Genomic DNA, 72089 nt, shown 5'->3' on the forward strand with positions numbered 1-72089 from the left:
GTCATCTTCCGTCACCCCCATACCATTACCACCCTCCCAGTTGCTCCCCATCGAGTTGCCCATGCCCGTTCACCCAGAAGGGTGGGCGTCTCCTTCGCCCCAGGTACCTCCTCCCCTGCCCCAGTCAGCCCTGCTGCCCTCACGGAGGAGGCTATTGACCTCCTGAGAACCATCTCTGTAGGGCAGACAACCATCGTCATGCTAGCATCAGAGGTGCAGCAGACCAGTGCCTATCTGGATGGCATTCACAGTGCTGTGTCTGGCCTACAGGGATCTTTTCAGGCTCTGGCCTCCTTTTTGACGGCAGCCAGTGTCCCTGGTCATTCCGTCCCCCCTCCAACCACCTCTATCCCTTCCAGCACCCTACTCCCTTCACCAGTCCAAAGCACACATTCTGACACACAGGCCCACACCTCAACACACAAGAAGGCCACTTAAAAACACAAGCACCACACCTCCCATTACAAGCATACACACAGCCAACATACACATGCACACACGCCAACATACACATGCACACACACCAACATCCACTTCCCCCAGTGTGTCCACCTCTTTCGCCTCCCTGTCTGTCCCCTGTACATGCACACCCACCGGCACTGCACCCTCATTCAATGTTGCTGACCCTATTCCTGCAGTCACCACAATAGCACACATCCATTCATGCACCCCAGACACCACACCTGCACTCACCACAACGACTTTAGTTGACACATACAGCACACTCACTAGACTTGCAGGCACCCAGACAACATCCATTTACACTGGCAGCCTGTCTTGTCCCACTGTGTCCACCTACCTCCTCCCAAGACACTCAAACACACCAAAACACCCACCCATCACACATCCACAACTGCTCAGCATACTGTCCAGTCACCTGCACCCACTCGTCACGCACATCTACACCTGTCACGACCACTCCCTCTACCTCCACTCCCACGCATTCCTCCAGGTCCACTACAATTGCACCTAAGAAACGTTTCCTATCCCGTGTTGACCTATTTGAACTCCCTGGCCCACCCCGTCTCCTCCCTAAACGTGCTCACCTCCTTGCCCTGTTCACTCCTCCCACGTCACAGCTCGCCCCTGTCCGCCCTTCCCATTCCATTGTTACATCCCCTGTGAGGAAGCGATCCCGTGCTGGCCCAGGAACATCTGCTGCACCCCAGGCCAAGTCAGCTCCACCAGCTGCTATGACAAAACCTAAGCCCCCTCCACCTTCCAAACGGAAATCTAAGCCCCTTCCTCCCAGTCGTAAATCCCCACCCACCACCCCCTGCCCCTGTTCCCTGAGGTGCCTGGATGCCCCATTGTTGCCCGTTTGAGGTGGAGTACCGTTGCACTTGTGGGAGTCAAGTTGGGGCCATTGTGGCCCATCAGACTTCTTTGGCTATGGACTGGCCATTGGCCTTCTATGAACTTCTGTTGCTCAGTGAGCAGAATAAAGGTTAATGTGTGGCCTGTGTTGTTTGGGGCACACTCTGGATCCGTGGTCTCTTGTTTCATTGTTGGGCACAGGTATGTACTTTGGGCAGTTTGGATTTGCCTTGTGTCGGGTAAGTACCTCTTGCTGTGAAGTGTATGGCTTGTGCTGCTGTGAAGGGTTGTGGGAGAGTTGCAGGGTGGGTAGAGTGGGTGGGTATGTAACTGTGCCCTTTTTTTCCCTTGTTTAGTAGGTTGCGGTACTCACCGTCGGCGGCAGCGGTCTTGGTCGTGGAGGTATATGGCAAGGAGCAGGGCTGGCATGATCTACAACTCTCTCTCCATGTCTGCTTCGGCATGTTGTGTGAGCCTACGGTTAGTGTTTCCTTATTTGTAGTTCGTTTCCGCCTGGCTTTGAGTGGCGGTGGTTCCCACCCTGAAACTGACGGCGGTCTGGTGCTTCATTATTTGATGGGCGGGTAGGGCCTTTCCGTCGGCCTGTGGACGGGCTCTGCCGTCGTTGTCCGCACTCCTCTGCTGGCGGTGAGTGGTTTTCAGGATGCCTGTGTTTCAGTTGGTTCATTATTTGGCGTTTCAGACCGCACGTCTGTTGCCCGTTGTTACCGCACCTGGCGGTGCGATGTTTACCGTCGTGTTCATAATGAGGGCCTTAATTGTCAACATAGGCAAATGACAGTCTTCCATATTGTGGTGCTGTTTGTGTAGTTTGGAGATGAGAACAACAATTGTTTATTAGTCCAATGTAATTAAAGTGACTAATATCTGCCACTAAAGCCAGTCTTATAGCCTTGGGTGTCCCGGAAGAGGCTGAATTGTAATGGTACGTTGATGTGTAGGTATTGTCATTGAGAGTGCTGTCAGGGGCTACGGGTGGTGTAAACTGCATTGATTCCTTAACAAGGGCCCTGGCACTTATTTCTTTTACAATTTAAGCACCACCTGTAGACTTATACATGTAGTGTAAAAGGAGGAACTGCAAAATCCATTACCTTAAGACCTTTTGCTTAAAAATTACTGAAGGTGACCATTGTAATATAAGCAACTACATAATGTTTCAGCCATATTGGGCCTGATCACTGTAGTAAAACTGGGGTCCCTATAGGCTGGTAACCCACAAGACCCCTGAGTGGGCATATCCATCCTACTGAGAATGATTCTGTTAGACCTGTCAGCCTTAGGGAAGTATTCCCCCAATCGTTTTGCCTTCCTCCTCCATTGTTTGCTGATTTTGTTTTTGCTGGCCTTAGGACTGTGCATAGGACTGTGCACACTTTACCACTACCAACCAGTGCTAAAGTGAATGTGCTCCCTCTTTAAAACATGGTAATAGTGGCTCATCCCCAGTTGGCAGATTTAATTTACTTATAAGTCCCTAATAAAATGGTACTACATGTACCCAGAGCCTGTAATATAAATGTTATTAGTGGGCCTCTAGCACTGATTGTGACACCCACTCAAGTAGCCCTTTAAGCATGCCTCATGGCTGCCATTGCAGATTGCATGTGCAGTTTAAACTGCCATCTCAACCTCGCAAAATACCCCTTCTGCTAGGCCCAAAACGTCCTTTTTAATACATATAAGTCACCCATAGGGTAGTCCCTAAAAAGCCTAGAGGGCAGGATGTAATGTACTTAAAAAGCAGGACATGCACATTTGAGTTTTATGTGTCCTTGTAGTGAAAATGTTTTCAATTTGTTTCCATTACTGCACAGACCATCTTTTCCGAAGATTAACATTGAGATTACCTTATTAAATTTAGTAAACTGTAATTCCCACACGAGAATAGGTGACAAGACCTTGTCCACTCACCTAAATTCCAGGTTCCGTGGGAGCGAAGAGAATAAAACTCTTACCCCTAAACACTATTCTCTTGTGTCTGAAATGAACTGGGAATAGCCTCTGGGGGAAAGGGATAGGGAACAGGGATTTGGGAAGGGAAGAAAAACAAAACACTGGTTCACGAAGGAGCATCACTGTTGTTCTAAGAAAGTAGCCTCAGGGCTTGGTGCAGGAGTTCTAAGACCAAAAACAAATCAAAAACAAAAGAAATACAAATATCACAGAGTCTTTCAGCAAAATAACAATAACTATTATCATTTGATTGGGCAATCACCGAGTCTTTCAGCAAAGTCACAATAATTATTAGAGCTCGATTGCTCAACTATTAAGCACGCTTTTGTAAAGCAACAAAATCATTATAAAAATCAAACTTATTAATTTGTCTTTTGTTATTAGTTTTCACACAATAGACTCGCTCCAAAACAATCAGAATAAACATTTAAGTTTGCATACATATCGGGCGATGCTTTCAGGAGTTCACAACACTTAACTTCAATGCTGCTTTTAAAAATACTTCTCAAGCTGTCTTCGGAAAATATTCTTGTATCATAGATTCCTCAGCATCGACTAATGTCTTTCATAATAAACCAAAAGTTCACTAACCTCAAGAAGGCTGAAAACAGGGAGACGAGAGAGGAATTACTCACGAACCGACTTCTCCTGGAACGTTTTGATTATTTGAGGAAGATGGAATACTGCTCGTAAATTTTCCAGCCGCTGCAAAAGTAATCCGCTACAGAGAGCGAAGCTCCAATGAAGCCTTACATTGAAAAGACGACTCCTGAAAGAATCACGTAACTCCAGCTGAACCGGGAACACCTGTAAGCGAAGGAAGACTCAAAGCCGAGCATAGGAAACACCTTGGCCATTCCATTTATAGACTGGTGTGCTGGTGAAGAGTCATCAAACACATGCTGGTGATGAGTCATCAATCATGAGGAGTGTGGATGCTGTGCTGGTGATGAGTCATCAGACACAAGCTGGTGATAAGTCATCAAACACTTCTGATGATTCATATAAAGTAATTCGATGTCTCCATAAACCGCTTGGCACACAGTTCACAAATGAGACAACACTTGCTTTTATCAATTTAAACAAACATGCAACATAATTCAGACGGTAGATCATTTTCCTCACAAGTTACCGGGAAGTGCTGTGCTGTAAACACATTCATTACATATTTCATCTTTTTTCATACGTGCTGATTTATTTTGTAAGGGAGCAGCAAGAAGCATGCGTGTGTGAATGCGAGTCCTAACAGTACCTCCCCCCAAAGGCCTTTTCACTGGCCGTGGTTTGGAGGGGTATTGTGCATAAAAGGAACGTACCAACTGTGGGGCATGGACATGGGCGACCCGTTCCCATGACTGCTCTTCAGGTGGGTAGCATTTCCAGTCTATTAGATAAAAGAGACAGCCTTGTCGTCTACAAGAATCAACAATGCGATAGACTTAAAATTCTTCATGATTATCCCTAAGTATGGAAGGTGAGGAGGGAATAGGTTGAATGGTGAGGAGAAATGGTTTGAGCAATGAGACATGAAATACTGGTTGCATTTTATGTTCACTGGGAAGGTTCAGTTTCATAGCTGCAGAGTTGTTAACTTTAGCGAGGGTGAAGGGACCTATGAACCGAGGCTGTAGTTTACAAACCTCTGGTATGGATAAATAACGGGTGCTTAGCCATACTTGATCACCTTCTGCATATGTTGGTGCAGATGTACGGTGTTTGTCTGCTTGTTCTTTCATACTTCCTTTGTGTCAACTAGGGTTTTTTGGGTCGTGTTCCAGATGTTTTGTAATTCAGATAAATATGCATGTACAGCAGGTACCTTTTGGGATGGTAGGAATGGTATGCACTTGGGAAGACAGCCTAGATTACAATAAAAAGGTGGCATGTTATGAGCCAAATGAAGGCTGTTGTTCTATGCAAATTCGGCTAAGGGAAGTGCTTGCAACCAACTGCTAGTTAAGGTGGTGATTAAACAACATAGTAACTGTTCCATGGTTTGGTTAGTTCTCTGTGTTTGACCATCAGTTTGTGGATGATGTGCAGAGGATATCTGATGGTCAAAACGAAGAGAAGAACATAGTTCCTGCCAAAATTCAGACACAAATTGTGTTTCTCAATCAGAGATAATTACAGTTGGCAGGCCATGAAGCCAGGCAATATGTAATGTAAAAGGTTCAACTAGTTCTTTAGCAGTAGGGATTTGAGTGAGAGGAATGAAATTGTACATTTTTGGGAACAAATCCACTACCTCTAGAATACATGTATTCCCCTTATCTTTCGGTAGATCGATTACAAAATACAATCTAATAGTATACCATGGAGCTGGTGGTACTGGTAGAGGACTGAGTTTTCCTATGGCGGTGGTGTGTGAAGGTTTGTTACAAGCACATACGGGACATGTTCGTATAAACTCCTTTACGTCTCCATCTAGGGAGTCCCACCAGAACCATGGTGTGCACAAGTCCTTAGTCTTATGCTCTCCCAGATGCCCACTCAAGTAGGACAAATGACACCATTGAATAACCAGCTCTCTCAGAATCTTTGCAATAAATAAAGCCTGATCTTGATAAAAATAGATTGACAGAAATTTATTGGATTGGATGTGCTAACCATTGTTCCATATTTTCCTTCTGCAATTCTTGTTTTAATGTGTCCAGGAATGAGAGCTCATCCGAACAACTATTTGTAATGTTTTCTGGGGGACGCATTGGAATCAGTGTTACCTGTCTTGAATCTGATTGTGTTGTGGTGTTTTGGAGGCGTGAAAGGTTGTCAACCTTAAATTGTTGTGTACCGGGTCTATAAGTAATTATGAAATCAAATTCATTAAAGAAAGAAACCCATCTCATTTGTCGTGGGGTAAGTGCTTTTGCAGATGTAGAAAATTGTAAGTTCTTATGATCTGAATAAATAGTGATGGGAAAACGTGCTCCCCACAAATGATGTCTCCATTCTTGAAAGGTTAATTTTATGGCTATAAGTTCTCTTTCGGCTACTGTATAGTTTTGTTCTGGCGGTAAAAGGTTTTTAGAGAAGAAGGCTACTGAATGCATATTCCCAGTTTCAGAATCTCTCTGAGAAGGGATTCCACCTACTGCCACTTGTGAAGCATCTGCTTCTACATAGTAAGGTAGAGAGGGGTCAGGATGCCTTAATATGGGTGTAGTGGTAAAACTCCCTTTCAATGAGTCAAACGCTGGTTGTGCTTCAGGAGTCCACTTAAAAGGTACTCCTTTTCATAACAATCGAGTAAGTGGGGCTACAGTGTCAGAAAAGTGGGAGATAAACCTTTGATAGAAGTTAGCAAAGCCAAATATAATCTGGATTTCGTTTACATTTGTGGGTTGTGGACATTGTAAAATAGCATCAATCTTTTTGAAATCCATTTGGACCCCTTGTTTTGAGAAAACAATCCCTAGAAATTCCACTTGAGGAACATGAAATTGACATTTTTCTAACTTGGCATACAAATTATTTTCACGTAATTTGCGTACCACAGCGGAAACATGATTCTCATGTTCTTTTTCATTGTGTGAGTAGATTAAAATATCGTCTATATAGACTATGAGAAAGCAATCCAAGAATTCATTAAGAACGTCATTTATAAAGAATTGAAATGGTGCGGGGGTGTTACACAAACCAAACAGCATCACACAATATTCAAAAAGACCATATTTTGTGTGAAAAGCCGTTTTCCAATCATCGCCCTTGCGGATTCTGATGAGGTGATAAGCTCTGCAAAGGTCAAGTTTGGTAAAGATTGTGTCTTTGTGAAGTTGGTTAAGAAGGATCGGAACCAAAGGGAGTGGGTACTTGTTTTTTATGGTCACCTTATTAAGGGCTCTATAGTCAATCCAGACCCTAAGATCCCTGTTAATCTTCGGGACTAAAAACAAAGGAGACGAAACTGGGGAAGTAGAATGGCGAATGGAGCCAATTGCCAAGAGCTCGTCTAGAAAGTCTTTTAAAAAACTTTATTTCTGGCTCCGATAAAGCATATATCCCACTACAAGGTAGTGTGGCACCTGGAACCAAATCAATTCTACAATTGAAACTATGATGAGGTGGTAAACTGGTTGCTTGAACCTTATCGAACACATCTACAAACTCCTGATGTTGTTTCAGAAGCAAACTGTCACTGGTGGATGATGAGACCATACATAACAAGGGAGAGTCCTAGCTTGTTGCCTCTTGGTAACAATTCTGAAGACAAAATGGAAAATTTAGTTTCACAGTCCTGATATCCAATCTATCCTTGGGTTGTGATGTTGAAGCCAGAGTACTCCTACCATAACTCCAAAAGTAGGAGTGTCAATTAAATCAAAGCTAATAGATTCAGAGTGACCATTGTCACAGACTATTGTAATAGGTTTGGAATGATAAGTTATTAATCTTGAGGATAATTCAGAACCATCGACAGCCCAAACGGCCTCAAGTTCTTGTTTGGGGAGAAAAAGTGATCCCTACCTGTTGCCCCCAAATCAAGAAGAATAGATTGGACTTTTCTTAAATGGGTTTGGAAAATCATGGTCACTGTTATTATGAAATGACGTGGAGGTCTAAGAAGAGTATATATGGAACACTTTGAGGTCTTTTGTCTTTTTGCCTAAAGGATAGACCTCACTTTTCCTTGGGCTATCTAGTTTTTCACAAATTTTCACTGGAAAGGTTTACTGAAGCTACTGTCTTTTTGGGTATTGGTGCCTTGATCTTGGGTCTTATGGGACATTCTCGGGCAAAGTGACTTCCTTTGCCACAAAAGAGACATCATTTCAAAGAACGTCTTCTATCTTTTTCATCTATGGATAACGGAGGATTGATATCTCCTATATGCATTGGTTCACTATGTTCCTGATTCTTAGTCTCTTCTTTTTTCTCAGCACTTACAACAATAAGACGTGTATTATCTCCTCTACCTTTTTTTGCCTTTTCTTTCATTTAATCGATGATCAAGTTTAACAACTAAATCGATAAATTTGCCACAGTCTTCGGGCTGTTCTACTATCTGAGACAAAACGTCTTTCAACTCATCTCCGAGTTCCCAATAAATTAATGAGGTTCTTTTACTCTCTGGCCAGTGGGTTTCTGATACTAATCTATTGAAAGTGGTTATGTATGTTAAGAGGTCTTTATTTCCTTGTTTTAAATTCAATAACTCAGTATCACTGGATTGCATGAAGGTTTGTCACGAAATATTTTACTTTATTTGGGCTTGAAACTCTTGGGAAATTATGCAAAACAGGGTCATCGTTTGGACTAAGGGGATAGACCAATTAGCAGCATTCCCTGCAAGGTACAAAAGGACAAAAGCTACTTTTAAGGCATCATCCGGAAAAGCCCTGGGTAGGTGGGGGTCCCAGGGGCTATGGGGGAGCCAATTGGGCCTCCCCACTTTAAAATAGCATTTTGCCCTGAGGAGGTACCTCTAGGGTGTGGGGGCCAAACACCCCCCCTGCACATTTAAAAAAATTGCCTTGGGAAGGTGGTGGTCCCTGGGGCTTATTAAATCCCAAAGGGAGGGACCTGTGTGCCCCCCTCATTTATTAAGCCCCAAATGCTCTCGGGCCTGGCACAGCCATGTTCCAAAAGAAAGTGCAGGAGACAGCGTTTATAAAAAAAAACTCTTGGAAAAATGTACGGATCCATCCATGGATTTTTCTGATTTAAAAAAAAATACTTTTTTGCCCTAGTGGTGTTCCTTAGGGACCCTGGCACCAGGGCTAAGGGGTCAGGGTGATTCTACCTTGACCACTTTTCTTTCTTTTTGTCTGTTTTTTCTGGGACTCGGCTGAAGCCAATTTCCAAGATGGCTACCAACACTTCCTTTTTGAAGTGTTGGCATCCAATCAGATGTCAGCAAGGAGACAGTTGGATACACGTAGGATCTACGTCCATATACATCTATATTTTTAGGCCTTACATTTCTCAAAAACTACTGAACAGATTTGCACCAAAGCCACAGAAAGTGTGATCTGTGGAACAGGATCTGCCTTCCTGCCAAATTTGGTGTAATTCCGTTTAGTGGTTCGGGGTGTAGGCGTGTCTAAAGGCACTATGGAAAATTAATGGGGAAAATGTGTTATGGGGCGCCCCCTTTTTGTTGCCCCCACTTGAAATATCACCCCAAAACTTTCAAGACAGCAGTTGAACTAACCTAAGTATAAGTTTTGAAAATTCGGTGAAGATTCATCAAGCGGCTCCAAAGTTATTGGCAAAACAAAAAATGCTTCATCTATGGAAACTAGGTCCTAAATACCATTACCTAGTGATGACAGCAAAATCAACATTCCAGGCTACAGTTCTGCACCACAATTTGAGTGTTGGTATATATAAATATATATCTATATATATATATAAATATATATCTATATATATCTATATATATATATATATATATAGATATATATAGATATATATTTATATATATATATATATATATATTTGTGTGTGTATGTGTGTGCATATATATATATATATATATATATATATATATATAAATGTATATATACAAAGCAACAAGCGCTCGAAGTAAACTCATGTGGCCCGAGAGGGGTGGTGCAAATAACCGGCACGAGCAAGCCAGTAATTATAATTTCACCAAAATAAAAATAAAAATAGCACGCTCAGGATTCAGGAACAGTGAAAGCCATATTTAATCGAAGAACAACGCGTTTCGGCTGACACTGCAGCCTTGGTCACGTGAACTTATAAATGTATATATATATATATATATATATATATATATATATATATATATATATATATATATATATATATATATATGTATATATATATATATATATTTTTTTTTTCTCACAAAATGACATAAAGTCAAAATGCGGAACTCATGTGAAATAAGACTGGGTGATGGATGTTTGTGGCTCTGTGAGTTATTAAAAGAAGAATACTAACTTCTTGGACTGCCACATTTTGACTTTGTCATTCGGTGAAAAGATATTACAGGGAATTTGGTCCATCCCATAAGCAGGCACCAGCTGTTGAGCGCGCTGTGAGGGGGCCAATTTGTTTGCAGATATATATATATATATACATATATATATATATATATATATATATATATATATGTATATATATATATATATATATATATAATGCAAACGCATATATATAAAATGCAAATCACCAGGGCCTTGCCACCCCTCGAGTCCTCCTGGTAGTGGTGCGTCCAAGGGCAAGGCTAACCGCATACTCCCACAGACTTACTGGAAATACCAACTTTTCCAAAAGGCAGAGGAGGCATTGCGGAAGGAGTCACAAAACCAGATGAGGGGGTACCAACAACAAAAAGAGTCAATTTGCCCCATGTGAAGGATACTCAGAAAAAACAAAAGGAACAAGTGATGGGTGAGAACAGTTTAACAGTTATTCATTTATCCACCCATGAGCTAACTATTGATGAACATCCTCTCATTTTGTCCTACTGCTGACTATGATTACTCTAGAACCCGAATAGACATTTTTTTGTTTGTCAGAAGATTGAAATTTGAAGGTGCACACTCAGCAGCAGGTGAAGTGTGAATCTTTGCCTAATAGGGAGATTGCTACCGAGGCTCTGAATGGTACTACTGCTGAAAATTTTGTATTGGGGACATTGAAGACCTAGCTGCTCTTATAGAATTGGAATGTGGGGGCAGGAAATAGAATACAGAGAGGGATTCGTTATTTGATTTAGGCCTAGAAATTGATAAATCTACAAGAATGATTTTGGGCCGAGGTCGAAATGCAAGCCAGTTACCCCTCCGAACTTATGAAACATTGGCAAAACTGTTGCAAGGGTTTTGGCAAAAATCTCATGGCAGGGCAACATTTAGATTTTGGTAATTTGACTAACGCTACCTTCTTTGTCATAAAACCTGCAGATAAGGGTGGTAATGTTGTCCTTTGGGACGTGAATAAATATTTACAGGAGGCAGAAAGACAGCTTGTCTGGTCAATCAGTTATGAAAATTTCTCACTAGGAGCATACAAACAAACTATTACACAATACCACATTATGCTAACTGATTAGCATGAGCGGGCCTCCATTCAAAAGAGGAATTTCAGTTCTTGTTAACTAGGAAACAACTGTACCGTGCTTTTACATGCTGCTTAAGATACACAAAAATGGCATGACCATCCAGGAAGACCTATCATATCAGGCATTAATAGTCTTTTGGAGAACACGTCTATTTACCTGGATCATTTCCTCTGTCCCTATGATCTGAGCTTACCATCATATTGAAGAGACAGTACAAATTTTATTTCCAAATTCCAGGGTATTCTTTGAAGATCTAGCTATATCATGGTTACAATTGATGTTGTGTCCTTGTATACATGCATTGATCATAATTTGGTTATACAGACATGTAGACATTTCTTCCACGACAAATCCTTAGCCCTATACGAACACTCTATAATGCTTCTCGAGATGTTAAGATTCTGTTTCAAACATAATTATTTTCTATTTGAGGATCACTGATACTGGTAAAATACTGAGACAGTGATGGGAAGTTGCTTTGCTCCCAGGAATGCTGGTATTTTAATGGGGTGGTGGGAGTCACAGGTCGTCTGGATAGACAGAAATGAGAGGTGGATACACCACTTGATTTCATGGACAAGGTACATTGACGATCTTTTCATAATATGGGATGGTCCGCAGTCCACCTTGGATACATTCTTGGCCTGGGAAAATGATAATGATTTGAATTTAAGGCTCACAGATAAGACACATAAAATGATGATGGAATTCTTGGATGTTCTTGTCACAGTGAAGGGGGTATGATGTACACTAGCCTCCACAGAAAGAGTACAGCTGGGAACAGTATTCTACATGCCGGGAACCACCATCCGCCAAATCTAAAGAGGAGTATTTCATATGGGGAATTACTCAGGGCAAAAAGGAACAGTAGCACACAACAAGAAATAATGAATAAGAGATTTTTGTCCAGAGTATATCCTTGGAAGGTAATCAAGGCAGCTTGTGAGAAGGCCTCAAAGGTCAGCAGGGATAGTCTCCTTACACCCAAAGTGAAAGCTAGAGAGGGAAAAAAAGTGAAGTTTATTACCACTTATAGCAGCGAATCAGTTGCAGACAATAGAGTAATGAAGAAGTATTGGCACTTAGTCACATCTGATAGAATGATAGGCAAACTGGTCAGTCCATATTCCTCCATCATATACTGAAGGTGTAGATCTTTGAGGGACATGTTGGTACAAAGTTGCTCTATGAAACAAACAGGCTCCTGGCTTAAGGAACCACAGGGGTTTTTCACATGGAAGAAACATAAGGCATGTGGCCATAGTAAAAACAGAAAGACATACACACTACCCACGGGTCGAGAAGTTAGGATTAGGGGTTCATCAATTGCAAAACACTGACTTTGTGATATATGTCTTGGTTTGTCTGGCGGCGTTAAGTATGTGGGAAGTGCTCTGTTTCCTGTCAAGAAAAGGATTCTTGAACATATTTGTGCAGTCAGGAATAATGATTTGAAATACTCACTGGAAAGACATTGTGAACAAGTACATAAAGTGGATCCTGATGAGTTATCTTTATTTGGGATTGACAGGCTGAGGCCAAATGTGAGAGGAGGAGACAAGGAGTATATCTTGAGATGTTTGGAATCAGAATATGTTATAAAACTTAACAGTAAATTCCCTGGTGGATTAAATCAATATGAGGAACTAGATGTACACATAGGTTGAACCACATGGACCCTCGGCCTTTTTGAGCATCATGGGACAATCATGTTAAGGATTTAAACTCTCACAGATCCCAAGGAATATGTTTCTCTCATTGACCTTTTTCTCTCACTGCTCTTTTCATTGTGATGATGTATAAGACTTGAACATCTCACTGCTGCTGTTTTTGCGATGATGTTTAAGATTTGGAATACCTCACTGTTTTTAATTTCTAATCTGATGATTACAAACTGTCTAGCAGAACTAGATTTGGAGAAGACATATTTAGGGATGTTTGTGTTTTCCTTCTCTTCCCCCTTTATCCCTTCTTCTTCCCTCTATATTTTTGTGTAACATGTGCTTTATGACATACTTTGGTGCCTTCTTTCTACAGTTGCTAAGAATTTAAGATGAGGTGCTATTTGAGATCAGTATGGAGCCACTTGGCTTTTTGCATAGGTTATGGTCTATTTATGATTGAACAATTCTGAAAAGGAGATAAGTCATGGGGATCAATTATACCACTGGGTATTCAGATTTATGTGAGTAAGAATTTTCACTCGGTTTGTATGATGATTTCTTACTGTTTTGCAATTATGATTTAATGAGTATTATGCATAGGCCCCCGGGTGCACTAACATGTGATATTCCCACAGCAGTTATGAGAAAGATGTTTTTTGAAGGGAATATGCATGTTTGATGTATTCTTTTGTGAATGGCTATACTATGCATACTTTGTGATTTTCAAAAAATCAATAAGTTTAGTGGTTGTACATTTTGTACAAGCATGATAGTCTGTTTACTATTTCTATGCATGCATTGGGTTACTTTCAAAAGGAAGTAGAGCACTATGTTTTTGTTATAATTTCTTTAACAGCACCCCAGCCACTTTGAATAAAAAAATTAATGGACGAGAAACATGGAGTGTGAGTTTCTCCTTGCTTGTGTACGGCGCTTGGTCACAGTGTATGTTAAGCGGGTCCTGCTGCCTGGCACCAAACCCAATAGGCGGAAGTGGTCAGATGAACGGCAGGATCACGTTAAGATATACAATGGGAGCAAAAGGCCTGCTGCTTGTGAATGTGACAGTGAAAAATTGAGAAATGGGAAAATTAAAATGAAGAGTTAATCATTAAGGTAGCTTTTCACTTTCATTTTCTGCTATTTTAAATCATTCAGATGCATCATTGTGTTCTCACACTCCAGTATTGAGCCAAAAAGGACTTTTATTTAAGATTGAAATACTTCACTGCTTCAGTTCTTCACTTCTGTGCCCCAGCCTGGCCCATAAATCTATCTGAGCACTGCTTATTGTCAGGCTCTGTTATCTTCAGCCTGATGATAATATTGTAAGGCAAAGACAGCTTTACCTTAACTTTAAAAGAAAAATGTGACTCTGTGCTTTGCTTATTTAAAAAATGAACTCAAGACAAGCTACTCTGAAGGTGTCTGGGAGCCAATCGTAGCTCGTGAGCCACCGGCTGGAGATACCTGAGTTAGATGAAAATAGTTCAAAAATCATATTTTAAACAAAAAAAAAAAACACTGGTCATATTTATCTTAAGTAAATGTAACCTGGGCCTAAAGTAATGATTACTAATACGTACTGCTAATGACCAGACATATTGCATCCATCATGACATGTTCTATGACATTATTGATAACATGACTGTAGCATGTAAATTTACATCATTGATGACAAGACTGCATGGCTGGGGCGCGAGTTACAGTTACTTTAGAGCTCGAGTTACACTTACTTGAGATAACATAACTGGTGAGTTTCAGTGGTTTTGTTAATTTAAGATGATATATTTTAACTGATATTTCACCTATCTATAATGTCCCTTTACCTTTTGTTTTTGTCATTGAATACATATATTCTTAGAAATTCTAAAGTGATAGTTATAACTTAAATTTATGATTTATGCACACCTTCAAATTACTTCAAATTACTATAAATGATAGTTATTACATTTATAGTTTAGGCACCTCCTTCATATTACTATAAATTGTGCACCTCCGTACACAGTCTTGTCACCTCAACTCACCACACTACATTAATTTTAACTTGCCACTCTACTATGCACTTTGTTCTCATGGGGCAAACTCACTGTCAAACTGAACAAATTAGGGTATTCCACCTCCCTTTCCTAAGGCCATATCATCACTATACTCAGCCGCACGGGTAAAAGTAAAGTGAACGCCGGCTAGGCTACATCCACAAAGGTTGAAACCAACAAGGGCCTAAAACAGCTATGCACATTAGCACCCCTATTATTCATCCTTTATCTGGCTGACCTAAAATATTACTTGGAAGAAATAAGAGCACATTTCCTGAGGATAGCAGGCCACAAAAGACAGCTGTTTCACTGCAATGATGACACTGTGCTAATAAGTCAGACACAAATTTGGCTCCAGAGACTGTTTGATACCCTGGACAAGTATTGTGTAGAAAATGAAATGTGGATTACCACTGCAAAAAACAAAGTGATGATCGCTAGCCACAAGATAATACAGAGTAGAGCATGGTTCTGCTGAAACAACAGATTAAAGAACACCCCTTGCTACAATCACCTAGGAGTATGGAACAGCCAGAGGCACCATACAGCACGCACTTGCCGAGCAAGCAGCAGCAAATTCTTTAACCTTGGTTTTCTGCAGGCTAAAAATATCAAATCAGAGCTTATTTCTTCCAACACTTTTAAAGGTAGTGGCCAGCAAACTGCTGCCTACTACTGCTCTTTCTTTCAGAAACAAAATGGCCAACTGGCTAGACAGAGCTCAATTTAACAATTATAGAATAATTTTCGTTAAACCAAATTGTATTACTCAAGCCCAAGTACGTTTAGAATTCAATCTAAACTCTCAACAACTGATACTAAATGTAAGATTTCTGGACTACTGTTGAATGTAATGCAGGCACCTCCCCGCACTTTGGACACATTTTATGACCAGTGATAATTGGGGTGGAATCAAACTGGCACCAGTACGTGAATAGCTCTCAGATAAATTTAGACGCACGAGAGAAATGGGCTGGTGACCTTTCTGCAAAATATATAGCAAAATTGCTTCTAAAGCAACCAAAGCTAATATGCCTAGGTCGAGAATTGAAAGCCGTGAAAGGAAATGCCCATGCCAGCTGGTCAATCAATCTGTACAATCCAAGTTCACTCCATACCATGGGCCAAGGATATGAAAATAAACTTAATGAAATAAAGATCTGGCATGATCCCCTCAAAGCGCACTGGCACAGAAGAATGGAAACAATAGACTATGCAGACTGTGAGCTCTGGGAGCAGGATGATTAACTCGTGTAATCTGCATCTGAAAGCTGCTCCTCTCATACAGAAGAATCTGACTGCGCCTCTTATTGCGAGTGCTAAATATTCGATCATGTAATGAAGCCATGCTCTGCTGCTTGAAAGGGGAATCAACCCCGCTGTCAGCACGCTTAGTGAAATTCTTTAAGACAATGACTCGAATGCTGGGGCACATCTCCAAGGCACCCAAGGTGCCCATTAAGGCCTTTGGGGATTGCAGCACACTCGCAGGGCTCCCCGTCGTCAAATAGCCAACAGAAAAACAACTTAACAAAATGCACTTTTTAGCCTCACTGTGCTTTGAGAATCGACTGATCAATGACCAAATCATGTGGCCTAGCACCGCAAAGCACTTTTAATCAATAAGAGGACAGCTGAACTTTTTAGGACCTTATGAGGAGCACCTCATGGTATTCGTACTGGGCTAGTCCCTGTTCACCTCCTTAGTAGACTTCAAAGAAATCAAAGGCACCAAGAGAGTACATTGAAGGTATCACAACAAACAACAAACTGCTTCTATCGTCTCAGACGAATACAGTGACTGGCTCCCAGGAAGCAATGAACTCAGCGCTTACCAGCTATATTAATTTAACAGCTATATTGATTTTAACATCATTTTAATGATTTTAAATAATTGTACAATAAACGTCTTCAGATGTTTAGTGTTCTGACAAGTCTGGTCATTTCAGAGTTGTTAGGAATGCTTTGATTACACATGTTATAAGTGTAATATGCAAGGATGTAACTAATGCATGGAAGAGGGCCGAATTCTGGTTAATGTAGTGTGGCGAGTGAACTGGCAAGACTGTGTACAGAGTTGTGTGACTTACAGTAATTTGAATGTGGTGCATAACGTATAAATGCAAATTATAACTCTCTAAGTCTAAGTAGGTTTGTATAGAAAGATCAGGGGGCAATAGTCCCCAATGTGCCCTTCCCCTCTAAGGGGCAGAAAGCCCACTAGGCACCAGGGATTATTTATCTACAATAGGGTAGGAATGAGGGCTGCCCAGAAAAATGGGGACATAGTCTTTCTGACCCACACTGGGGGAGGATGGAGGTAATTACCCCCGATGAGTCCCCCGGGGGGCAGCAGCCCACTAGATGGCAGGGGATTTTTTAAAAAACCTAGAGGGGTGGGGACTGCCCACCACCATGGGAATGGTTATGCCCCAACCCCATCTGAAGCAGCCAACAGTCCTTCAACTCTCCCTACAGACTAAATTATCTTGTTCCAATGGCAAGCAAGAGAACAATTGACTCTTTTGGGTGTTGATTTTACATATAGGGCAGGAGAGCTTTGCTAACTCCCAATATCATCCCACTTGCAATGGTGAACAGCTGCACCTTTGAGGCTTGGGTAGGCTGCCACATGGAAAAACCTACCAGACCCAGATACTTTTACTAGACATCTACAGGAGTCTAGGGCGGTGTGCTTCCCATTCACCTGGTGCCAGCAACAGGAATGGATCCAACCATGGTCATTAGGAGTCTCCATGCAAGGGCTCCCATTCTCCTTGGTTTTATCCTTTCCTGTTGCTGGACAAGGTTCAGCTACACAAGTGGGGCAGCGTTTTTATTGGCACAGGTGGGGGAATGCTGGGTGGTAGAAGTTTTGTGGATTCCTGGGATTTCTGGAAGTTTCCCTCACAGAAATGTAAGGTAAATGTTTTTTTAGCCAAGGTTTGAAGTTTGCAAGGGATTCTAGGTAAAAAACATATGGTGTGAGCCATATAAGTCAGCCTACCCTGGATTCCCCTAGGTATCTGTTTTTCACAATGTATATGTTGGATAGGTCTCCCTAAGTGGGGGCTGAGCTAGTGTCCAAATCTAGGGCTACTCACATTGAAAAAAGAGAGTCAGCTTTTGGTGGAAAGATGTGATGAGTCAATGTTGCATTTTGGATACTTTCCTATCACGGGCATGAGGTTTACCCACACAAGTGAGGTACCATTTTTATTGGGAGACTTGGGGGAATGCTGAGTAGAAGGAAGTTTTTGGCTCCCCACAGATTACAGACCTTTTCATCACACAAATTTGAGGAAAAAATATTTTTTTGTCAAAGTTTAATGTTTGCAAGGGATTCTGGGTGAACAACTTTGGTGAGATCCATGTACTTCAGCCCACCATGGATACCCTTAGGTATGTAGTTTTCAAAAATGGACCTGTTAGATCTGGGGTCTCTAGATGGCAGAGGTACACACCTTTGTCCAAACAGGAACCACAATCATAGTCAGGGTAAGTCACACACCATCCAAATTAGCCTGTGCCCACCCTCTGGTAGCTTGGCACTGAGCAGTCAGACTTAACTAAGAAGGCAATGTATAAAGTATTTGCAAAATAAATCATACAGTAAGACAGTGAAAACACCACAAAAATAGACCACACAGGTTTAGAAAAACATATGATATTTATCTGGTTAAATTAAGGTCAAAATGATAAAGATTCAATAAGCACAAGTAGAGCTATCGCTTTTGCAAGATTAAAAAGAGTCTTAAATCTTAGAAATCAACAATTGTCTCTTGCTCACAGAAAGTATCTGGTTTGCATAAAAAATAGCAAGCACAGGGACCTCAGAGGAGGAGATGCATGGAAATATAGAGTGTGCATCAGAATTTCCTGCATGGCACAGACAATGCGTTGTTTCTTCCCATGCTGCAAGGGGCTTTGCATCGATTTCCTGCGTTTAGTCTTGGTTTCTCACTGCAATGTAGGGATCATTTTGACACCCAGGGGTGATGCATGGAATTCCTGGGCGAGCGGCACAAAGTCACAGGCATTGCGTCTATCCGGTATGGCGATGCGTCGAATTTTCTGGCTCATGCCAGGCGCTACCTCAATTCTTCTCTTGGGAAGTTGGGCTGCATCATTCCGGTTCTGCTGTGCATCCATCCGGTAGGGCTGTGCATCCAATTTCTGTCCGCAAGGCAGGCGCAGCATAAAATCTTCACTCTGGAAGTTGGGCTGCGCCATTCCGGTTCCGCTGTGCAGTGATTTTCTTGTCACAAGGCAGGCTGTGCATCGTTTCTGGCAGGCTGTGCGTTGATTTTCGACGCACAAGGAGTTCCTTCAAGAGATGAAGTCTAATTGGCCCTGACATTTCCGAAAACAGGAGGCAAGCTCAATCCAAGCCCTTGGAGAGCACTTCTCAGCAAAGTCAGAGGGCAGCAAGACAGCAGGGCAACAGCAGTGCAGCAGTCCTTCTCAGCAAAGCAGTCGGGATGAGTCCTTTGGGCAGCCAGGCAGATCCGCTTGACAGGTTGCATGTTCAGGTCCATAAGTGTTTAGTTTGGTGGGGTCAGGGACCCAGTTTATATACCCAAAAGGCCTTTGAAGTGGGGGAGACTTCAAATAGTGGTTTTGAAGTGCACAAAGTCCCCTTGCAGTATAGGTCTGTCTGTCAGGGTCCCAGTAAGGTGTTTGGCAGTCCATTGTGTGAGGGAAGGCCACTAGTCTTTGAAATGTAAGTGTCAGGCCCTCCACCCTTCCAGCCCAGGAAGACCCATTCAGTATGCAGATGAATGCAGATGTGTCTCAGTGTCCTGTGTTTGTGGTTGTCTGGGTGGAATGCACAAGGCAGGTGTCAACCAACCCAGCCCAGATGTGGATTGGAAACAGGCTGAAAGGCACAGATGAATTTTGAGTGTACAGAAATGCTCACTTTCTAAAAGTGCCATTTCTAAAATAGTAATAGAAAATCCCACCTTACCAATAAACAGGATTTTTTATTACCATTCTGGCCATACTAAATATGACCAGGCTACCCCTTTCTGATCAGATTCTACTACTCAAACAGTATATGAGGGTAATCCTAATGCTGTCCTTATGAAAGGAGCAGGCCTCACAGTAGTGGAAAATGAATTTAGGGGTTTTCCACTACCAGGACATATAAAACACACATGTACATGTCCTGCCTTATAGCACCCGGCCCTATGGGTTACCTAGGGCCTACCTTAGGGATGACATATGTAGGGACCAGAAAGGGGGGGTTTAAGGCCTGGTAAGTACTTTTAAATGCCTAGTTGAAGTGACAGTGAAACTGCACGCACAGGCCTTGCAATGGCAGACCTGAGACATGGTTGCGGGGCAACGTATATGGGTGGCACCACCAGTGCTGCAGCCCACTAGTAGCATTCAGTTTACAGACCCTGGGCACATGTAGTGCACTTTACTAGGAACTTACAAGTACATTAAGTATGCCAATTGGGTATGAGTCAATGGTACCATGTTTTTAGGGAGAGAGCACATGCATGTTAGCGCTGGTTAGCAGTGGTAAAGATTCCAGTGTCCTAAAGCCAGTAAAAATGAGGTCAGAAAAAGTAGAGAAGGAAGGCAAACAGTTTGGGGGTGACCCTGCAGAGAGAGCATTTCCAACAGTACCAGTTAGCTAGGTTTCCCTAAGTAACACCAAGCTAGGGTCCAAAATCTTGAGCTACCCACTTTGGAAAAACAGGGTTCGTTTTTAGTGGAAAAATGTCATATTTCCATGCTGGGTTATGGGCTGTTTCCTGTTGCGGGCACTAACTCTTCCTACACAAGTGAGGTACCATTTTTATCAGAAGACTTGTATAGAATAGTAGAATATGTGTTATTACCAATTGGATTCCCCTGCATTTCTGCCTTTCAAATGTAAGCCAGTGCACAAGAAAGATGACATTTTGAAAAATAGCATTCAAATCATACACTAGTACAGCTACCCACAAATTCAGAGATGTGGAAATAACCACTGCTCCTAAACTCTATAACTTGTGCCCATTTCATAACTATATAAGTTTCCTTGATACCCCCTTTTAACTCTGCATCTTTCGCTCTAAGATTTGGTCTATACTCTGTACTCAATGAAAAACCATTGCATGGTGCAGGTCAGTAGTTTGCTCAGTGTACCTTGGGTTCTTGGAGAACCTATAAACCCTAAATTTCCCTGCAACCATAAGGGTCTAGCAGACGTAATGGTATATGGCATGTGTCAATCGGCCATTGTGACAAAGTGTTACAGATGAAAATGTTGTCACAAATCACAGTTTTTTCCTACTTATTTTCAATTTATTTCAACAGGTATTTTCCATGGGAAAACCTTGAAGAATCTACACAGATAACCCCTTGATGAATTTGGAATTTTGTCTATATTTCATAGATCTATAGCTTTTCTGGATCACCCATGAGCGTCACAATGGTTTCCACCACAAACTAGAAGTAGGTTGAGAGCACAAAAAACAGAGACAGGCTACCTCTTAGAAAAATACCAAAACTAGGGTACACAATTAGGTTTTTTGATTCAGCTCTGCAAGTGCCTAGAAGCTGGGAAGATGGTGACTTTAGTACAGCAAAACGTTTGTGGATGCCATTTTTAGGGGAAAAACATACACTTTTATCTCAAAAAACCTCACGTTTCCTTTATTTTGCCTATTTTCTCAGTCCCCTCTAGCGGATTACACAAACTCTGGGCACCTTTTGAATTCTCAGGTTGTTGGAAAAAAAAGGACACAAATTTGGTGTGGATAGCTTGTGTGAACAAAAAGTAATTGAGGCCTAAGTACGAACTACCACCAAATAACTAAGGTGAAAGGCCTAGCCAAGAAGGGGTTACTAACATTTCTTTTATATATTGTACAGTTTATTGTTGTCGTGTGAAGTGTCACTAAGCAAAGTGTTGTAAAGTAGAGCGGAGGAGAGTGTCATAAAGTGTACTGGTGTACAGTATAATGTTGTAGAGTGGCGTAAAAGAAAGTGGAGTAGAGTAGAATGTGTTACAGTACAGTGGCATACTTTGAATAGGGTACATTGGAGTAGTGTATAGTGAGGTGGTACAGGCTACAGTGCAGTACAGTGGAGTGGCATAAAGGGGAGTGCTGTAGAATGGAGTAACATAGAGTGGAGTGTTGTAGAGTGAAGTGGCATAGAGTGGAGTGGAGTGGCATACAGTACAATAACATACAGTGGAGTGGCAAAGAGTGGAGTGGCGAGAGTGTAGGGTGGTAGAGTGTGATAGCATGCAGTGGCATAGTGTACAGTGCAGTGATGTACAGTGGAGCTCTGTACAGTGGAGTGAGCTACAGTGTTGTGACATACAGTAAAATAGGGTACATTGGAGTGTTGTCACACAGAGTGCAGCAGTGTAGAGTGTAACAGCATATAGTGAAGTGGCATACAGTGGAGTGCCATAGAGTGGACTGGCATAGAATAGAATAGCATAGAGTGTAATAGAAAGGGTGGAGTTGCATGCAGTGGAAAAGCATATAGTGGAGTATCATAAGGGGACTAGCGTACAGTGCAGTGGCGTAAACTGGGGTGCCATAGAGAGGAGTGGCAAAGAGTGAAGTGGTGTGGAGTGGCGTAGAGTGGACTGTGGTAGACTAGAGTGGCATAGAGTGAAGTTGCCCACAGTGGGGCATACAGTGGAGTGGTGTATATTGGAATACTGTATGTTAGACTGGCATACAGTGGAGTGGCAGAGAGTTGAGTTACATAGACTGGAATACCATATAGTAGAGTGCTTTACAGTGGCTTTATGTACAGTGGAATAGTGTAGAGGGGATTCGCAAACAGTGTAGTTGTGTAAAGAGCAGAGGCATTCAGTATAGTATGTTAGAGTTAAATGACATACAGTGGAATGTAGAGTGGCATAGAGTGCTGTGTGCTGCAATGTAATAGTGTTGAGTGTATGAGCGTAGAGAGGATTGGTGTACAATGTAGTGTTCTACAGAGTAGTAGTGTTCACTGGATTGTAATAGAGTGGAGTGGTGTATGGTGTAGTGGCATACAGTGGAGTGGCATAGAGTGCAGTGTGTCCAGAGGAATAGCATAGAGTGCAATGGTGTACACTGAAGTGGCGTACAGTGGAGTGGCTTAGAGTAGAATAGCACAGAGTGTAGTGTCAGAGACCGTAGTGGTGTACAGTGCAATAGCATACAGTGGAGTGGTGTAGAGTAGAGTGTTACAGTGTGGAGTGGCATATGCTGTACTAGCATACAGTGGAGTGATGAAGACTGGAATAACATTGAGTTTAGTGGTGTACAGTCTAGTGACAGAGTGCAATTACACATATTGGAGTAGAATAGAGTGGAGCATTATATAGTGCAATGTTGTACAGTGGACTAGTGTAGGCTGTATTAGCGTAGAGTGTACTGACAAAATCGAGTAGTGTATAGTGATGTGTCATAGAATGTAGTATTGTACAATGTAATAGCATACACTGGATTGTTATAGAGTGGTGTCGTGTTTTGTGCAGTGTTGTACAGTGCAGTGGTGTAGAGTGGAGTGGTGTACATTGCAATAACATAGAGTACAGTGATGTACACTGAAGTGGCATACAGTGGAGTGGCATAGAGGTGAATAGCATAGAGTGTAGTGTCATAGAGTGGAGTTGCATACAGTGAAATAGTGTACAGTGGATTGGTGTACATAGGAGTAGCATAGACTGGAGTGTCATAGGATGGAGTGGCATACAGTATAATAATATACAGTAAGGTCTTGAAGAGTGGAGTGCTGTGGAGTGTAGTGTAGTAGAGTGTGGTGGTGGAACTCTCAAGACAGTACCACGGTAATGTGTACTTTTAAAAAACAAAAATATAAAACTTATAAATATTTTTCCTACCTATTTATCACTTTGTTAAGGTGGTAATAGGTAGGGATAAAATACCAAATCCATCTACTTACCTAGATCTGAAAGTATAACACTAAACACAGACAAACTGTACCTAAAAACAACATGGCTGCATTATTTAACTTTGGTAAAGGCAGTCAATAGCCAATCACCTAATGACTTGTCATCACTATATACTGTGGTGCTTTAGCGAAATACTCCATATTTTCATGAAAATACCATAACATAAAATCTCACTAATTTAAAATGCCTTATAACTTAAAACATACTCACCCTACATACCTGTACTACCCATTCTGCATACCATAACGTCCAACCCTGCCAAATATCATGGAAAGCCTTCAACTGTTTTGATGCTACATCCTATACATAAGTCTATGTAAAATGCATTGGGGTCAAAACCTGTTTTGGGACCACCTCTTTTTTCTGTGCCCTCCCTTCACCGATTACCGTGAAACTTTGCAGCATTTGTCAATGAAGAAGGAAGAATAGGTCTGCAAAGTTTCATGAAGGTACATCAAACAGGCACAAAATTCTGAGGAATTCGTATCTCGGGCAACCGTACCTATTATTACAGAGTGGCTGCAGCCGCTCTGTAATATATACTATACAGGTTGAAGTTAGGAACTGTAATAATAGTTTACAGATTTAAACTAACAAAACAACTGAAATTCCCCAGTTCCAGTTATCTATATAAGTGCACGTATTTGCATGTGTCATCAAGGGAAGTAGTTGTAGTTAGGAATGGTAAATTTATCTTTCGTTATATGTATTTACCTTCATGACATGTTGGTAGTTGATATCACATGATTCATACTAATCCAAATCGACATAAACATCACAATATTTTTACATTGACCCATACTTGTACATGCAAATGTGAATGTGCAGTTCAGTACAGGACTTAGGTCAAATGACTTCGACACTTGACTTTTATCCTTTCAAAACATAGATTTCATGGTACAGACTAGAAAATAATGCCTCTTACCTTACTCCTAGCTGTGAATGGATTTCTGAGCTATTCATGCTGGAAGAAGCTGAGTGAGGTGGGTGAAAGTTCATTGTCGCTTGCTGCATGTGTAGAAAAAATTCAACAGAAAAACACATATTGTGGTACACATGAAGAAATGTTTCATTAGCAAACGGTTATACTCACAGAAACTCTCTCAGTGTCTCATTGATAGAGGTCATATTTCAGAGTGCACCAGCAAAAGCACAGGCTGCTTCACAACTCAAATAAAAATGGAGTGGGCTACCAAAAAGAAGTCATTAAATGAATTCGTGCAGCTTCTCTAAATGGGCCTTAATCTCCGTCATGGACACGAGACACGCATTGTAAAGAACGTTCTCTTCCAGAGATTATGTGCATATTGGAGAATTTGGTAATAAAGTATACATACCCCTGTAAGTCAAAGACCTAATGACTCTGTCCCGATTTACAGTTTGGCAGACAGGGCGCTCGGTCGCAAATGTGACAGAGTATTCTGTCCACCAAATTCTAGTTGTGACTGCCTCATTTAGAGTAGGACAGCCCTTAAGTTTTCCCTCAATGAATCTCCATTGGAAATGAGATCAAGATGTGGACGGCAGAAATATCTTCGGGGCAGACACCACCTATAGTATATTAGTAATCTCAATAGCCCTGCAAGGTGCAAACACAATTGGGGAGCAGCAGCACCAATGACCTCCTAAACTAGGAAAACCCTAAGAATAATAGTCCGAGATCCTTGAATGTACAATAAGGAACACAAACTAAGGCCCATATTTATATTTTTTAGGGCCGCATTTGCGCTGCTTTTTGATGCAAAAACGGCGCAAACCCACAAAATACGATTGTATTTTGCAGGTTTGCGCTGGTTTTGCGTCAAAAAATGACTCAAATGAGGCGTTAAAAAAGTATAAACATGGGCCTAATTCTTTCCAGATTCCTCTTTTGTTATTGCATATGGTTCTTTTTCAAATACACCTAACCATCCCGTGTGTTCCCCGGCCTCTTCATCAGGACTTCATCGGGTATGGAAAGCACATAGAAAAAATCACCTTTTATTAATCACCAATTTATAAAGTATGTGAAAAAATAAAAAATAAAACATAATTCTCCTATTTGCAGGCTCACTTGCAGTTACTTACATTCTATGTTATACAATTTTGTGTAGAAACCAACATTTGCAGGCCCTGTGAGGCAAAACATGAGAAGTGAGTCACTTGAGTGAAGTAATGTTAAATATAATATTTGGATAACCCCACTTTTTTACATTATTATGAATCCTGGAATCGGGGCTGTGTCTTGGTTTAGACCTTTTTACATTTGTTGAACTCCACCCTTTCGTTTTGATATTTTGTTATGGCCTCTGTCCTGTAAGGAGCTGTAAAGGTAAATACATAAACGAGCCTGAATGGCACAATAACATACAGATAATTATTTGCTCCTGGAAGTAGTACACATGAATGGCTAAAGGCGTTTCCCATAGGGAGCAATAACTGTTAATACACCCTGGCAGAAAAGTGGTTTTAGACAGTAATGAGACTGAGTTGCTACAAGTAGTAATGAGCTTTAATTGCCCATCATTAGAAAGCAGATATAATGGTGCCATACAGTAATGCCACCTATGCACCCCTGTCTTTCCACCTGATCCATGAGAAGGAGGAATATTTGATGTACACTTGCCCCCATTCCATTGCTCAAAGGTGGAGGGTAGTATTGTCTTCATCACCCAGACATGTAACCCAAAATTACAGTGTGAGTAGTGGGTGTCCCATCTCCACCACATTGCCCAACTGCAGTGGGAAGTTCTTCCTCCCCTATCTCGGCTAAGAGCAAAGGAAATGGCAAATTGGACACATAACAGCAGCTCAGGTGTTTGTATTTACCAATCATGCGCAGGGCTGGATGGTTAGGGGTATATTTACTAATCTTTAAACAAAGCAGAGCAGCAAACAAAGTTGCTGCGCTGTGTGAAAGGTAGAGAGCAGAATTGCTCCAAATTTACAAAGATGCATTTTTGCTCTCTCTTTGTGCTGATGCACTGCATGCAACCTAGCACTGATGCAGACACCCTTGCACTAAGGGTGCCTGGGTTACAGGCAGGATTGTTTTTGTGGAGAAAGGAACACCTTCCCACACAAAAAACATCCATAGAGTCATTTTCCTCTTTCTATATGTGCTGCAGAATGCGGCATGCATGGAAAGAGGAAATAACGAGGAGAAATAAATTATATTTACCCTTGTTACACCTTACTAGGGGGAGTATAGCATTTTGACACCTCAAAAAGTTTACTAGCTAAAATAAATCTGGGAATGTGCCAAAATCCATTGGGAGATGAGTGGGAACACCCATGTTTCACCCATGGAATGCCTCGCAGCTTGAAGTGTAACATAATCCAGTGCAATCCACTGCACTGTATTACTTTTATTTAAGCCAAATAAATGCCAATATTTACAAAGCCATGCAAATAGCCCCTTGCGTAGCTTTGTAAATATTGCCAAAGCCTTTGAGTTGTTCTTCCATAGCTTTGGACATGCAAGGACAACGCAAAGGTTTTGTGTTTTGTAAAATTTTAAGTATCCACAAACATGAAGAGAAATTTGACAATTGTTATGAACTGTGATACTTATCTTTCCAAGTGCTCGCAACACTGAGAGAGATTAAAAACAGAATAATGACTCGAGCGGCAGCCTAATAATCTTTGATGCTGGCTGGTAATTGAAATGAACAACCCTTCAGATTGGTGGCTTTCAGTCTCCTCACATTCAATCCAAGATAACTAACTGCATATGGATTACACATACTCTGAATGTTGTGTAGTGAACTCTGAGACATGTTGTTTATGATGCAATAATATTATTGTACTTCTATAAGGCTGTTAACCCCTTCGGTGCATCGGATGTCCAGAAGCCATCCGACAACACTGTGGGCACATACATAAGACTGCTCCCAGTCGTCCTGGCACCCACTCGCTGGGGAAGGGCTGGCGCTTGCCCATAGGCCATCCTTCTACAACCCCCACCAGGGATGGTAGCGGAAGTGATTCCACTGCCACCCGTCATCCTCCCCTCAGTGATTGATGATATTGGCCCGCACAGCGTGCTGATATCTTAAAAATCTACTGGGACCACGCTGGAAGCAATTTGTTTCCAGCGTGGTCAGAGGAAATGTAGGTGTTATCCCTCTGGGGAGGGTTTGGGCCATCCAAAGAGACATCAGGGGAAAGGAAAGGGTTTTTCTTTTTCCTGATGTCTCTTTGGAATGCATTCCTGCTGCATGGGGTCGCTATCGTGCTGCAGGAATGCCCACTAGATACAAGGGATTTTCTTTGGCCATGTGTTTTATTGTTGTTTGGGGAGTGGCCCCTTGGACAAGGGTTGCTCCCCCTTTGGGGGATAATATTTTGGCTGTTTGGGCCGATCGGCCATATGATATGAGGCCCATCTGCCTCCAAAGGAGGTAGAAGATCCTAGACACCAGGGACTTTCATTGGGAATTTCGTTTGTTGTTTGGGGAGCTGCCCCTTGGGCAAGAGACACTCCCCTTTGGGGGATAATATTATTGAGGCTTCTGCTCCCCCTTGGGGGCAGATCGGTCACGTGATATTAGGCCCAACTGCTCCCAATGGGTGCAGAAGCCAATAGACACCAGGGATTTTCTTTGGGCATTTTTTTGTTTTTTGAGGAGCGGCCCCTTGGACAAGGGTCGCTCCCTTTTGGGGATTAATATTTTGTCCCTTTCTGTTCCCCTCTGGGGCAGATTAGCCATATAATATTAGGCTCATCTGCCCCCCAAAGGGGCCAGAAACCACAAAAAACAGGGATTTTCTTTAGGCATTTTTTGTTATTATTTGGGGCGCGGCCCCTTGGGCAAGAGTCATTCCCCCTTTGGGGGTAAACAGTTTGGCTGTTTCTGGCCCCCTTGGGGGCAGATCAGCCATTTGTTTTTAGGCTCATCTGCCTGAAGGGTGGCAGAAGCCACGGGATACCAGGGATTTTCTTTTGGCATGTTTTTGTTGTTTAAGGGAGGGGCCTATTGAGTTGGGGTCACTTCCCTATTGAGGGTGAATGTTTTGGCTGTTTTTACCCCCCCTTGCTGGCAGATTGGCTATATGTTTAGGCCCATCTGTTTCCCAGGGAAACGTTCTGCATGTGTGAACTGAAGTTTGGCTGATGGTCTGGGAGTACTGGTGTTTCTGTGGCTGTGTGTACTGGCATTTGGCTGGTGATGTATATGTACTGGCGCTTGGCTGGTAGTGTGTGTGAATTGGCCATTGGCCGGCCTTGTGTCTAGACTGGCATTCACCTGGCGGTGTGTGTGTGGACAGGCACATCATTTGCATTTGTGATTGTAATGTTTTATTTCTCCTTTTTATTCTAGTGCAAAGTTTTGATTTCCTTTGCTGTGACTCATGCTTGAGGTTTCGGCACTGGTAGATCTGCATTTTGCATGGCTGCATGTGTTTGTAAAGAAAAACCTTTTTCTATTGTTTACTCCAAATGAGTATCATTGGCATGCATGAATTTGTTTTTTGTAAATGGTGTAATAATGGCAGGATATTTAGCTTCTGTTTTATTGTGTATGCAATTCTCCTTGGACTTGTGCACGATGTGTATTGTGTTGTCTTCTGTGTAAATTTTATTTAGTTTTTCCCTTCTAGTGGGATATCATTGGTGCTTGCTGTGTCTGTGCAGAGTTAGTGGAGGTGATTCTGAGTCTAGCAGTCTCTGTCAAGACAGTGGTATTTCATTCAAGTATATATATTTGTATGTGATTTTTATTGATTGACTTTTCCTTCCAGGCTCCTATATGCCAGTAGTAGTAGGGGACGTGTATACCAGGGACTGGGGGAGCCTGAATTCCATTTCCAGGCAGCAGTGTGGCAGGAGGGCAGCAGCACTGCTAAACTCGTGCCCAGAGGAGCATAAGAGCAATCCAATCATCCGGCTGCATGGGACCCGCACACCAGGGACTGTGGAGCCTCAACTCCATTTCCCAGGCAGCAGCGCGGCAGGAGGGCAGCGGTAGTGCTAAACTTGCTCCCCAAGGTGCATAAGAACAATCCAATCATCCCTCTGTGCGGGACTGGGGGAGCCTGAACTCCGTTTCCTAGGCAGGAGTGTGGCAGAAGGACTGCAGTGGTGCGGAACTCGCGAATAAGTGCAATCCACTCATCTTGCTGCATGGGACGCGCTTGGGTGAGGACTGGGCCAAGAGTGGGCCCATCTGCATCTGTCAGCACCAGGAGGTGGCAGAGCAGGGCCACCCCCTTTTGGCTCTGATGTTTGAGACGTGGTCCCTGTGATCGTAAGATCCCATTTTTGTGACTTTTTATCGTGGCTCCCTCTTTCTTTTCTGTTAAGTCATGTGGTCTTCAAATATTAGTGTTCTTGCTGTGCAAATTGGCGTCTATGTTGACTGATATGTACAGTGAAGGCTGTGTTTTTTGTAGTACAATCATTTTGTTCTAGTTATTGGGTCTTTTTCTGATTTTAACGTATATATATTGGCTGTCCATATACTCTTTTGTGATAGTGAGACAATCTTAGTCTATTATGGGAAAGAGGAAAGAAGGAAATGCTGTTGCTGCTGCACTGCCTGTGTAAAGCATGTCTACTGACAGAATGCTACATGTGGCCCTTGGTGTTATTAGCACAGAAATAGAGTGAACCGAACACCAGTTGTCTCTACATGCAGGTGACGTGGTGGATCAAAATCGGGAATCGGTTATAGTAACTCCCAACAGTACAGCTAGAATCCCAGAGTTCCATGTTGGCAATAATGGTCTCCCTAGAAGTATGAATGGACCCAAGCAAAGGATTGATTCTAAGGGGAAAGCTAAAGCTATAGGGAGTATGACCACTCTCAGCTAGTTAGCCGATTCTGACAGCCTTGCTCCCAGTGCTCAATGTTCTGATACTGCGAATGCAGTACAGGGGCCACCTAATGTACCAAAAAATGTTGACACCACTGAAAGTCTTAATATTAAGCCTATTTGGGCCAACAAGATTTTGGGGACCTGGGTGCCAAAAATTTGTGCTTTTATCAGGGAAGAATTTTCCTCCCTCGGTGTGCGTTTAACAGCCATTGCGAGTGAGTTAATTTCTCTAGGGCACGTGAAAGTTACAGCTATGGCAACTGAACCTTCTGACTCAGTGTCTCAAAGTACTGGTGAGAATTTGATAAGGGGTGCACGTCCTAGTGGGAGTGGCTTGGGTCTGCCAGTTTGCTCACTGCAGCCACAGCCAAGACCAGAGGAAGGTAATGTCCACCAGGGGTGTGATTGGCAGACTCCTGTACAGACAGCATCAACCCCAGAATGGCAAGCAGGTAATTTGACAGGCTGTAACCTAGGCTCTAGAAGAAGTGGGGCATGTATTTTCACTCACCACAGAGACATGGATATTAATAGGAAATCTGAACTACCATTAATCAGTCTTCCACCTGCTTTCTTTCCCTATGTGGTAATCTTAATGAAAGGTTCCCCAAATGCACTCAGGACAGATAAAGAATCATGAGGAGTTATTTAACAGCACTCTGAATTGGCTCTTTCAGCATAGGGAATTTCCCCTGGCAGAGGTATATAATATTCTTTTTGTAAGAAGGATAGCTTGGATAGGTCTCGAGAGGGTGGTTCAGGATGGGGACTGTGTTATTGTAAATTTTAGATCCCCGGTATTGGTCCAAAAGATCTTATTTAGACCCTTGGCTAAAATTACAACAGCCAGGAGTTTAATTGAGCCTTTACCCTTTGGCTACTTTTGTATGCCAATCATTCGGGGGCATCAATCTTAACACAACAGTGGCACCAGAGTGGTTTGGCCCCAAGTTTTGCCCACTCCCAGGAAAGGATTTCTGGGGATAGCACTACAATTACAACTCACAATCATTTTGATGTGCTTGCTGAGGTAGATTGGCATGATAAGAGCATGGATATCTTAGCTGTTGGGTGCAGGGTTGAGACACCCGCATCTGGATTTTGTGATTTTAAGTTTTCACTGCCAGGGTGCATGTTGTCTCTACATTCTCTGTCGATGTGAGGAGTGTTGTAATGTACTGGGCACATGGCTGGTAGTGTGAATGGTCTTGTGTGTGGCACATATGAAAGGTGTTTGAACGGCCTTTAAAGCGGTTGGTGTCTTGTCGCGGCTTTACAGCTCATGAGCTGTGAGTCTTTGGTTCAGTTTTTTGACATTTTCATTATCATCAGTGCATTTCACTTTTGTGAAATCTCTTGTTAATACAATTTTATGTTCTGAACCTTCACACAGCCTTATGCCAAATCCAGTCAGTATGTGGAAAATATGGTTCTGAATATTATTTGTCTTTTCTGTCTTTCTCTGCCAAGGTGTACGTTGTCTCTAGGAAAAATCTAAAGTGTAACAATAAAGAGACTGAGAAGAGAGAGCTCGATCACCTTCCCAAATTACTATCAACAACCACAAGAAGTGAGCACGCTACCAAGTCTCAAACACTCAAATTATGAAAAGCACTGTTTTTAACCTTTCTTCAAAGTTACCACGATGAAAAACATTCATTTTGGTGGGTAACCACAAGACAATTTTATTGCACTTCTCCTCTCAGTTTGGATTTCAACTCATGAAAAAAAAAAACTGTTCCACTTTTATCGGGCATTGAAGCACCTCCCTGACATGCTTGGTGTCTCGATGGGACCCTAATGATGAAGCATACCACAAACTAGGCTGGTGCGTTAGGGGTCTTTTTAACAAAACCTAAGGGGATTTTTTTCATAATTTGAATGTTTGGGACATCAAGAGGCTTGGTAGAATGCCCACTTCTTGTCAAAACAAAATCTATCAAGTCTAGACATGTTCAAAAACCCTCCCAGGGGATTACAAGTTGGTGTGTGTCTTGTGGATCCCAACAAGTTTTTTTTACCCACAATGCCCTGAAAACCTCAAATTGTGACTAAAATCACTAATTTTCCTTGCATTTCTGTGCCAAATTCTTCCAGAAACAAAAATAAACCACAAATGTCCTACAACCCAGTGTTCCCCCCAGTCTCCTGATAAAAATGATACCTCACTTACGTGGGTGACCAAAGCAGAGTCAGCCTAAAAGCTTGTTAAAATAAATTACCATTTTTGACCCACTTTAGTTCCCCCTTAATCTCCACACATATTTGGCCCTTCACTGCCACAGGTACTTGGCCCACCCCCACAAGTGAGGTATCATTTTTTATCAAGAGAGTAAGGGGAATGCTAGGTGGTAGGTAATTTGTGCCAGCATGGTGATCCCACAGAGAAATGTGAGGAAAATGTGATTCTTTTAGCTAAACTTAGGTTTTAGAGAGTATTCAAGATAGAAAAAAGGGCAGGGATCCACACAAACCACACCTCCCTGGAGTCCCCTTGGGTGCCTAGTTTTCAGAAATGTTTGGATTTAGAAGGTTTCCCTAGATGACTGCCGAGCACTTCTTGGAAAAACAGGTTGTTTTCTGATAGATAATTTTGCTGATTCCACAATACATTTTGGGCCTTTCCCTGTCAATGGCACTAGGCCTCTTTACACAAGTGAGGTACCATTTTTATTGGAAGACTTGGGGGAAGGCTGAGTGTAAGGAAGTTTGTGGCTTACCTCAGACTTCAGGACCTTCCATCACAAAAAAGTGAAGAAAATTTGTTTTTTAGGCAGATGTTTAAGTTTGCAAGAAATTCTGGGTAACAGAACATGGTGAGAACCACACAAATCACCCCATCCTGGATTCTTGGGTATCTAGTTTTATAAAATGAACAGGTTTGTTAGGTTTCCTTAGGTGCCAGCTGAGCTAGGGCATAAAACCCACAGCTAGGCATTGCAAAAAAAGGGTCAGTTTGCAGTAGTAAGATGTGATGTGTCTACGTTGCATTTTGGGCCATTTCCTGTTACAGCCCCTACGCCTACACACACAAGTGAGGTACCATTTTTATCGGGAGACATGAAGAATTGCTGGAATCCCCTAGATATCCAGTTTTCAAAAATGTACAGATTTGCTAGATTTCCCTAGGCTGTGCTAGGGCCTAAAATCCACAGCTAGGCACATTGTCAAAAAAGGGGCAGTTCTCAGTGGAAAAATGTGATGTGTCCATGTTGCGTTTTGGGATGCTTCCGGTCTCGGGCACTGGGCCTACCCACACAAGTGAGGTGCCATTTTCATCAGGAGACTTAGGGAAACACAGCATAGTAGAACAAGTGTTAATACAATTGTCTTTCTCTGCATTTGTGCCTTCCAAATGTAAAACAGTGTGCAATGAGAAGTCATTTTGAGAAATGCCTTCTAATTCACATGCTAGTATGGGAACCCACAAATTCAGAGATGTGCAAATAACCACTGCTTCTAAACTCCATATCTTGTTCCCATTTCGGAAATATATAGGTTTGCTTGATACCTATTTTTCACTTTTTATATTTTCCAAAGTGATTTCCTGTACCAGGTACACAACATAAAAACATTGCAAGGTGCAACCCACTTATTGGCTATGGATACCTTAGGTTCTTGGTGAACCTACAAACCGCATACATCCCCGCAATCAAAAGGGTCCAACGGACGTAACAGTACGTTGATTTAAAAAATCTGCCATAGCTCGAAGTTACAAACGAAAACAAAGACACAAATGGCTTTTTTTTAGACTCCAATTCACAATATATTTTTTTTTCAACTGTTACTTTTTATGGGAAAATCTTGAAGGATCTACACTAATGACCCCTTGCTGAATTCCAAATTTTGTCTACTTCTCAGAAATGTACAGCCTTCTGCAATCCACCATTGGTTTCATGCACATTTCTACCACAAACTGGAAGGAGGTTGAAAGCACACTAAATAGGAAAAAATGGGCTATAACCCTGTAAAATCTCAAAACTGTGTTGATTTATTTATTTACTGATTCAAGTCTGCCTGTTCCTGAAAGGTCATAAGATGGTGATTTTAGCACAGTAAACCCTTCATTGATGCCATTTGCAGGGAAAGAAATCAGAAGCTTTCTTCTGCAGAACGTTTACCCCATTTTTCCAAAAAACGAAGGGGGTTATTACAACTTTGGAGGAGGTGTTAATCCGTCCCAAAAGTGACGGTAAAGTGACGGATATACCACCAGCCGTATTACGAGTCCATTATATCCTATGGAACTCGTAATACGGCTGGTGGTATATCCGTCACTTTACCGTCACTTTTGGGATGGATTAACACCTCCTCCAAAGTTGTAATAACCCCCTAAATTTTTAGCTGTATTTTGTCTAATTTCTTGATCCCCTCCGGGGCTATCCACAAACCGTGGGTACCTTTGGAATCCCCAGGATGTTGGGAAAAAAAGGATGCAAATTGGCCTGAATACCTCATGCAGACAAAAAGTTATAGAGTCCTAAGTGCAAACTACTCCAAAAAGGCCAAAAAAGGAATCAGCACTGGGAGGAAAAGGCATATCAGTGAAAGGAATAAATTCCAGATCAAGTGCTGGAAAGTCTTTTCACATTAACTGAACCTTGTGTGTACACTATTATTGAGTTGGAAGGCTGGATAAGATTGCAGTCTCATGGGTGCCACAGAATTTAGGTATGCAAATGAGTTAGCACTGACATTGACCTGGCGTGGAAATGATGCAATGGTTTCACATATCGCTCATTGAACAAAATTGATGCTCTTACACACACCAGTGGTCATGGTGGAAAAAGAGTCAGGCTGTGTTGTTTGATATATCTGCCCTTGCTTGTGTTCCCTTCTACAGGGAGTCTCACCTCCAGCTCAGATGAACTGTTCCTAAAAGGAGTGGGATCAGTACTAATTTGCATAAGGTGGGCCTCTGTGTAGCTTGGTACAGTATGCAAAATACGATGGTTTGGAATGCTATGCAGAGCGATTGCTAGTGGTTTAGACTATTTGCTAGAACTCCACCCATCACTTTTTGTGTATGTAGTCATATACAAAGTGCTCCTGACCTGCAAGTGTGCATTAAGGGGTTGGATGCATTGTCATAGCCTTCCTTTTCTAATGTCCCAGTCGCTACAATAGGATCATGGTAAACAGTGCATCATCTGTATCAGCATTCAAATCAGCAAGAAAGACAGTAGGCAGCAAGTAGCGTGCTACCTGGAGCAGTGGGCTTCCTTCCAGTGGAATTAAGATAATGGTGGGAGGATAGGAAGATGGAAGATTTTTCTCACAGAAACTACCCGACATTGAAACTCTGATATGAAATCTAGTTGCTATGCATTTTTAGCTTCAATATACTTATTTTAATGTTGGAAGCTTTAATGTGTACGCATTCCGTGCAAAGAGGGTAATGGCCCCGGCCCTTGAAAGAAGTCAACCAAGTTACCACCATGACTACTGTTCTCCAGCATCTGTATTGCTATGCTAGCGATTTTACGTTAAATCCACTCACTCTGACCATCACCATTAAACCATTAAAACGTGTCCCAGGGTTTGGTATATCCACTTGTAGTCTCAGAACGGTACCACAGAATTTGAGTGTATATGACTGAGCTTGCACTCACCCTGGTCATTTATTGTGTGGAAGTTTCTTCCTAAGAGTGTACCCGTGCTTATGTTTTTTATATATATATATATTGCCCAACAAAAAGCATAATCTTCAGAAAACAGAAAGTTGTGTTTCAAAAATAAACACCTCAAATATTAACATACTGAAGGGATAAAGAATATAAAGGTTCAGGCCAGGTTTAATTAAAAACAGTACAAATGATGATCCCAATTTGTGACACATTTTTCCACACATGTACATTTGACCTTTGCCTCGAAGTGTAGGTTCTAACTCTGCGTGCTATGCCTGAATACAAGTATAAGGGTATGAAAAGTGTGTGTATGTGTTTTTACAGGCTTGCACTGGGCGTCAGAAGTGCATCAACTGAAAACGGCAAATGTAATTAAAATGGAACTCTCAGAGCAAAGCTAGAATAAACCGCTAAGAATCCTCCTAAAGTCCAGTACCCCACTCATCAATATAGGTTATTGATGTCAATTTTATCTTGTGGGAAAAGTACAAGTATCAGAAACATTGCTAATTCAGCTACTGTAAATATCATCACGATCTAGGACTCTGTTTGGGCTGGCTGTGAGTGCTTGTGTTTTGGTAAAGTTGGGTAAAGGTGGAGGTTAGAGCAGGGACGCATTTAGGGCAGTGCTACTGGTGCAGCCGCACTGGGTGCTGACCTAGAAGGGTCCACTAACTTCGGGGGAAGAGGGGAGGGGACATTGTGTTTAGCAATAATTTAAAATTTAAAACCAACTGCTGCTGTGTTATCTCAACATTTTTATTGCTGCCTGAAAGCTGGATGTATTCAGCTTTCAGGCAGCATGATAACTCTTGTGATTAATGTTCCTGCTACACGGAGCCGTTGGAGTTTAGTCTAGTGGCAGTTCTGACTCGCCATAAAGTATGCGCAGAGGGTTAATATGCCTGCTGCAAAGAACAGATCTGTATTTTATGTGGATAGCTGAGTGAAATGTTTCTGAGAGAGTCTGGTGTGAAACATTTGAAGAGTTCTCTATACCATCCTCAAACAAATGGTTTAGTAGAGAGAATGAATAGGGTGGTTGTGGAGTGTATCAAGTGAGCTAAAGCGAGTAAGATGGATGTGGAAGAAGCAGGGAATTCTATGTTGTGGTTCTATCGTACCTCTCCACATTCAGTGACAAAAATCTCTCCTTTTGAACTGTTCAAGGGAAGACGTAGCACGTCAAGATTGTTTCCAGCGTGGTTAGCCAAGGTTGTGTCTGGTAAGTTTCCTGATTCTGTGAACAAGGACTGTGTGCTGGATGAAGTAAAAAAAAATCAAGATAAAGTAAAAGCTAGGTATGACCTGAAGAATTCTACAAAAGAACTCTTATATCAACCTGGAGATCTGGTGCGTGTCAAGTTACAGACATTTGTGAGGAAAGGGGAGGCATGCTATGGAAGTCCAGTGATGGTGAAGAAAGTGTGTGGTAATGCCATCATGGTTGAGGGTGGTCAATGGTGGAATATGGGTAAGGTTGTTAAGGTGAAGGATGTCAGTCACTGTGGAATAGAAAGAGGTAGTATCTCTGGGTCAGAGGGCATCGATCAAGAACGGAAGGTGTCAGACAACAATTTGTTAGAACTCCACACCTTGAGGATCGATCAAACTCAGGGAATATCATAGATTTTAGCAAGAATGTTCTAATTATTGTCAGCTCAAGGACACACTTATGTGGTTGTTAAATGTTATGTTATGTTTTTATGTAATTTTTCCTTCTTTATGAAAGTTGTTCTAATTATTTAAAAAAAAAAGGAGATAATATGTTGTGTGCAGGTTCGGCATGCGGTGTTGCGTGCCGAACCCGAACTGTCGCGTGGAGCCTGCGGTCGCGTCTTCGTGCCTTGGGCATTCTGCGATGGACGGTTGATGCGGGCAGAAGGAGGCCAGGAGACGCGACAACGGCAGCCTCTTCTAAACATTTGGACTTTATTTAATAAATACGATACATAGATTTTACTTTTGGGCTTCACATATCAGCCCAACAACACGAGGGTTGCAAGTCGTGTTTGCAGAGACTCCTACAATACAGGATATGTTGAACACAACAGCTTGGTTTGAGAGAGGGACCCTGAAAACTGTGCAGGAAAAGATACTTTTCAAGGGCCCTGGCAAGACTGTTAGAAATCCTGAGGTCAACCTTCAATTGTTTCACGTTGGACTGGTTTCCTGGCTTCAACCAGGTGCAGCTGCTGCTGTCCAGAGCTGTTTCGGACGTTGCCTACCACAAGCTCGGACAGCAGTCAGAGGAGCTCATGCTGAGTAGACTTTGCAGTATTGGAATTCCTTCAATTGGGGAAATGCATTCCTTCCATCAGGCAGGATTCATCCTTTGCAAATAACTGCTGTGGGATCCCTTGGTTGCTCGGATGGTATTTTGACAAAAGCTAAAGCTTTCTTCACTGGTACAAACATTGTACAGCATTATTTCAGTAATATTAGAAGTGCAACCCAAATGTTTTATGTGGCTTATAAGAACTGATGTATGTATTTATAAGGTATTTTCATAGAGCACTCCTAGTCAAAAGGCAGCAGACTGTCATACAAGATCAAAGACAAGCATTAGGTCAGCCAGTAAGTGGAAAGGAATCTTGATTGTGGATGAGTAATGTGTTGTGATGTACTGCTCTTTCAAGAGGTGAGTCTTCAACGCTTTCTTAAAATGGAGTAGCGTTGGGGCCTTCCTGATGGGTTCTGGAATGTTATTCCTGATCCTGAGTCTACTGAACTTTGCCTAAGTGGGAAACGTTTCTCAGAGTCACCACAGATTGGAAAAGTTTTAAAGTTCACCATTTACCTCCATAAAAGTCATGAATAGAGGAAGTTTTTTTTAAAAGGATAAAGACTCATCTATCTCCAAGACCATATCATTAACAGACAGACAATTCTAAGCTTGAGGTACATTGCTCCACAGGATGCTGCAGACAGTCTTCTCCAGCATGGACCGAAGAATAAATGAAGACAAATATCCTTATATTAATTAGAAGGGGAGGGTAATTGTTATTGTTTTCTTCTAAGCTATGTTAAAAAAAGGTATGGTTGCAAAATATTGTCAAAATATCATATCCTAAATATGTGTATAAAAGTCTCACCCTCATTGGTGTTAATGATAGGAGATTAACACCTAATCGAATTATATTTTTAGAAATTATGGTTAGGTCACAATGGGGGTCATTTTAACCCTGGCGGTCGGAGACCGCCAGGGCTAAAGTGGCGTCCGTACCGCCAACAGGCTGGCGGTATGGAGACCCATATTTTGACCGCGGCGGTAGCACCGCGGTCGCATCGCCGGGGCCGGCGGTTTCCCGACGTTTTAGCCCCGGCGGTGATAATCCGCCAGGGCAGCGCTGCAAGCAGCGCTGCCCTGGGGATTATGACTCCCCTACCGCCAGCCTGTTTCTGGCAGTTTGCACCGCCAGGAAGAGGCTGGCGGTAAGGGGAGTCCTGGGGCCCCTGGGGGCCCCGTGCAGCTTTTCACTGTCTGCATAGCAGACAGTGAAATGCACGACGGGTGCTACTGCACCCGTCGCACCGCCGCAACACCGCCGGCTACATTAGGAGCCGGCTCCTATGTTGCGGCCTCATCCCCGCTGGGCCGGAGGGCGTAAACTAGGTTTGCGCCCGCCGGCCCAGCGGGGATGTTGTTATGGGGACCGCTGGAGTGTGGCCGCATTGGCGGCCGCAAGGCCGCCCGCCAAGCTTTTAATGACCCCCAATATGTGTGTCAGAGCTAGTTTTCTGATATTCTGGCAAACAACTGTACAGAAAGGAGTTGATCCTGAAAGGCAAGATAAAAGGACTAGCTGTAGATTTACTATGGAAAATCCCTGAACAAGTACATAGCTGTGTCTCAAAGGTGACCACACCATTTTCTGTAGTGCGAGTCTCACTGGCTGCAACAACTTTCTTCCCAGATGGTAAAGTTAGTTTTTTTAGTGTACATTTACTGCCTGGGACCATCTCTATCTCCGGAACATCTTCATAGCCCCTTTCCTCATTTGTAGAAAACATAAGGCAGACACCGCTCATACTTTTCAGTTCTAATGAGTCCAGCGGGGTCCCAGCCACACAAAGGAAAGAGTAGTCATATGATTTCCCACTTATTCCATCACTTAACCAAGGGCTCATAGATCATAATAATACCCCTGATGTGCAAGATGCCAGACACATCACTCCGAACAACCATCTGCATTTTAAAGATGAACACCTATTAGACACTAGTTTGACTTTCACGGGTGCAAACATTGAGTGAATACTTTACAAAAACCTGTAACTATACTCCCAATTATGATAGTTTAATATACCTTTTTATATTCAGAAATTATAAATGAATGGGAATTTGTTTTAATTGAAATTTAATTGTCAACTTAATAGCCTGAACATACAAAAGCCACCTGAACTTGACTGGCTTTTTGGAAAAATGTTACACTGATTCCTCATGCCTCGATACATTGGTTCACTTACAATGGCTGCCGCCACAAATGTCAATTGGTAGGGTGAGGGGGACGATGAGGAAGGGGGTAAACAAAAAAAATGTATTTAAAAAAAATCCCATTTCGCCGTTTCGCTGACTCCTGCTGCCGCCTCATGCCGCCTCGCTCCTGTTCTGGTGTCCCATCATTCAGTGGGACACGAGCACAGGCTCCATAGCAGTCCTGGTGGTGCTTTCATGCAAAAGCTAGCATGAAAGAAGCATCAGGATTGGTCTGAGTGGCAGTGACTGCCGCTCAAACACAGGCCTGGGGTCTGTGCAGCTTCTCCAGCCCGGCTGGAGAAACCTAAGTGTGCATGTCTGCTAGGCCGGAGACAGCCGGCCAAACACACATGCGCATTTAGGCACACTCTCCCCTTCTCCCCCACTTCCACCTTCCATGGCCCAGCCCCGACCCTCCCTGTACTGCTGGCTAAGCCAACAGATGAAAAATAAAACAATAGTCTACTGTGTTATTTATTCTTTTTCCCTGCTCTTCGACGGGGGGGGGGGGGGGGGGGGAGGCGCTCCTCTGCCATTGAGGAACAGCCGCCTCTGTTAACTTATGACAACACAGAGGTAACATGGTAAATGGACTTTGCAATAGTTATGAATAATTCTCACCTCACTTTGATGTGAATTGTCAAGAGCAAGGTGGCAAGTCAGTGACAACAGAGGCTGCATAGTTGGTGAAGTGTAAGTCATGTTTGTTTTGAAGCCTGTTAAATAAGCCTGAACATTTTTTCCAGTATTATGAAATTAAAGATTTTTCCTAATAGGTTCATAATATTCCTCGGTAGTGCTGTAAAAACTGAGCCCAGTTGACAAACCTGATATAAAGAACTGAAAGCGAACGAGAGATTAAAGATGTTGCAACACTGTAGTAAATGAGATGCTCTCTTACCTTTTGCAAGTGGACGAGTGCCTAATTTTCGACTAGACATCTTGCAGTGCGCAACATGTTTTTTTGAGGCACTCACCCAGGAAATATTGTTAAATTGAGTGTGTTATTGAAATACATGGCTATTGTGAGCGGTGACAGGATCTGCAGCCGCGTCAGTGGAGGCTGATACCCTCTAGCGAAGGCACTGACCCAGGTAATTTGCCTTGAAAATACCTTCGTTGAAATTAATTGGACTTCTTCCCATTTATTATTGCTTCGAAAATATAATAGAGCTTAGCTGCCCTGCAAGTAGACAATTTTTATAATGCAAATAGTCCTCTGCTTTGGTAGTCTCCAAAGATGCACCAGAAGAACTTTATTTTCTTTAACGACGTGTCGCGTCTATAGTGAAATTCATTACGTATGGTACCAGCCTCAGAAACCTCTTAAGGCGATACAATGTATTTCACCTCTGCACTCTAATTGCTACTTCAAGGCCGTTCTGCAGGTTCAGGTAACAACTTTAAGTCGTGAAAGCAACTAAGTATGCGCATTTTAAACAAACAAAATGGGGAGAAAAAAGGCACTCTGTTTCAGTGTCAACCCCTGTTTCCTTTAAGCACACGGAGCAGCGCATACATTTTGGATTTTGGATTGTATCGTCTTAAGAGGTTTCTGAGGCTGGAAGCATGGGTAATGAATTGTGACATGGCTGAGAAGCCTTTCTCTGCGTGCACCTTGATTTAAACAGAGAGAACTGTTTTAGGTAGCAATTAGAATGATGAAATACATTGTATTGCCTTAAGGTTTTTTTTAGGCTGACTATATACTTAATGAAGTTCAGAACAAACGTAACGCGTTGGCGAAGCTTTTCTCTACATGCACGTTGACGCAGGGATAGTTTTATCTCAGCACAGATACTTCGTGCTCATTGATCCATGACGGTTGGAATTTGATTCGGTAACACTTTGATGCACAGAGGTAAGCACTTCAGCTTCCTGCCCTTTGGGTGAAATGAGTCCAGACAGAGGACTACCCATCTTGTGTGGGCAAATGGCTGCTTTATTTACTCTCTTTAAACTTCACTGACCTTCTGTAAAGGCCCTTCCAACCTTCTGGGCATGTGTCCTATCTGCACCTGTCACAAGTGACACCCAGTGCAAACCATTGCCCTATGCACTTGCTCCCACAACACAGTCTTACCGCCACTACACCTCAGCACATACTGTCCTCCTTGGAGTGGGTGGGAGAGGCTGAATTCCTCCCAGACTCCAAAGAGGGCTGCCACTGTGTGTGCTCACACAAAATGGTGGCTAGCCCTGTAAAATGTCTGCTATATATGCCTTGGGCTACATCCTTTAACGGGTGTAGTCCAAACAAAGCCCAGTCGTCTGGACTGTGCTTCCTCCCCCCAACACACCTGGGGGACAGATCACCAGCCAGCGGCTGTCCCCCAAAGCCCTATTTGTGTTGTTTCTTTCATAATATACTGCACGCTGTGGGTTCAGGAGTTAATAATGGTATTTTTTGCACTTTCCCCATTTTTAGAGTGTGAGAGGAATTAAAATAAATTGAAGGCCACCCTTTGTTCTTTAAATCTTACAACTACACCGCATTGTTTCGGGGAGTGCATTTTTCGTTTTCTAATTCAGCTGATATAGATGTGGGCAGTTAGTGCTTGCTTACAAGGATGATCCTCTCTTTTTCAGTAAGGACATTTAAAGAGTCACGCTTCACAGACAGATGAATGATTGCACAGCACACTCGAATGCTTTAAGGTGAGCAACGTTTACATTTTTACAACCCATACAGTGGGATTTTTTTATGTAGAACCACCGATTCATGGTTGTTTCTTTTTTACTCTATTTGCAGAATTTGATGCACTGACTTTTAGGAGCCATTGGGCCCTTGTTATTTTATTGATTAAATTAATAAGCCTGAAATTGGCAGACTTTTCCAGGTGAGAATTTTGTAATGTTAATGGAGTTCAGCACATTAGCATACACACATTATATTAATTGGTTTTAATTATTGGGACAAATGTCCTTTTCTTTAATAGGTTGCTTCCCATCTCAAAAGGGTATCCTTTCCTGAAGAAGATCCGCATTTGGGACTTTGAGTGCCCCCCCCCCCCCCTTTCCCGACAGCCTGTTGGGTTGAAATGTAGACATTCTGTTTAATCTGTAAATTGTTTTCATTAAGGGTTGATTATGAATGATACGTTTATGCCTGTTAAGATTAAACTATTTCTATATTGGTTAATAACTCCATACAACCAGGCTATTGTATAAATAAGATGGTATATGTTTTTTCTTCTTCAGTTTTTTCAGCTTAAAGGCTTCATGTGCAAGCACTTCTTTCCTGAGCACCCTTTTACTTACTTTTTGGGGGTAACCAGATGTGTATATAATGTATTTATTTGAAGTTTTTGGTCATACAGAAAAGTTTATACATTCAAATGTTTTTTCTGATTATGTGATGTGAGTGTCATAGGTATATTACTGACCCTCCCTTATGCACAGTAATAGCACCTATCCCCATCTTTGAGTTAGATGGCTGGGTAATGTGAAAAATCATTAGGATAGGTTTATTCATGAAACCATATCCGCTGAGTGGAATTCACTGAGAGGACCATTGCTGATACGTATCACTAATTACTCAGGTCCTTTGGACTATTTCGGGGTCACCCCATTGTTTTTTTAAAAGGGGGGGGGTAAGAAACAGGCAGAAATTAACACATTGTAACTTTCTGGTGCTAAATACAAAACTGGACCACAAAAATGTGTGTTGTGTTAAATTGCAGCTTACCCCTGTCAGCAAGGGTGTCATAATTGCAAGTGGGTCAGATGTTTCATGGATAAAGCTAGGCAGGTCACATTTTCATTACATGCCCAAAAGGATGGTTGGTGCATACATTCTAGAGCACATTTCAGAGGTTTATGAAATACAGAAAGGAGGAAATATCTGGAAATACTCATTGAATTATGCAAGTATAGATCCACTGCATGGCTGTACCTATTGACTGTTTCCCAAGATACAACTGAGCCTTTGATGTTGAGAGAGTGCATCCAATGTACCACAGGGGTGACTGGAAGGCATTTTTTTATGATTCACATGGGAGTGTGTAATACTTATTTCTATGTTTCAGCTTTTAAGTTGAGACAGCAAAGTGTCATTCAGTTGTCAACTATATTGAGGCATTTGTTAGAGTTGATTTCCTGATTCCTTGCAAACAACATGGACACCATGAAATTCCACAACACACTGACCATTCTCAGAGGGTGAGGGGTATGTACATTCTTTATTAATGGAACAAATCTCTATATACACACAATAGAAGAGGAGGTGAAAAGTATCTTGTAGTCATGCACAATTACATGCATGCCACATACATATTAAACAAACCAAATACATGTGTATTGATGACAGTCCCCAAAACTGGTTATAACTTAGACCTAAAATAGAGACAAACTGAAAGCAAATTTGGAGACAAACTGAAAGCAAATTAATCTAACCCTGACAAGGAGAAGATATGTATCACATGAAATAGGTAGGATTTTTTTGCCACCACAGACTATTAACCTATTATTGTGAGGTTAACATTGAGAATGTTAACATTAGAGGACTGCTTTCAGTAAACTCTCTTTTCATTTAGTGAGGCTTGTATTGCAAAATAAAAGGTATATTTTCACTTTACTATTTTCATATGTGACAATATCCTAAACTGGTTACAACTTTGACCTTAAATGGAGACAAACTAAAAGTAAACTAATCTAACCCTGACAAGGGAAATATATATATTTTATGAAATAGGTCCAATTTTCTGCTAGCACAAGCTAATAACCTACCCAAAGTTCGGGAATGTTAACATTGAGAAGGTTAACATCAGAGTACTTCTTTTAGTAAGCTGTCTTTTCATTTAGCGAGAATTGTATTACAAAATATAAGGTACATTTTCACTTTACTGTTTTCATATATGACATAAACATCGTCTGTTTTTGATTTTTTTAATGTGCTAGTGTGTCTGTGTGTCCCTGTGTGTGTATCTGTGTGTGCGACTTTGTTTATTTTGTACTTACGCATTTACATACTAGTTATCTTGAAAATCTAGTACATTAGTCTCATTAGTCTCAGGTCTGCCGATGAAGAGAGATGCTGAAAGGGTGCATCATATTAATCCCTTGCGTGCGTCGGACAGCCGTGAGCCATCTGACGTTATGGTGGGGATCGGAAGGACCCGGCTGTCTTAGCACCCACTGACTGGGAAAAGCACTGGCACTATTCCTATGGGCCACCACTCTATACCCCACCCCCTCCCCGGTGATCTGATGACATCAGTATGCACACCAGCGTCACCAGAGCAGGCCGGATGTGCTGGAAGCCATCTGCTCGCTCCCAGCGCTAATCGGAGAAGGAGGTGTGTTCCTCCTGGGAGGGGTGGGGGGGTTTCAAATAGGTACCGGTGGAAAAGGAAAGAGGTTTTCCTTTTTCCTGATGTCTCTTTGAAGTATATTACTGCTGCACGATCATGCATGGGGTCGTGATCGTGCAGGAGGAATACCCACTGGATGACAAGGGATTTTGGTGTGCATGGTTTGGTGCCTTAGGGGCAGATAGGCCTTTTTCGTTAGGCCCATCTGCCCCAAGGGGGACAGAAAACCACTAGGCCACCAGGGATTCAAATTTTAGCCATGTTGGGGAGTGACCCTTTGGACAAGCGTTGCTCCCTTTTTTGGGGAACAATTATTTTGGCCACTTCTGTCCCCCTTGGGGGTAGAGCAGCCATTTTTGTAGGCCCATCTGCCATTTTGCTGATGGTGTGTGTGGACTGAAGCTTGGCTGATGGTGTGCCTGGACTGAAACTTGGCTGATGGTGGGACTGGACTGAAGCTTGACTGGCAGTGCGTGTGGACTGGTGCTTGGCTGGCGGTGTGTGTGGACTTGCACTTGTCTGGCGGTGTATGTAGAGTGATGCTTGCCTGGCTGGGTGTTTGTGTTCTGGCACATCATTTACATTTGTGATCATAATGTGTTATTTCTTCTTTTTATTCTAGTGCAAAGCTTTTGATAGCTTTGCTGTGACTTCTGCTTGCAGCTGCAGTTTGCGTAGTTGTATGTGTTTGGTAAGAAAATATTTCTTGTACAGTTTTCTCCAAATGTCAACATCTGGGAAGTGCATGCTCTACGGGCGACTGGAATGCAAAAACCCAGCACTTATGAGATGACGTAATTCATGCATTATGTTGATATGCTGTTGTTTAACCTTTTGCATTGCAGAGTTTAATCCTGAAGACTTATATTCAAGGTGCTTGTAAATACTGTTCATTTGCAATGTATTTCTGCAGGCTTTCAGAGTGTGTCAGGGTGTGATCCCTTTCCAGGGCCTTCTAGAAACTTCCTCTGCAGCATGCCTGGCTGTGGTTTGTGGGCTGGGCCAAGACTCTATATAAGGGAGCCAGTCCAGCTCCACGTGCTCACTACTCAGAGGTCCCGGTGCAGAGCAGCAGCAACTTCCTGAGCTCCTGTTCCGGAGGCCTACTTTGGTCTTCCAGTCCTCGCCCTTTCACTTGGCTGGGTGATTCTTGATCAGGGCGGTAAGACGGAGGTCGTGCTGGGCCCCGGATCCTGTTCTCGAAGGATTTCGAGTTCTTGGGCCTAATTAGTATGATAAATCTATTTTGCTCTTGAGCGCATGAAAGTGCGCTTAATATTTAATGGCATTTACATGCTGACATTTGAATCGGCTAGACGCGCAATTCTTTCCTAGTGTACAAATCTAGATATTCATTGTGCGCAACCATTTTCTGACATTTACAAGGTTGCATTCGAATCGGCAAGACGCACGATTCTTTACTCGCGTACAAATCTATATATTCATTGTGCGCAACCATTTTATGGTATTTACAAGGTTGCATTCGAATCGGCAAGACGCGCGATTTGTTTCCTGTGCTTAATTCATGTTACTCATTGTGCGTGCTACCATTTCTTGGCATTCACATGGTGGCCTTCGAATCAGCAAGACGTGCGATTCATTTCTTGTGTCTAATTCATGATATTCATTGTGCGATACCATTTCATGGCATTCACATGGTGACCTTCGAATCGGAAAGACGCACGATTCATTTCTTGTGTCTAATTCAAGATATTCATTGTGCGTTACCATTTCATGGCATTCACATGGTTGTGTTCGAATCGGCAAGACGCGCAATTCATTTCCTGTGCTGAATTCATGATATTCAGTGTGCGCTACCATTTTACGGCATTCACATGGTGGCATTCGAATCGGCAAGACGTGCAATTCATTTCTTGTGCTTAATTCATGTTATTCATTGTGCGCAAATATTTCATGGCATTTACAAACTTTTGTGGAAATCCGCAATGTGCGTAATTTGTGTTCTTGCATTCTACGAATCTAAAGTGCTCGAATTCTGGATATTATATTCTATGTCCATGTAAGGTCTTTAATACAATTCCTATTGTTATCCAAGGAATGTTTGGATGGCCTTTATCCTGATGTAATGAGACCGTGTTTGTTCTGGGACATTGTTCTGGAAGGTTCTTGTATTCCTAGAGCAGTATGTTTTCAATTCATGAAAATTCCATATGAAACATTCTACTAACCATTTTTTATTCTTTTCCAGGTACCTAGATTTAGTGAGGCCTAATTAGAGTCTACTTCTAGACCATTCATGTTTCCTTAGTTTTAGGTATTATTTCATGTTCCAAGTATCACAGAATCTCTAGACTCAACAGAGTGTTATTTCATGTTTCAAGTATCACTGAACTCTAGACGTAACAGAGTGTTATTTCATGTTTCAAGTATCACTAAACTCTAGGCTCAACAGAGTGTTATTTCATTTTCCGAGTATCACTGAACTCTAGACTCAACAGAGTGTTATTTCATGTTTCCAGTATCACTGAACTCTAGACTCAACAGAGTGTTATTTCATGTTCTGAGTATCACTGAAGTCTAGACTCAACAGAGGGTTATTTCATGTTTCAAGTATCACTGACCTCTAGACTCAACAGTGTGTTATTTCATGTTCCGAGTATCACTGAACTCTAGGCTCAACAGAGTGTTATTTCATGTTCCCAGTGTCATAGAACTCTGGACTCAATAGAGTGTTATTTTATGTTCCAAGTATCATTGAACCCTAGATTCAACAGAGAGTTTTTATAAATCTAAATGTGGTTTTGAATCTGATGTTGTGTTGTATAATCTTTTGCTTCCCACATGTCTCCTTTCCATCTGTCCCTTTCCTAATCCCCTCTTCCCCTCTTGAACTCTCTCAGCCCCTGTGATTTATCTATCAGAGTCTTGGAGCTGTTCAGTGGTGGACGTGTTGGGAACGTGCGCAGACCCCGAGGATCTGGTGACTCTGACACCAAATGAGTGTAATTGCCATGCATGAATGAGTTTTTTGTAAATGATGTAATTATAGCAGCATATTTAACTTATGTTTTATTGTATGTGAAATTCACCTTGGATTTGTGCACATCGTTTATTGTGTTGCCCTATGTGTGATTTTATTTTGTTTCTCCTTTTTAGAGGGCTATTGTTGGTGCTTGATGTGTCTGAGCAGAGTAGGTGCTATTGAATCTAGCTGTTTCTGGCAAGTGAGTGGTATTGTTTTTGAGTATATAGGTTTTTGTGATAAAGCCCCACTTTGTTTATTACTTATTTTACACAGTGTTGGTTGTTGTTGACTTAGTTGTCAAGATACTTTTATTAGTAAGGGTTATGGCCAGTCACTGGACTTAGTCTACCAGTCCCTTTATGGCAACAGCCATATTTCTCACAGTCATGAATCATGATTGGTATTTGCTCCTGCTTTGAATGCTGTATTTTGTTGATAATGCTTCAGCGTTGCCACAATAGCACCCTGATTATGACCATTTTTTTCAGGTTTCAGCACGTCCTTGATCATTTTGTAGATCAATTATCAGAGATCGAAGTTCTAGGAAAAGAAATAGCTGTGGATAAGTCTTTGGTCTTGTTCAAGGGCAGTTTGTTTTTCTATGCAGTACATTCCTAGCAAGAGAGCATGTTATGGAATTAAGATGTATATTCTGTCTGAGAGTAGTACAGGGTATGTCTATAATTTCTGAATGTACATTGGTAGAGATTCCACTATTGACCCCCTGGTCATCAGTCCACTTTTGAAGTTATTGAGAAAATTGTGTGGGAACTTGGTAGAGGACGTTTTAACAAACGTCACCACTTATTTGTAGGTAACTTCTACACTTGTGTGCAATTTTCAGGGAATTGTTCAAAGTGGGCACTGTTGCTCGTGACACAGTCGTCTCTAACAGTAAACGTTATCCAAAGGAGCTTGTTTGTAAGAAAAAAACATTTGAAAGAGGACAGTGCAGTGCCTTGCGTAGCGCTGAACTGCTATCAGTGAAATTTGCAGACAGGAAGGATGACTACATGCTGACTACTGTCCATGATGAAAGTACTTCACCTGTGACTGTTTGGGGTCAGGTTGCTGAAGTGTTTTAAACCTGTGTGTATTTTAGACTACAATAAGCCCATGGGTGGTGTAGATAGAGTCGATCAGAGGTTGCTGTTTTTAAGGCATGCATTTGGTGTAAGAAGTGGGTTATCCATTTATTCCATTTAGCAACCTTTAATGCTTTTGTTGTGTTGAAGGATTGCTCTCCAGAGTCAAAGATGACGTGTTCAGTTTTGGAAGTCTGTAATCAGCAGTCTTGTTGAGGTAGAACAGGCTAGTGTTCTTGGAGTTGGAGTGGTGGAGGATATGGCTAGATAGAAAGATCACCACTTTGTTCCCACGGCCCCAAAAATTCCCTGTAAGATGTAGAGTCTGTATGTGTAGAAGCATGTGGAAGGAGAGTTGTATGCACTGCCCTAAGTGTCCTAAACAGGGGTGGCTCCTCCGTTAAGACGGAGGAGCATCACCACCCCTGCCAGCAGCAGAAGCTGCAAACCTTTCACGGCAAGGAGATAATAAACAGTGTTTATTATCCCTTTGTTGTGAAAGGGGTGGAGCCACGGGGGTGACGTGCACTCCCCCTCAGAGGGGATGTGTGTTTGGCTGGCCATCTCAGGCCTGCCAAACACACATGCGTGGTAGGCTCTCTCCAGCCCTGCAACACAGTTGCAGGGCTGGAGAGAGTCTTCACAGGCTCCCAGTCTGCTTGGGAGCATCCTGGCTGGGCACTCCCAACCAATCCTGTCACTGTTCTGAGTAGCGTCAGGATTGCCCGCAGTACAGGCTGGGAGCTTGTGCCTGCCTGTAGCCAGCAGAGGAGACAGAGGAGCTGAATGGCGCAGTGGCAAGAAGGTAAGTGATTTTTTCTTTTTTCTTTTTTTAAATTACTTTTTAGAACACCCCTCCACCCCACTCCACATGCCGCTACACTCCTTATGAGCGAAGTGAGCTGCTACTGGTCCTAAACATGGACTGTGTGCCCGCATGTTTTAGATTGTACCCTACGCAAACATTTTTTTGAGCAACCTTGAGCATAAAAGTGAACTGCCTGGTCTGTATCCTTTTATATTTTTTGTTAAGTTTCATGGCTGCCATTACTGAGATGTTTAGTTATAGCTGTTATGTTTGTAGTTTTGTATTTACATGCAATTGGTTTGTGTTCACTTTTTTGTTAAGAACAATGTGATGGCTATGTGTGCGTGGACTGGCGCTTGGCTGGCCATGTGTGTGGATTAGCACTTGGCTGGCTGTGTGCGTGCACTGGCGCTTGGCAGGCAGAGTGCATGGACTGGTGCTTGCATGGCGGTGTGCATTGACAGTTGCTTGGTTGATGAGCGTGGACAGGTGCTTGGTTGGTGGTATGCGAGAGCTGGCATTTGGCTGGTAGTATGTGTGAGAACTGGCATTTGGCTAGCGGTGTATAAGTCTTGACTTGCTGCTGGTCACTACACACACTGCTAGCTAAACACCAGTCGACACACTCTGACAGCCAGTGTGATTGCTGTGTCAAGCATGTGTGATTATGAAAGTGATGAGCCCATGAATGGTGCTGTCTGTTGATATGAGTGTTGTAATGTGCTGCGCTGTTGCTGGCAGTGTGAATGGTCTTGTCATGTTTGAAAGGCGTGTGAATGGACTGTAAAGTGATTGGTGCCTTGACACAGCTTTCCAGCTCATGAGCTGTGAGTCATTGGTTCAGTTTTTTAACCTTTCAAATATTAACAGTGTATTTCATTTTTGTGAAACCTCTTGTTAATAAGACTTTATATATTGAACCATCACTCAAACTCATGCCAAATCCAACCAGTACATGTGTGCACTTGATGAATTGGCGGTTGTGCAGTAATACTGTTTTTTTATATCTTTCTTTGCCAGGGTATAAATTGTCTCTAGATGTGAGGTTTGTAATGTGTTGGACCCACGGCTGGTGGAGTGAATGCTCTTGTGTGTGTCATGTATGAAAGGTGTGTAAATGGCATTTAAAGCGGTTGGTGTCTTGTCACTGCTTTATAGCTCATGAGCTGTGAGTTATTGGTTAAGTTTTTTGACCTATTGAATTTTAACAGTGCATTTCATTTTTGTGAAATCTCTTGTTAATAGAATGTTATAAATTGAACCATCACTCACCCATGTGCCAAATCCAACAAGTATGTGTGTGTACCAAAAAAGAGAGTGAAATTAACAGCTACAAGATGGGAGCACGATAGCAAGTCTCTTACTTCTGTGATGTCCCAAATGCTCAAGTTATGAAAATCTCAATTTGTAAGCTTTGTCCATGGTTACCACAATTAAAAACAAACTATATTTATGGATAACCACAAGACAATTATATTGAACTTCGCCTCTCAGTGGGGTGCTGTAATTAGGCATCAAAGCATACCCCTAACACACTAGGGGGGTGAATCTAAGCTTGGCGGGTGGCGGTAGCCGCCCGGCAAGCGGGAACCGCCAGAAGACCGTACCACGGTCAAAAGACCGCGGCGGTCATTCTGGGTTTTGCACTGGGCTAGCGGGCGACCGCCGAAAGTCCGCCCGCCAGCCCAGCGGGAAACACCCTTCCCACGAGGACGCCGGCTCAGAATGGAGCCGGCGGAGTGGGAAGGTGCGACCGGTGCAGTTGCACCCGTCGCAAATTTCAGTGTCTGCAAAGCAGACACTGAAATTCTTCGTGGGGCCCTCTTACGGGGGCCCCTGCAGTGCCCATGCCATTGGCATGGGCACTGCAGGGGCCCCCAGGGGCCCTGCGGCACCCCCTACCGCCATCCTGTTCCTGGCGGGAGACCCGCCAGGAACAGGATGGCGGTAGGGGGTGTCAGAATCCCCATGGCGGCGGAGCGCGCTCCGCCGCCATGGAGGATTCTCAAGGGCAGCGGGAAGTCGGCGGTACACCGCCGACTTTCCGTTTCTGCCCGCGGCTGAACCGCCGCGGTCAGAATGCCCAGCGGTGCACCGCCAGCCTGTTGGCGGTGCTACCGCCGACCTCCGCCATGGCAGTAATTACCGCCAGGGTCAGAATGACCCCCTAGGTGTCTTGGGTGGGACCCCAATGATGAAGCATTCCAACTAAGTTGGTGGGTGAGAGGTGTTTTTAACAAAACCTAAGGGCTTTGTTTTCACAATTTATGCATTTGGGATGTCACAGAAGTAAGAGAGTTGCTAGTGTACTCACTTATTGTCCAAGGAAAATCTACCAACTCCAGATATGTTTGAAAACTAGACACCCAGGAGAGTTCAGGGTGGTGTGCCTCTCATGGATCCCAACAACTTGACTTACCCACAATGGACTGCATACCTCAAAATGTGACTAAAATCACACACTTTCCTTGCTTTTCCATGCCATTTTCTTCCAGAAATGGAAATAAACCACATATTTCCTACCACTCAGAGTTCCCCTCAATCTTCCGATAAAAATGGTACCTCACATGTGTGAGAGATTTGTTGTATCCTTGCAAATGGTGCTTTCACTGCTGGATCCTAGAATTTTGGAATCCAGGAGGCTTGGGAAGTTGGCAGTTGCTGAGGAGCTGGGATGGGACAGGGGTCTTTGTATACTGCCTAGCAAACCTACTAATTTCTACAAGTGCAGTGTCCTGAATTCACAAAAGAGGCAATGAGGTTGGGATGAGAAAGGTCACAGCATGAGGACAAGTAATGTGAGCTAAGTACAATCCCTAGCCTAAAGCTCTTGAATCTGTGAGACTCTTCTATTGAGGTTTGTGACCTGCAAGAAGAGTAGATAATGACAAGGATAATCTTGGTTAAAACAGGTGAGTTTTGCCCAGTTTGTCTATCTGGCACAAGTTATGGGAATTAGGAGTAAACCAGCTGAATGTTTACCATTAGATTTAGCGTGTGCCAGTGCTAGGCACGAGTCAGGCTGTGCATGGGGTAACAGATCAAGCCTCGGAGAAGACCGAGTTTGTTTGAAGCGCATTTCAGCACTGGGTGTGAGTCAGGCTGCACACAGGGGCACAAATCAAGCCTCAGTGAAGAGCATGTTTGTTTTAGCACATGCTAGCCAACACGAGTTGGACAAGGTGCGGGCAGTGTGCTAATCTCAGTTCCGAGGAAACAAGGATGCACGCAAGCAATGATTGAAGGGAGTGCTGCTCTCTGCCTGCACAGTTCGCTGCTTTGTGAGCCTGTGTGCCGGGAACAACAATTTGCCGCTATCTACAGCCCCAGTGCACTCATTCAGATCAGCCACATCGGCAGTCAGCTTTGGAGGCATGTACCAAGCCTCATGAGGTCTGAGCAGTGGGAAGATGGAAGAAAGTACCTGCTGTGTTGGGCGGATTCCCCTGGAAAAATCACATGTGAGGAATTTGTGTCAGTGTGCTCCACCTCTTTGTTCTGAGAAGGTTATCAATTGGAGGAATAATCTGAAGCTGGGAGTAACTATTCTTCGATGTACTGTAAAATTTTGAGAAAGTGTGGAAAAAATAATTTGCATAATTGTGACAATCTCAGTTCTATATATTTCTGTAGGGGCTGAATATTCTGTTCTCCAGACGAACTGAAGAACTGTTACTTCGGCAGTAGCCTGCCAAGAGTAGCATGTTTACCGAGCCACTGAGGAATGTGTTGTAAATCCCATACTATCATAACCAGTGGGTGTGACACACATAAGATAATTGAATAAAGAGAAAACGGGTAAGCGTCCGTCATAATTTCCATGGCAAACTTCCATGTGGAGGACTTTGAGCTACCTGCTGTTAAATGCTGATGGCAAGTTGTAATGTAGATTATGCTGTGAACATACTATACTGAATGTTCATGTATGGTGTCACGTCATACTGTTCCAAGTTTGTGCAACGCTATGTTAAAAGTTAAAGCTTTATGCTAAAGTGTTACTGTTAATGTCAGTTGCTAGAATATTCCTGCTGTGAGAGTGGTCAGGAGAAAGTATTTTCCCTCTTATTTGCAAACGTATGTTGATAGTCATGACAACACAGTCTATATCCGCTCCTCCAGTCTTCTTACAAGATCCGGGGTTCCCATGTATGGGATGGGAGGACTGGAATTAAACTATTGAAACCGACTTGAAGGGCCATAGGGGGTTATGTGTTCATGGCTAAAAGAAAATTGGCCATTCTAAAATATGGGGGGCTTATTTACAAGACCCTGCGATGCAGGGTGGCGCATCAAGTGTCTTGCTGCGCCGCCAGGAAATGGCAGAAATGCACTGTTTCAACCAGATAGAGTGCATGTCCGTCCTCACCCCCTGTGCTAGCGCTAAAATTAGCTGCCTAGCACCAATACATACACTCTTGCACCATAGCTTATGTGCAGGAAGGGACACCTTCCTGCACATAAGCAATCATTTGTGGTATTTTGCTCTTTCTATGTGTGGTGCAGAATGCAGCACACATAGAAAAAGCAAAAATGAGGACAAATAAAAGTATTTCTCCTCGTTGCCCCACTTTCACGCCACCCCTGGTGTGGTATTAGTTTTTGGTGCTGCCTCTGATTTATGATTTCTCGTAAATCTGGGGCAGTGCCATAAGCAATGGGTGTTGCTTGGAAACACCTACAGCAACACCCATTGCTCGCTCCTCTGCCACAGAAAACTTCATTGGATGCCCATATTTACAAGGTGGCTTTAATCCATGCATAGCGCCTTAGCGTGGTCTTGTAAATGTGGAAATGGGTATGGCACCACTGGAGCATCGCTGAAAGTGATGCTCTGGTGGTACAAGGGGCTTGTAAATAAGCCCCATAGTTTGGGGCTGAAAGGAAGAAAGGTCCTCAAGACTCTGCCTAGATCTGTATTTGAAGGGAGAAATGCAGATGAAGGGATAGATGCAGAAGAAGATGAGCATGAATCTGCGATGTTAGTGCTAAAAGAGAATTATGGTAGGAAGATTAGCATTGTGGGTTTTTTTCTGTGCCCAGATGCATGGGGAAACCATAGAGTAGTATATGGCAGCCTTGAGATGGTTGCCCATTTCATTTAAATTAAGATATCTCCGGGATAAGATTGTAAGAGATCAAATGCCTAATAGGACAAACAGTCTAAAGATCCAAGAGAAGCTATTAGGATTGAAAACCCCATGTTGGATAAAACCATTAAAATAGCTGGGCATATGCAAAATACCTCTCGCTATATCAAGGAATTGGGTGGAGCAGCTGCTAGGGGAACTGGTGACCTGGAGAATGCTTATGTAGGGGTAACGAAGAAGGGAAGAAAACTCAAAATGTTGAGAAAAACTGTGTTTTATAGGTGTGGCGGTGAGCAACACACAACTAAGGTGATCATTTGCCCTGCTGCTGACAAGTGTTTCAAATGTAAAAATATGGGTCATTTCTCCAGAGTGAGCAAGATGGCGAAGTCCAGGATAGCGGTGAATTAGATTGAAGAAGACTATTTTTGCCAAACTTTGAAAAATCATAACTTAAAAAGTACTTACCCTAATTTGATGGTAGTGGTCTTACAAATGTTGTAAATATTTGAAGTACTTTGTAAATTGGTCTTGTTATTCTTTTGAGTGTGTCCACATTTACTGATATTGTGAGCACAACAAATGCTTAGCATTTCTCCTGGATTGGCCTGACTAATCAACCAAGCTACCATACAAATTAGGGCATTATGTGGTCTAGTTCTTACCTTTGTGAACCAAGGTGGGGTTGCTTGGAGGTGGCACAGTTTGCATCATTTTTGTACACTATAGAAAGACAGCCTCCTATTGGTATAAGCGAGGCTTGTTGGAGGAATCATGTTAAAGGTGTGATGTGGAACTATAGGACCACTCCACACTCTACCACAGGTGAGTCTCCATTTTGCCTTCTTAAAGGAAGAGTGCCCTGTGCTATGGAGGGGCCATCAATGAGTGTCAGGTCTAGGTATCCAGAGCTGGATGATGGAAAGTTGAATAAGAAGATGAAGTGTCAATCTCTATATGTTCAGAGACATGAAAGGAATGAGACGAAAGAAAAAATTGGAGGATAGTGTTTGAGAGGGTGTGTCTGGGTAACAGGACGTTGAAAGGATATGCCAAGTTGTCCAATCCAAGGAGAGTTGCCAACAGGGTGATGAAAGGTTATGCCAAGTTTTCCGAATCGAGGAGAGTTGTAGAGTTAAGAAATGAACCTGTTGAATGAGGGTAAGGCAAATACCTGTGAGGAGGAACATGACACCTATGTGTGGGTAAAGTCTTAAGATGTTTAAAGTTAATGTATGCACTTAAAGGATGCACCTGAATGCCTGCACTAGGTCTACCCACACAAGTGAGGTCCCTTTTCTTTCAAGAGACTAGAGGGAATGCTGGGTGTAAAGATTTTGGTGGCTCCCCTGGGATTCCATAACTATCCACCACAGAAATGTGAGGAAATGTGTTTTTAGATACATTGTGAGGTTTGCAAGGGTTTCTGAATGACAGAACCTGGAGAGAGCCACACAAGTCACCCTATCCTGGATTCCCCTAGGTGTCTAACTTTAAAAAATGTATAGGTGTGCTAGGTTACTCTAGGTGCCAAGTGAGCTAGTTCCAAAAATCCACAGCTAGGCACATTGCAAAAAAAGGGATTGTTTTCAGTGGAGCAATGTTATTTTTCCACATTGCATTTTGGGCCATTTCCTGTAGTGAGCATTAGGCCTACCCACAGAAGTAAGGTACCATTTTTATTGGAAGACTTGGGGAACACAGAATAGTTGAACAAGTGTTATTACCGATTGTCCTTTTCTGCATTTGTGCCTTCCACAAATGTATGAGTGTGTAGGAAAGAAGTCATTTTGTGAAATGCCCTCTAATTCACATGCTAGTATGGGTATCCACAAATTCAAAGATATGCAAATAACCACTGCCTATAAAATCCATATCTTGTGCCCATTTTGGAAATATGTAAGTTTCTTTGACAACTGTTTTTCACTCTTTATATTTTACCAAATGAATTGCTGTATACCCGGTACACATTGAAAAACCATTGCAAGGTGCAGCTCAGTTATTTGCTCTGAGTAGCTCACAATAAGATGTGTCCAGCGGACATAATGGTATACTGCTTTTGAAAATCTGCCATAGTTAGAAAAAGTAACAGATGAGAACATAGACACAAATGGTTGTTTTATTAACTCAGTGTCAATTTTATTTTATTTCAACTGTTACTTTCTATAGGAAAACCTTGAAAGATCTACACAAAGCATTCCTTGCTAAATTCAGAATGTTATCTACTTTTCAGAAATGTATAGCTTTCTAGGATCCAACATGGTTTCACATCAATTTCTATCACTAACTGGAAGGAGGAAAGCACAAAAAATAGGAAAAATTGGCTATGTCCATGTAAAATACCAAAACTGTATTAAAAATTTTGACTTTCTGATTCAAGTCTGCCTGTTCCTGAAAGCTGGGAAGATGGTGATTTTAGCACCATGAACCCTTTGTTGATGCCATTTGCAAGGAAAACACCAGGGCCCGTGGTTTTGCCGGCTTTTAGCATATGCTCAATTTATAACCCATAAGTAAATATATTGGAAATACAGCTGCGTAAAACAGCAGGCATTTCAGAACGACGCGGTACTCCAAAACTGATAGCATTACATAATATTTGCATACAATAAAAGTTCTTCTCAAGTGCAACAGGAAGGAGGAAAGCACAAAAAATAGGAAAAATTGGCTATGTCCATGTAAAATACCAAAACTGTATAAAAAATTTTGACTTTCTGATTCAAGTCTGCCTGTTCCTGAAAGCTGGGAAGATGGTGATTTTAGCACCATGAACCCTTTGTTGATGCCATTTGCAAGGAAAACACCAGGGCCCATAGTTTTACTTTTTTAGTGCCGCATTTGCGTAGTTTTTTGACTCAAAATCGGAGCAAACTTACAAAATACAATTGTATTTATTCTGCAGCACTTTTTCCCCATGTTTTCCCTAAAAACCCAAAATGTAGCTGCATCTTATCTCTTTTATCAGTCCACTCCAGGTGAATCCATAAACCCTGGGTACCTTTTAATTCCCAGGATGTTGGAAAGAAAGGACACAGATTTGGCATGGATAGCTTATGTGGACAAACAATTACGGGGGCCTAAGAGCGAACTACGCCAAATAGCCAAAAATAGGGTTACCACGGGGAGGAGGGGGCCTAGCAGTGAAGGGGTTAAGGAGAGTGCCGTTGACAAGTGAAGGTTAAAGAGTTTCTGTTTTCTCCTAGTAGTAGGGAATGTTAAGGAACTGCATGAAGAAACAAGGCGTTTGTATACAGCACAATATTTCCAGCTGTTTAAAGTACATACTGTGTTCTGGTGAAAACAAATCCATTGAAACAATGCGTGACTTTCAGTCTTTTGAGTAACCCCCTCAGCAAAGTTCGGCTGCAGAAATACACGCTGCATCACATGCTGCCTGTGGTATATGATGAATTGAGATTTTATATTGTATTTGTTTTCTAATTTTTTAGGTCATTGAGGTAGCTTGGCCTTGGGCTTTTCAGAACTCAAATAGAGTCTACAATGATTGTTTTCTACCAAAGATGGCTGTGATTTATAACACTGTGAGAAACTTGCACTTAATTTACCTAAAACGTGTTCAACAAAGTTAAGAATGTGTTGAGATACTGCAAGTACCTGTATATTTGTATTTCAAACTAATGCCTTCTAATGCTTTTCCAGTTTAGTTATTTATTCACACATGCCATAATGGTTGCTAATATAGAGCTTACACTGCCCTTAATATGCTTAAACAAGCATTGGCAAAGCCAATAAGTTTCACTTGTGCCTTTTTTTCCTATATAACTGCCTTATAAATACTAGAGAAATGTTATAAAAATGTTTGTTTTATTAAATTAAAAACAAACATAAATGTTTTATAAGATTTGAAAGTCAGTTCCATAGAAAAAAGGCAAAGGTGAAACGTATTGGCATGCATGTAAGAAGAAAGAAGATCGGAAAAGACAAAGCAAAACAAGACAAACATAGCAATAAACAACAGAAAGGGGAGCAGCCAACCTTTGCAAAGTACCTACCACTGCGCGGCAACAAGCGTCACTGCAGTTGTAGGCACTTTAAATCATTTAAGCTAGAACAGAAGCCTTTTCATTAAAATCTGCAGATTATGCAACAAATGATAGATATGTGGCAAATGCAGCCCATTGTTAACTGTACACTAGGAGCTTTACCCTAATATCCAGTCATTTCTTTGCCTGCCTGATACCGTTGACCCCCACCCCTCCCGCCCCACTGCAAGTAAGGGAAGATATGCCAATGGCTGACAGAGATCCGAGAAACTGTTGAGAAGTAAAGGTGAAAACTAACAAACATATATACAAACATGAAATAACGCATACAAAATAAAAGGCCTTCTAACAAGTCTGCGTGTTGGCGCAAAGCACTTAGTTTAAGTCATTTCACACGTGCCATCGACATCCCCAGGCAGGCAGCGGTTGCACGTGTCACACACGTCACGAAGCCGGAGTCCGAGTTTGAATTAATGCTGCTGCTGTGCTGCTGGGGCTGTGGTCATAGCGAGGACGCCAAGTTACCGCGTGGCAGCCAAGTGAAATCAAGACTGGGGACACAAAAGAATATGATCGGGACATACATACGTGACACTCTTGTTGGTGTAAAAGGTCATTTATTAGAACAGGATTTAACACAACAATACTTCAAAACATTAACTGTATATCTTTTAAAGCAAACTTTAACTTTTAGAACTCCCTCTCCTTCATTTTCTCCACAAATGTCTCCCTTCAATTTTCCTGCCGTATATGCTCCCCTATTCCGCCCATGCCTTCCTTGCCTGTAGCCTACCCCTCCCTGCTCGGATGCTTCACCTCCTTGTTTTCCCCCTGGAAGGGTGGACAAACCCGCACCTGGCTCTCCACCCTCCCCCATCTCCTGCTACCCAGGGAAACCCGTGAGGCGTTTCGCTGCCCCACCCCTTTCATTTTTGGGTACACAAGTTCGTACCCCATATGCTTTCCAGCATTAGTCTCAGTTCTGTGATATAGAACACGTTACCTATCTGTGACAGATGCACCCCGTCATCACGGAATAAAGCTTGCTCCTGCTCTTTTATGTCCCCGTGCCTTAAAACCTTGATCCCTTGAGCCCAACAAAACACTCTCATGGCTCTGTTCAATTTCTTTCTAGCCCGCTCAATCGCTCCATGGTTGATCGCCCCTCTCCATGCCCTTCTTGGCACAAATTCTGTCCAAACCAAACTTGTCCCGCATAGCTTCCGTTTCAGGAGCTCCAGATCCCTCTACATCAATTGTATCAGAGTGAGCCCCGATAGCTTCACTAAGTCATTCTCTCCCAAGTGAATCAATAAAAGATCTGGGCATCCCCAATGCGGCAAGTAACCCGTGATAAAAGGGAGCAGGCTCCCCCACCTCATACCACTCTTGCCCCACCAACGCACTTCATGGCTTCTGCTGGGCAGTCCCAACGATCTGCCGTAAATTTGCTTCTCCGCAAATTTCACCGCCCAATGGACGAACGAATGGCCGACCAACCACGTCGTCATCTTTTCCTTCTCTGGCCCGGCCACACAGCCTGCAAAGAAAAAACATTGTAACCTCTGCCTTAATAAACTCACTGCCACGCACCCCCCCGATTGTTCTGCCTTTATCAAGGCCTGACATAACGCTCACAGCATCTAGACTTCCATCTCCCTATGGATTTGATCTTAGCCCAATCCCAACCGATATGTGCTGCCTCCGTCGCTGAGCCAATTCTGAATGAGTGCGTTCCATAATCTCCTGCGCGCCGCTCTATCCTTATAAGAGTCATCCTCATCACTTGCAGCAACTGGTAACTAGTTAACTTTTTCCCCGACGCATGCATAAAAACCCCTGATTCGCCTGCTCCTGGCCACTTCGCCTTGAAACTGACCCATTCCTTTACCGGGCAAGCCTCTTCAACGCCCCCTTTCTCTAGCCATATCCATTTTCCCTTACCCAGCTGATCCGTTTTGGACCGTCTTAGCCATATTCCCAACCTTTCTTTGTGTACACACACCTCTTTTCTCCTTACTCCAACATCCTTACCCACTCCCAACAGCTCTGATACTCTGAACGCCCCAAAAAACATCCACAACATGCATAAACGAAATAAACCCACCTCATCTTGATCCCTACAACAACTTGGTAACACCTGTGTCATCTCAACTAACATTTCGAAAGTGATGGGCTCTCTTGCTGGTCTGTCCCCACTTGTTCTGACCCTGCTCCATCCTTTCAGCATTTTACCCAATAAATCACTATGTGCTGGATCATAACCGAAAAACAGTTTCCCGTAAAAAGACACTCCAGCCAGCTTTCCGCCAATTGTTGCCGGAGATAAACCCTCCCTGATCAGAAACAGCACGAAACGTCTGGTCCGTGCCTCCAATACCGACAAGCTTTGCTCCCAAAAATTGCCCCCAAACTGTTCAAAAGATTGAAACTCCAACCATGCCAGTCTGTAATTACGCCGCGTGGATACCGCTAATGACATCTCCACCAGCCCTGTGATCGTCATGCCCCCCAATCCCAGATGTCTGCCGGGACCACAGTCTTGTTCTGCTCTGCTCCTGGGGCCAATTTGCAGAAACGCTGCCACTGTGAACGAGATAGGGAGTCTGCAATCTCGTTGTAAATCCCTGGTATATGTGTAGCTTTAAATATGACATTCAAAGATAAGCATAGAAGCATAAACTGCCGCAACAAGCGCAAAACTCTGATGTCTTTAGCTCTCTGTCTATTCACCAACTCTACCACCGCCATGTTTTCTATTTGAAAAATCACTGTCCTGTTGGCTAATTCCTGTCCCCACACTGCTAGTGCCACTAAAAGGGGAAAAAACTCCAAGAACGCTATGCTTCTCCCTTGCTGTCTCCAGGATGTTGGCCAAGATTCCGCACACCACCTCCCATCCCAGTATAAACCAAACCCTGACGCTCCTGCCGCATCTGAGAAAATTTGTACTTGCCATATTGTGTCTGACTCTCCAAAAGACATCGGTACTCCGTTGAACTTTGTCAGAAAAATCTCACATATTCTAATGTCTTCTCGTAATGCCAATGACACTCGTATCTTGTGGTGCAGAAGTACGGCACCTGACATGGAAAGTCCTAAACGCCTGCAAAAAGTCCTTCCTACCCTAACTACCCTGCAAGCAAAATTGAGGTAACCTAAAAGCTTTTGAGCTGTTCGCAACTCCATCTTGCGCAGAGTGCGCACCATTGCTAAGAAATCCAGTATCTCCCTCACTTTCGCCGCTGGCAACCTGGCGACCAGCATCCTTGTGTCTAGTTCGATGCCTAAGAATGTTAGGATCCGCGCGGGGCCCTCTGTTTTTTCTGGGGCCAGAGGCACTCCCGCCTGCTGTGCAAGCTTCTGAAACGTGTCCAGTGCCCGCCCACAGACCCCCGTTGCCGCCGTTCCTACGAATAAAAAGTCATCCAAGTAATGTGTCACCCATCTATGCCCGCTTGTCTTCACAAAAACCCACTGCAAAAAGGTGCTGAATGACTCAAACAGGGCACATGATATCGAGCAACCCATGGGCAGAACTCTATCCACGTAGATGTTGCCATCTAACTGCATGCCCAAGAGGTCGAAATCTGCTGGATGGATAGGAAGCAATCTAAAAGCTGATTGAATATCACATTTCACCATTTCCGCCATCCTACCGCATCTTAAAACCAGCCTTATCGCATCATCTACTGACGCGTAAACTACTTTAGAGTCCTCTTGGGCAATAAAATCATTTACTGACGTCCCTTCCGGCCATGACAGGTGGTGAATCAAACGAAATTCTCCCTGCGCTTTCTTGGGCACTACTCCCAATGGTGATATCATTAGCGCATCACTTGGCCAATCGTAAAATGGGCCTGCTATTCTGCCTAAAGCTACCTCCTTTGCTATTTTATCGCGCACAATCTGCGGGTGCTCCTTGGCTGACCGCAAATTGTCAGCCCATCTCCGTTGTCGTGGGCCTTGGTAGCCTAATCTAAAACCTTCTCTAAAGCCCCATTCCAAAAGCCGTGCCTTATCCCTATCCGGGTATAAGCGCAACCATGGCCGCAGAAATTCCAGTTTAACTGGTGTAGGCCCCTTTTGGCGCAGGCGCGCCATGAGCCCCTCTCCCTCTAGAGGCCCTCCACTGTTCCGCTGGGCTGGATAATGAGAAACATTGTGTGACTGGATGACGGCCCCCGCACTTGGAGCAGTCATGCTTGAACCTACATTGCGCTCTGGAACAAAAACCTTTGTTAAAGTTCCAGCAAGCCCCCGCGTTTGCCCCCGCTGTTTTAGTTGCAGTGCCCGCCCCTCCACGGGCGGGGCGTGCTTGAAAGGGCCTGTAGGTCACCGGCAATCCGCTCGCCGTATGAGTGGACGCCGCTGTCTGTGCCGATGCCATCCATTGCATCCACAGTTCTGAGTCTACATCGCCCCATGGTTTTTCTGGGTTAACACTTACCCGGGCCCTGAATTCTTCATCGTAACTTAACCACGCGAAACCCCCAAAATGCATTTGAGCCTTTCTAATTATATCCATGTATTTAAAAAGGGCGATAGCCCTGTCTGGGTATTTTTCGCAGTATATGCTTGCGAATATCAAAAAGGCCGACGTCCAGTTATCCATTGTTATGGGTATCCGGGGCCTGCGTGCCAACTCCCATTCTTCCTCCTTAGACCCTTCCTTCGCCTGTATGTCTCTATGTAATAGTTTAAACACATCCACGTATTCGTGTTTCCATATCTTACTCTTTGTCTTCTCGGCCACATGTGAACCCAGCGGCATGGCCAAACCCATGTACGGCAGCCTTTTCTTGTGACTTCCCCCCTCCTTGTCTTCTACCACCTTGTCCCCTTTATCCTCCTTTCCTGCCGTTGCCGTATCTATCGAGGCGGTACCCTCCTTCTCTTTGTTCTCGCTCACCTTTTGCGTAATGTTATTGCCTGCTACCTCCAGCACTGACCCTTCGCCTACTCCGATGGACCTACTCGTGGTAGCCTCCTGTATTGTTCCCCCCCCCTCACCCCACACTGACCACCATTTCTTACCTCCAGCGGTGTCCCCCAGGTTCCTTGGTACTCCTTTCCAGCTCCTGCCACGCTGCACGCTTTGCCTACTCCCTTCCAAAGGTGCTGTAACCTGTAACACAGAGCACGAAGAAGAGGTTGCGCCGCTCTTGCACCCTCGTCCCCCACCCTTTTTCACAGCGCTCACCTCCCAATCGCGTACTTCGCCATCCTCCCATTCGTCCCCTTCCTCCTCATAATCCAATTCCAAGACATCATCTCCTTCCCACTGGCCCTTGTGTTGGCCCACATCTCTCACATTGGTTGATGTACCCTCGTTTACATCCCTGCCCGCTTAAGGCAGGTCCTTGTGACGGCGTCCTTGGTCCCTCGGTGTGGAGAGGGCCGCCATAGACCCCTCCAGTGCTTCGTGACAATGTGTTTGGGCCGTCTTGCGCCCAGTCGGCGTGCACCGCCTCTTGCCAACCTCTGTTGTTGACATTGATGCCCCGTTGTCCCCATGACCGTCTGCGTCACTGGGTCTCCCTGCGCCGACTAACCCCTCGGCCGCTCTAGCCTCTTGTCCCTGCTCTCCTCTTACCCGTGGTACCCATACCCAGGATCCGCTCTCTTGACCTGACTGTTGTGTCCCTGGTTGCCCTCTGGCCTCTCTGATTATAGGCGTTGCGTCGCTGTGTGCGCTCGCCTCTTCCCTGTCTTTGCACAGTTGTGCCCACCTGGCCTCCGTCTCTAATACCACCCTGCGCTGTTCCTTGATTCTAGCCTCCAAATCCCATGTATCTGCCTGTTCCCAGTTCCCTTGTGTGTGCGAAACCTGGCTCGTCCCAGCCCTTGCTTCTTGCGGTGTCTTGACTTTCCCCCCCTTGGCCTGGCGGGGCGCCGTCTTGGCCCTCCCTGTCCCCCCCCGTTCTTCCCGGCGTACTTGCCTCTTTTCTTCAATGGCGACCCAAACCAACTTGGGTTGGGTGCCTCCCCTCTGTGATATGACAAATCTAGGGGGGCGCAAACCCCGCTAGTCCCGGTGCGTGTTGCTCTGTTTCCTTGCCTAGTCCTTCCCCCCCGGCCTCCCCCGCCGCCTGGCCGCCCGGGCCTGCGGGGTCTGGACCCACCAGTGCACTATCTGTGCCCCTGCCCTGAGAGGCTTGTGTCTCCTCACCGAACATCAATACCTTATTTGAGCCGCAGTGCCTTGCCCAGGGGGAATGGGCCCCTCATCCTTCTCCCCGTCTGACTCCTGCGACTCGCAGGCCGCTACTGCGGCCGGGGCCGCGGCCAGATGCCGCCCTGGTGGGGCGTGTCATTCCGACCCAAGCCTGGTCTAAGACCCCTGGCCTGAGCAGATCCGCCCTGCCCGCTTCGCCCAAAACGCGCAGTGCGGCCCTCACCTCCTCAGCGTCGTGGCCTGTGGCCATACTGCCAGCCTGCCCTATCAGTTGCCTGTCCAATGGAACACTTGATCCCCTTTTGCCTGGCTCTGGGTATCTATATGTCTGTCTATATCTGGGGCCTGGGTGTGCACTTTAACCTGTTGGCTAATGTCTATTTGTCCTGTTGAATATATATGAGTTGGGGGTGGAGGGAACCGCTGGTCAAATTGGCGAATACAAAATTGTAATGCAAATTTTTTTTTTTTTTTTTTTTTTTATTTATACCCGGGGGGCCCTCGCCGCCGGTTCACCGTTTGATCTGTGCGCCCCCCCCCCCGCGGGGAAATGTGATCGCCGCCCGCCGCTGGGCCCGCCGTGTCTGTCTCCTGAAAAAACAACCCGCCGCTCCCTGTTGCCCGCAATCTGGGGGGCCGGCTTGATTATCTGTGCGCGCGCGCTCCGCGCGTTTTCAAAATTACAAATGCCCGCGGGGCCGGCTCCACTGGCGCGGCGCCGCCCTTATGGGCTTCCCCGGCCTCCCGCTCCGCACGCCTTCGCTGGCGTCACTTGCCCGCGGGGCCGCCCTCCCTTCCCTCCTCTGCCTACCGCACTCCCCTGCCCTCGTCCCGGTGACCTGACAGCCGGGTGGGAACCTCACACTGTACAGAAGGCCTAACCTGGCTTCTAAAACTCCTTACCTCGCCTCACTAAAATAAATCCTTCCCTCTCCTAAGTCGGCGCACAAAGAGGCCCGACCCCACCCTCCACCCCCCTTATAAACCTACTCTAACCCCCACCCCCACTTACCCCTAACCAATCAGGCGCCTAGTGCGCCACTTCCCCCGTCCCGAATCCCCCCGCGGAGAGACTAGACTGCGTCTCTCTCTCCGCGGGTCCCTTCATTGTCGACAGACGCCTAAAGAAACTTTAAGATCAGTAGTCTGAGAACGGTTTTGCCGGCTTTTAGCATATGCTCAATGTATAACCCATAAGTAAATATATTGGAAATACAGCTGCGCAAAACAGCAGGCATTTCAGAACGACGCGGTACTCCAAAACTGATAGCATTACATAATATTTGCATACAATAAAAGTTCTTCTCAAGTGCAACTGTAAATGAACGAATGGCTTCTAATTGTAAACATGGCTGTACGGTATTGCTGCCCATAAAGTTTGTTTTTTCGGTGAAGAACTTGTACTCAATCCTTCCACCGAACATCACTTTCCATAAAAGATGAAAAACCTTGGCACCAGTGGAGAAGAAGCAATGCAGTTCAACAACATTTTACTCCTCTCTTGTTGAATATTAATTACAACGTCACACTCAGTCGTTCCCATTTCACTTGGCTGAAAGACGGAAGAAGACAGAGGCGAGAGAAGACTTAAGGCGGGAGAAGACGGAAGATAGAAGACGGTGTGCAGAAAGAAAAAAGAAGATGTACTGCAACAAAGAAAGAAGACAGCATGCTGGAAGAAAAAAGAAGACAGCAACAAAGAAAGAAGACAGTGAAGACGGCAGCGAAGAAAGAAGACGGCATGCAAGAAGTACCTTCAGTGTAGCAGCAAGCTGGAAGAACACTGGCCAGTGTCCAATAGGAAGTGATCTGAAGGAGTACTAGGTCCACAGGCAACTTGACAGCAAGATCAGCGAAGACGAGGACGGCAGGAAGTGACATGAAGATGACTTGCTGGCCAATCTGTAGTGGGTAAATCAGAGCGATATTAGAGTAAGCCAGTGGTGAACACAGGTAAGTAAGGGACTGGTTCCAAGCCCCTTTTATTTTTATTTATTTTTTCTCTAACAAGATTTTGGAAGCAAGCGCACAGATGAAACCTAAAAATTGGAGAAATCAGAAGAAGAAAGGAGACATGAGAGTGAAGAAGCAGAAAAGGTGTCATAGGAAAGGAAGAATGAAATAAGAGCTAGATTCATGAAAATCCAAACCCACATTTGCAAGGTGCAAAAATGCTCCACTCAAATATGCAATCAAATGTTAAGGATGGCGTTTTCTAAGACCTTTTGATCTTACTAAAATTGTGTTTATAATGTAAATACTTGTGTATTTAATTGAGGACTATAGATATACTCGTAAACAGGTTTAGTCTTATGCCCTGCTTGTATGGATTCCCACTTTGTTTTGCTCTTATATGCCTTCTTAGATATCTATCTATTTTTGCAATTCTATATATTTGTTTATCCGTCTGTCCATTAGTCTGTTGTTATTCACTTTTTTCTCCACCCCACTTCAGCATGCATCATGGGGTTGTATGTCAGCCATTGGTTGACTTTTTTGTGAGTTACAGTAGTCTGCCGTTTCACAAGGAGCACATCCACACATAAAATAGACCCCTTCAGTGCCAGAGACCACTATGGTAAGGTATACCTTTTTGAGACCAAAACATATGTTTGCCTTCAACCAATGTTTCTTTGTTTAAATTGATGCAAGAACCACTGCTTAAAACAATAAACCTTTGCAAAAACCATGAGAGAACAAATTAAGAATTGCCAAAGTCAAAAGGGTGGCAGGCAATGGCGGACCTGTTGGCTTTACCAATGCTTGTTAGGCATGGAGTTAGCCAAGACCACCTGATTTTACTAAAGGTATTTGTATAAAATACTTAAATGGTCATTCAGCCAGCTCTTTTCATCTGTTGGTCTTTTTATTGCGTCATTCAAATTTTTCTTCCACTCACCACAACATACAGGCAGTGGGTCAGTCTGTCTTTAGCCATTAGCTAACTTCGCTTTGAGTGATGGCTTTTTGCTCCTTCACAAAGAGTACATCAACACAAAGTAGTTCACTTCACTACCAGGTACTGCTGTGGCAAAGTGTGCCTTGTGAGGCAGATTTTTTTGTCTTTTATTTGCAGGAGCTCTTGAAAAATAATGTTTTACGAAAATTATGAGATACGAAAACAAGAGTCAACAATGGTAAAAGCTGGTGGTCAACTCCAGACATAGTAGATTTGCTAGTGCTTATTAGATGTTGCAGCAGTGTCAGAATGACCATTTGGGTTTCTGAATTACCTGATAGGCTGCAAGGTAGGGGACTTATTTTATGGTTGAATAGTTTGCAATGATCAAGGTGACACTAATTACAAATAAGGAATTTGTAAAACAATGATAGAGGGGTGCTAGAGTGCCCCTGCATCCATATTGTGGAGAACGTTTCATCCAGTCCATTTACTTGTACTCTCCCCTACCTGATCCCAGGAAAATGCCACCTTAACTATCAAACACAGCACTCCTCCAACATTGCTCATGTGGGGTCAGAAAAATGTTACCCAGGTGGGGGATTCCCAGACTGCATGTCACCTAGTAGTTTGATTAGTGCTCTCCATTTTCAAGTCAACTTGGTTTATATCCCTCGTTGCAATTGGCCACTGTTTTCCATATGGTGCTTTTTAATTATTCTATAATGTGGTTTGGTTAGAGTTGTTGAGCCTCGTCATCACTATTTGACTAGGTGAGAGATATTTCAGTTTATAAGTCTATTCTTCCCATTGGAAAATGAGGCAAAAAAGGTGCTCTCATCTGTAACTGACCTGTTTGCTCCTCAGGAAATCAGTGATGGGTCTACATTTTTTTTCTTCTGCAAAATGACTAGGGACAGACCCTGATAGAGCTAGATTCTGCTGCTTTTAAACATGATTGTGCCCATTTGCCTTGCCCTTGCCATGATATTCTTCCTGTTTCAAATTAGGAACAAAGTTGAGTATGTCTAGGGGTGTGTTCCTTTGGGCTGTTTATAGGCCCGTTCTGTGATTTCAACTCAGCTTGACGTCTTTGTCTTCTTTACGGTCCATGATGACATAATTAGGCATTGCACAAATGCTTATATAACTGATTGATTCAGTGCTCATACGGATACCACTTATGTGGATGTTCTCTCTCCTGAATCTGTTTCTCCAAATCAGTGATGTGTGCTTGTTGATAAATATTTTTGTCCCTGAGCCTCAAAGTCCGTTGACTTATGGCCTCAACCTCCTCCTTGCTGGCAACCCTGCTAGCTTCAGTGATGGAAACCCTTTTGCCCAGATCACCAATCCCCTGCTTTGTTTTTTGATTCTGTAAGAAATTGAGTTTTTGGTATAGAGGTGTGAATCCCTACTCAAACAGCCATAACCCTTGTCATAGAGAACCACAAAAGTCCCTAAATTACTGAATGCTTAACCCTCTGCTTGACTGGCACAAAAGCAGGCTTAACTTGAAGGTTCCTACATTTGGACTTAGGGCCTGATTTAGAACTCAGCAGAGTGGCTACTCTGTCACAATGCCAAAATCTAAGTCCCATTATATTCTGTGGGATTTCGATTTCAGGGGATGGGATATCTGTCACTGTTTTAATGGAGTAACTCATCCGCTGAGTTCTAAATCAGACCATTAGTCTCTTTTTTGGAAGACAAAAAACACTCCAGTGGGATGAAGATGCAGGCTGTAGCCAAAGAAGGCTCCATGAGGCTCGATCCTCCTGCAAAGAGCCCATGAAAAAAGATTTCATGTGACGGCCAAGAGCTTAGTAGGAGTTGCCACAAAGTCAGGCTTACCAATGATGCACATTGGGCAGATCGACAAGCAGATAGATCCTGATCCCCTCTTGGTTCTCAGATCAGTTATGACCAAAAATGTTCTATGTTCAAAATTTTGATTTAAGCTCATTGGCCACCGTTGGCACCTCTTCCTTGTGGGTGTTCTAGATAGTTGGATCCTTTTCTACCCTGAGCTTCTGGTTAAAAGGCCGGTCAACTAGCCCTTGGAGTCACTCTGAAAGTCCCGGTTTTAAGTAGGAGAGCAGGGCTCAAGCACCAGGGCGAACCTTTGGGGGCTCAAAGCAGGTTTTAGGCAGCAGACAGTCCTTCTTCGTGCAGCAAAACAGTCCCTCTGATGTACCCAGAAGGACACATTAGCAGGCATCACTTTGAGAATCCTTCTTCAGGTCCAGGAGTGTACTGAAAAGTGGGTCTTAGGGTCCAATTTTTACACCTGGTGCCTCCTTCCAGTATCTGAAATTTTCTTCCTCCATGCCTTGGCACCAGTCTGTCTATAGGCACCAAAAGGCTAGTGTGAAGTTCTTCAGATGAGAGCAGGGCACTGTCTATTGAAGTGCAAGTGGGACTCTACACAGCTCCACCCACCCTTCCTGTTTGAAATGGCCTTCCAGGCGCACCTAGTCCCTCTATTGTTTGGCTGTCCTTGAGGAATATACAAAGGCCAATTGCCAACTACATTTAGTCATGTGACACCTGAACAGGCTGTAGGTGCCAAATGGTTAGGACAAGAAAATATCAATTTTTCAAATTAATCATTTTCAGATATGACTTAACCCCCAATTTTTCCTTTAAAGATTATTTAAAATTATAGTTCCACACCAAACATGACTTTTCTACCCGTTCCTAATCAAAAGTTAAGGCTTATTAAATGTAATAAGGTAACTCAATGTTATCCTATGGACAAGGTAGACCTCACAGTACTAAAGATCTAATGTGTGAGTTTTGTCACTGCTAGGACATTTAAACCTTAAATTTAGCCCTACTTTAGTGAGTTTTAGGCTTGGCAA

The sequence above is a fragment of the Pleurodeles waltl genome, chromosome 7 (genome assembly GCF_031143425.1).
Source record: "Pleurodeles waltl isolate 20211129_DDA chromosome 7, aPleWal1.hap1.20221129, whole genome shotgun sequence".
Lineage (NCBI taxonomy): Eukaryota > Metazoa > Chordata > Amphibia > Caudata > Salamandridae > Pleurodeles > Pleurodeles waltl.